This window comes from Zingiber officinale, chromosome 3A, assembly GCF_018446385.1.
Source record: "Zingiber officinale cultivar Zhangliang chromosome 3A, Zo_v1.1, whole genome shotgun sequence".
In the NCBI taxonomy this organism is placed as follows: Eukaryota; Viridiplantae; Streptophyta; class Magnoliopsida; order Zingiberales; family Zingiberaceae; genus Zingiber; species Zingiber officinale.
In genome coordinates, this window is record NC_055990.1 from 140417204 (window position 1) to 140489292 (window position 72089).

Consider the following 72089-nt stretch of genomic DNA (forward strand, 5'->3'; position numbering starts at 1 on the left):
TTATAATAGAGTAGAAAATGAAAAGGCTCATAAGATAAACAAAATAAGAAGTGATCATGGAGGTGAGTTTGAAAATGATAGATTCACAAGTTTTTGTATGGAAAAAGGCTACAAACATGAGTTTTCAACCCCTAGAACACCTCAACAAAATGGAGTTGTTGAGAGGAAAAATAGGGTGTTGCAAGAGGCCGCTAGGAGCATGTTAAATGAATATTCACTACATAGTTTCCTATGGGCCGAAGCAATTAATACGGCTTGTTATGTCCAAAATCGAACTTTAATACATAGGTTTCTAGGAAAAACACCTCATGAATTGTGGTTTAGTAAACAACCTACAATTAAGCATCTTAGAGTATTTGGGTGTAAGGTCTATATTCTAAACACCAAGGATCACTTGGGAAAGTTTTCCACTAAGGCGGATGAGGGAATTCTTGTAGGTTACTCAAGTCATAGCAAGGCATACCGAATTTACAACAAAAGATCAAAACTAGTTGAAGAATCACTAAATGTTGTATTTGAAGAAAATCCTTCTTTAAACTCTATAAGAACAAACGATGAAGAATTACAATTTGAGTTAGAGAAACTAACACTAAATGAGGTAAATCATCAAGGAGAAGAAAATCAAGAAAGTGATGGTGAGAAAAATGAACCTTTACCACTTGAACCCGAAATTATAACAAATACTAAATGTTGTATTTGAAGAAAATCCTTCTTTAAACTCTATAAGAACAAACGATGAAGAATTACAATTTGAGTTAGAGAAACTAACACTAAATGAGGTAAATCATCAAGGAGAAGAAAATCAAGAAAGTGATGGTGAGAAAAATGAACCTTTGCCACTTGAACCCGAAATTATAACAAATCAAGATTCAAGACCTACTAGGACTCATGTAAATCATCCCTTAGATCAAGTAGTAGGAGACATTACTCAAGGAGTGAGAACTCGATCTTACTTTAGAAATGACGGAAGTCAAGTTGCCTTAATATCTCAAATAGAACCAAAAACCATTGATGATGTCTTGTTTGATCCGGATTGGATTTTAGCAATGCAAGATGAATTATCTCAATTTGAAAGAAGTCAAGTTTGGGATTTAGTTCCTAGGCCTAACAACAAATCAATTATTGATACAAAATGGGTTTTTAGGAACAAACTTGATGATAAAGGGATAGTGGTGAGAAACAAAGTTAGATTGGTCGCTAGGGGTTTCAATCAAGTAGAAGGGTTGGACTATGATGAAACTTATGCACCCGTAGCAAGATTGGAGTCAATTAGAATGATGTTGGCCTTTGCCGCCCACAAGGGTTTCAAATTGTACCAAATGGATGTAAAATCAGCATTTTTTAATGGTGTTATAAAAGAAGAAGTATATGTTGAGCAACCACCGAGATTTGAGAATTTGGAGCATCCAACCCTTATATATAAACTTAAAAAGGCCTTATATGGACTAAAACAAGCTCCTCGGGCTTGGTATGAACGATTGTCAACATTTCTAGTATCAAAAGGGTTTCATAGAGGAAAAATTGATCCTACTTTATTCTTAAAAAATAGTGGTAATGATATGTTTGTGGCCCGAGTATATGTAGATGACATTATTTGTGGTTCCACAAATAAAGATTTTTTAAATGAATTCATTAATCACATGGAGAGTGAATTTGAAATGAGTTTGGTTGGTGAGTTGACATTTTTCTTAGGATTACAAATTAAACAAACAAAAGAAGGCATTTACATTCATCAATCCAAATATGTCAAAGAGCTATTTAAGAAATTTGGGATGGAAAATGCAAAGGAAATATCTACCCCCATGGCCACAAATACTAAGTTGGATAAAGACATTGAGGGGAAAGAAGTTGACTCCAAGGTGTATCGTAGTGCTATAGGAAGTCTTGTCTATCTCACGGCTAGTAGACCGGATATACTTTTCGCCGTAGGTATATGTGCTAGGTATTAATCTTGTGCCAAGGAGTCACATTTGAGTGTCGTTAAGCGAATTCTTCGTTATCTCAAGGGGACTCAAAAAGTTGGTCTTTGGTATCCTAGAATCGAAACTTTTGACCTAGTGGGCTATACCGATTCCGATTATGCCGGATGCAAATTGGATCGCAAAAGTACTAGTGGGAGCTGTCAATTTCTAGGGTCCTCTTTAGTAAGTTGGTCAAGTAGAAAACAACATTGTGTAGCTCTCTCCACAACCGAAGCGGAATATATTGCCATGGGAGAGTATGTATCACAATTATTGTGGATGACTCATACTCTAGAAGACTATAAACTTACCTATAACAATGTTCAAGTTCTTTGTGATAATGTGAGTACAATCAACTTAACCAAAAATCTCGTTCATCATTCAAGAACGAAACACATAGAGGTTAAACATCATTTTATTCGTGATCATGTAACTCGAGGTGATATCATTTTAAATTATGTTGGATCAAAATCAAACTTAGCCGATATCTTCACCAAACCTCTTCCCGAAGTTGAATTTAGCTTTCTTATAAGAGAATTGGGAATGTGTTGTATTGATTAAATCAAATCCTCCATGGTCACTTTATAGGTAAAGCTTTTAGGTTCTTCACCTTAATTTTTGCCTCTCACAAACACATAGGGTTGTCCTCTTTGTGTGATTTAGATGGGGGTGAGAGGTTAGGAACATTTATCTTTATCATAATGCTTGTTATGATGTATTAAGTTGATCAAGAAAAATGACTTTCACATGAAACATTCATTTGTCCAATCATAGGGAAAGCAAGTGTACAACTCATATGCCCATTGCCCTACGATTATGATTGGAAATTTTCAACTTACCATATAACAACTCACTTCTAAAACATTGGTTGAAGTGTGTTATTGGATGGGGATTATTATGAAACAGGTAGATACAAACTTCCTCATATCTTTGAAGTTTTCAATAATTTATGGTTTTGTGTAAGTTTTCACTAAGGCGAGTTCATTTTTATTAAACTTTATTTTTCTTTGATAATTTGGGACATACATATAGTGTCTATGCAAATTTCATGATTTTTGGAGTAGTGTACAATTAGTTGTGCTTTTCCAAATCTTGGTTCTGAAAGTTTTTCAGACGTGCAGGAATATCAGGCTTCCCAATCGATTGGTCAATCGATTGGGAGGCTCGTACTTGGCCACAGAAGGCATCTGAATCAATCAATGGATCGATTCAGAGCACCTCGATCGATCAATGGATCGATTGAGACGCCCTTTCAGTTTTCCACAGAAGGCGTCTGAATCGATCTATGGATCAATTCAGCCGTTTGTTCGATTCTCACAGAAGCCTCATGAATCGATCTACCGATCGATTCACTTGTTCTCAATCGATCGGTCGATCGATTGAGAATTTCAAACCCATATTAAAACCCAAAATCAAATGGTTCTCGAATCGATTCACTTACCCTCAGCTCCTCCTTTTCTCTCTCTCGACCACCGTCCTGCCCCAGGTGATTTTCCAGGCGATTCTTCCGCTTGTCTCGCTCGTTCCCTCCGACGAGTTTCTCCGGCGAAGGGAGCTCTTCCACCTGTCCTCCGGTTCTGCTCCTTCTCTCTCTGCGAGCGGGCGGTGTTCTCTCGTGTCTCCGTGACGCAGACCACAATGAGGACTCAAAACCCTAACCCTAAGTAAAGTTCTTAACACTTTTTCTAAGTGTTTTTCTTTGGTTATTGCTCTTATATTTGACCTAATCCATGTGTGTCTTGTGTGTTTTTGTTTTCTCCTCGTGCATTGCATTACGTATTCTGTTCTTGCATTTGTCTTGCCCTCTCTGTTCTGCTGCAAAACCCTTGCTATCTCTTGTTCTTTTATATTTCTTTCTCAATAGAAAGAAATGAAAAGTGCGTGAATCGGGCGAAGGATCATCCGTTCCTCCATCCCATCCTCAACCTCCCACTGATCCTAGGTTTCCTAATGATGCATTGCAGCAAAACTTTAGCAAAAATACTTTCAAACTAATCACCCCTAGGTCTGTTGATCTCCAGTACTATAGGGTTTCTTGTTTTGATACATACAACTGGTTCAAGCACTACAAGCTTGACTCTTTGTTAACCTGTGAAAGCAGTATCAATGTCGCTCTTGTCTCCGAATTCTATAATAATTTGCACACTTCTGATGGTGTAAATTATCGAACTCGTGTTGCAAAACGGAGCTTGGACTTCTCTTATGAGATTCTTTAGTCTTTTCTAGGTTGTCTACCATCCGATAATGACTTTGTGTTTTATCCTACTCTTCCTGATGAGTTGCCACCACCTTTTGAGCATATCAGCATTGCCTCCATGCATCAGTTCTTTTATGGTCATCCACGTCCGGATGGGCCGGATGCTCAAGTTCAAAAATTCTCCTCTCTTGAATTATCGACTGAGAACGTCGCTTTGTTCAAAGTCATAGTTAACTGCCTTTTTCCCATTGTCTCCCGTGCCTTGGCCGTCCTTCGACCTACTCACATGTTTGCCCTATATGCCATCCGTCATTCCCTGGACATCAACATCGCCTTGAACATCTTTCATTGCATTATTCATTTCACTCAGCCAGTAAAAGAGATGATTCACATGCCTTTTGGGCACATCATCACAGACTGGCTGGAGTTTATGAAGATCGATGTCTCTCGAGGATGGCTAGAGCCCATGGCTGTGGCCTACTCACGGATCTCCTCCCGTTCGTTCACGAAGTCAGGCTTGGTGGGTGGTCCTGGGGGAGTTCGGTGGCGTGATGGTCGTGCTTTTGGCGAGGGACCTAGGGCTCGTCGCAGGGGGGATGCACAGGCAGTGGCTCCTGCGGAGGATGAGGCTGAAGAGGAGTTCCACGGGCCAGCTTCTCCGACTTTTGAGGAGACGGCTTCCACTCGCCTTGAGGAGCTGACCCTGGAGGTAGCCAGCCTGCGTACCACGATGGATACCGTGGTCCAGCAGCAGACTTCGATGCAGGCGACTCTGGATACACTAGTGGACTTAGTGGGCTCGTGGGTGACGGTTCACCCGTCTTAGTCTGGTCCATCCACCGCCCCTGTTCCCCCTGCTGAGGATGCCCCTGATCCTGACTCTGCGACGGTTCCTGCTCCGGCTACTACGTCCGCTCCAGCTGCTGATCCTGATCCCACTCCTCCGGGACACGAGCTTATCGAGTTTTATGTTCCTGTGTGATATGTTTTTATTTGTTGTATGGATGGTTGTTCTGGAGTCCCTTTTTGTGAACTCTCTTTCATTTTGAATGTATGATATACTTTTATGCTAAGCTCTCCTTTTGGTTCTACATTTCAGTGTTGTTATGTTCTGTTGATATATGTGTGTTTTAAGGGGAGCACTCCTCGGATTTATCATATTTACTTTGTGCACTTATTGAGGGGGAGTTATTTGCTTTTGATTTTTGACAAAGGGGGAGATCTATATTGAAGTTCATGCTTATTGCTTATGCTTATCTCAGTAAATTAAAATCAAGCTTACTGCAATTATGCAATTATTATTTCAGCAAGCTACAATCATTATTTATCATTGTATTGGAAACTAGCCTAAACTTAAATAGATTGTCAAACATCAAAAAGGGGGAGATTGTTGATGCAATCATGCCCTGGAAGTTTCAATGTGTTGACAATTATTTAAGTTTAGGTTAATACGGTGGAACTAACATGCATTGTGAGTTTGCAGGAGGAGTTTCTTGTAGGTTAGAAGACCAGATGCAAGGCAAGAGAAGTCCAAGAAGGTCGGGGACCGGATTCTTGGCAAGAGAAGCTCCTGCAAGTCACAAGATTATGTGTGTGTTAGGCTCACTGTCAGAGATCGACTGGTAAATCGATTCAGACATGGCTGTGCGGCAGATTGCCTCTGAATCGATCAGCCGATCGATTGAAGGTAAGTCAATCGATTGGCTGATCGATTGGTAAGGTTCTGCGCAGCACAGAATGCGTCTGGATCGATCAGCCGATCGATTCAAGGTACTGAATAGATCGGCCGATCGATCCATGAACATTCTGTGCGAAGCACAGAATCGTTCTGAATCGATCAGCCGATCGATTCAAGGGATTGAATCGATCGGCCGATCGATCCATGAACATTCTGTGCGAAGCACAGAATCATTCTGAATCGATCAGTCGATCGATTCAAGGGTTTGAATCGATCGGCCGATCGATTCACAAAGCTACGATTTCGTGAGCAGGTGTCTGGATCGATTCAAAATCTTCCCCAAATCGATCCAAGGTAAATGGAAGAATCTGCGTCGTTGATCTTGACGTGATGGCTCCCAACGGATACTTGTGAATCGATTGGGACATAATCTCAATCGATCCACGGTGACGGCAGAGTGAGAAACGGCTAGTTTTCTCGACGTTTAAAACACTGAAAAAAAGAAGAAAAACGTAGACAAGAACACAACAAAAATACTGTTCTATTGCTTGGGTGTGAAAAAGCTTTCAAGCGCTCAAGATTTCTCAAGAGTTTCAAGTTCAAGCGCTCAACCTCTCCACGTTCTTAAATCTCACGCACAAGGAAGAAGCTACTTCAAGTTTGTAATACTTCTCTCTTCTTGATTGCAGTGAGTGTGATCTGTTTCTTTTAGAGAGGGACTGTTGATAGTGTTGTAAGGTTTCTCCACCTTCGGTGTGTTTCCGAGAAGGAGGGTATTTGGATAGTGGAAGTGTGGTGAGTGGCGTGGATCCTTGGATTAGTCACCTCCTTGAGGAGGTGGATACCAAGTAAATACCTGAGTTAGCATTGGCTTCAAGCTTCCGCTGTGAAAAATCGAAGATCAAGAAAACGAAGTGAGCCATTCCCCCCCCCCCCCCCTCTAGCTCAACTGATCCTAACAAACATCTCTCAATCGATTGGTCTTATTCTCAATCAATTGTCATGTCAAATCAACCGTTCAAAACCTATAGAATGGCTCTTTTTCATTCGCCCATTTAATTGGTGAGTTATATCAATCAATTGACAATGCCTAATCGATTGACCCAATCAATTCAAAAACTTTTTGTTCTCGTGAAAAATACTCTTAATCGATTAGCTTGATCGATTGGCTTAACCTCAATCGATTATTGATTCCTTGGCCTTCTTTGCTCTCATGAAAACACTGCCAATCAATTCAGCAGTACTTAATCGATTAACCCAATCAATTTGACAACCTTCTACTTCCTCACTAAAATGTTATCAATCGATTGACCAATCGATTCTAAACCCTACTATGCTCTCAAGATAACACAGTCAATCAATTACTTTAGGTCAATCGATTACCTAACCCTAAACTTTGAACCCGATTTTAGGATTCCTTTGTCCAATTCTAAAGTCATTCAAAACTCAATAGGATTTCTCGTTGCTTAGCATCTGGTCAACCTTGACCTGCTAGGACTTTTTCACCAAATGTTCAGTTAACCTTTAACCTACTTGGACTTTCTATTAGTGCAGTTAACACCAATGGTCAAAATCAAGTTTTAATGAATGACAAATAAATTAAAATTAGATGTTGTATTTTCTAACTCATTTACCAAGTGCATAGGACTAAAAGATTTGATGTGACCTAACATCAGGTTGAGGTCCAGTTAGGTCTAGAGGACCTAATAACTGGCATGGAAAGACCAGATAGTTTAATATCTGACAGGAAGTCCAGTTAGGTCTACAGGACCTGACAACTAGTTGAAGTTTAGATGGGGCATCTAGTATGAAGTCCTGGTGGGTCAAGTGTCAAGTAAGTCTACAATGGTAAGTAAGGTAAGCACTAAAGAAGAGTAATTCAGTGAGGACGAGTCTTGGTGGGACTGTAGGCGTTAGTCCAACTTAGATCTATTTTAGAAGTCTAAGCTGAGACCATGACTAGATCCTGGTCTTAGTAAAACAAGATGTAATTATTAATGTTGTATTATTTCAAGTACTAACTTTGTTTTGAAGGTTATTTGTTGTTATTTGGACTAACGTGTAGGATCATAAAGTCGCAAGAGGGGGTGAATAGTGATTTTTGAAAATATCGATTAACAACAAGTTATGTAGTGGAATAAAGAAAATAGAAAACAATGCTAACACAGATGATTTTATTTAGTTCAGAGCCTGGACGACTCCTACTCCAAGGTCCGTAATCGTCAATCGCTTTCGTTGAACAATCACTATCAATTCATAAAAGGATTATAATGATTGAGTATAAGAACTGAAAATAAAATTTGTTACCGACAAACAAAAATGAAAATGAAGTCTCTTGTTCCTCAAACTTCGAAGCAGTCTTTTGGTGTCGTCGGAGCCTTTTCGGAGCAACACTTGAATATGAAAGTTATAGTCAATGTTATTCTGAAGTTGCTGGTCGAAGGGATTTATATAGGCCCATTCGGGTGCCTAGACCGCTACTGACATCGCAATCTCTCGTCGAAACTTCATCCATGAAGTTTATCCACTTCCGAGCACCAGGAGCGTTGATGTGGGTTTGACCAATCGTCGCACTCCAACACAGTTTCAGGATAACTTTTGTAGTCCGGGTGTATGTGTTAGAGTGTATACTAAAAGCCTAGCTTTTGTAAATATTTATTTTTTAAATAAAAGAATCACATTGGTCAAATGTCTACATTTATTTGTTAAGTGTAGTTGTTCAATTAACTTATATTATAGATAACATGGTGTGTGGTGTCACACACAAAAGATCATGTTATCAGTTCTTCATAAATTATAAACAATTGCTCACAACTAAGATGGAAAGGAACAAACCATTGGAATAGTCGTAGTGTAATTAGGTATTAGTTTATCTTGATTAATAAATTACACGCTTTTGACCCTCCTTATATAGGAGGCTTAGGGCGCCCCGGATCCCTTCCAGGCACCCTGGTGTGACGTGGCAGACCCAACCAGTGAGCTCCACGTGTCTACGCCGCAAACTGGATAGAAGTTGCCTTTGGGAGCCCGGATCCCTTCCGGGCGCCCGGATCCCTTTCGGGCGCCCGGATCCCTTCCGTGCGCCCGGACCACCTTTCTCCAGAGAACATCTTCTCCTGCAAGACAAGGTTAGTCCGAGGCAAATAGATAATGTATATCCTGCAAAACAAAGTGTTATCACAATTTATAAGTTCAACATAAAGAGTATGACTTAGATTTCGTCTTTCTGAGACCGGAATCTAGTCACGATCTCGACTTAGATATCCGAAATGGATCTAAGCTGGATTGACGCCTAATGTTCCCTTTCTGGGAGTGCGTCCTCACAGTCACACCCCTCCAGTAACTTACCTTTACTTACCCACCAGACGTCCGGTCAGCCCTTCGACCCGTTTGGACTTCTCGCCAGCTATCTGGTCAGCCCGTCGACCCGCTTGGACTTCGTGCCAAATGTCCGGTTAGCCCGTCGACCCATTTGGACTTCGTGCCAAGCGTCCGGTCAGCCCGTCGACCCGCTTGGACTTCATGCCAGACATCCGGTCAGCCCGTCGACCTGTCTAGACTTCGCCTGCACACTCGGTCAGAGTATTAGATAACGACAAACCTAACTTAACCTAATTTATCATTCATCAAAACCTGAGTTAGACCGTTAGTGCTAACCGCGCCAATAGTTATCTAGGTTGAGAATGTCCCCAAGAGGACCTCATAAGGATTGTCATGTTAAACCCTGCAGGTGGACTTAGTCCGACATGACATTGAGGTTGAGTGGTACTACTCTTGGTCTAAGACATTAATTTAAATGAGTTGTCAGTAACTCAATTAATTAGTGGACATTCGATATCTTAAACACAGGGAGACTAACACACTCATGATGAGAAGGAGCCCATAATGTAATTTGGAATTGGTGCGGTAGTGCAATAATAACTCTATAGTGGAATGAGTTATTGTTGATGAACTTGAGTTGTGTGTTCGGGGTGAACACGGGATACTCAAGTTCGTCGGGAGGCCAAAACTAATTTCTCCTCTAGGTCTCTGTCGTAGCCTCATTAATGCCTCAAGTCCACTCATGAAAAGCCCTTCTTAGTGTCCAAGAGGGGGTCGGCCCATGGCTTGGTGGCCAAGCCATAGGGGTCGGCCAATTCCTTCTCAAAGGGGCCGGCCCTTTGCATGGTGTCCAAGCAAAGAGGGGTCGGCCACAATAATTCATAATAGGAGGGGTGTTTTGAATTTTTAAAATCTTCTCTTTGTAAATATCTATAAGTTTTAAAAGAGAGATTTTAAAATTTAAAACTTTCCTTATTTGAATTAGGCCACATGGTTTAAAAGAGAGTTTTAAAAGTTTTAAAACTTTCCTTATTTAACCATCCTCATGGTTTTTTAAAAGAGAGTTTTAAATTTAAAACTTTCCTTTTTTGTAACCATGTTAAAAAAGGAAATTTTAGAAGAGAAGTTTTAAATTTTAAAACTTGGTTTTAATTTTTAAAACTTTCTTTTTTTAACATCCACTTTAGGTAATTAAAAGAGAGCTTGTAAAATTTTATAAGAGCTTTCCTTCTTTACTTATAAAATTTTTACAAGAATTATTTTCTTCCTTTTAAGGGGTCCGCCGCCCTTGCTTGGTACCCAAGCAAGGGGTCGGCCAATTAAATCAATGATTGATTCAATCAATGATTGAATTAATCAAGAGAAAGGAAAAGGAAAAATAAAAGGGGCAAAGGAAAAACAAGAGGAAGATTTTAATTTTTGTAAAAAGTCTTTCCTTATTTGCCTTGGGCAAGTAATATAAAAGAAGGGGAGAGGAGGCCTCATGTATTATCAATTCTTATTCTCTTGTTGAGCTCTCTATTGTGGCCGACCCTCTCTCCCTTCCCTTTCCCCTTGCTCTCTTTGGTTCCTTGGTGGTGGTGGTGGTGGTGGTCGGATTTTAGAGGAGGAAGAAGGCTTTGGGTGGTGTTCATCTTGGAGGATCGTCGCCCACACGACGTCCAAGGCGAGGCGAGGAATACGGCAGAAGATCTCGAGGTTATTAGCATACAAAGAAAAGGTATAACTAGTAATCGTTTTCCGCATCATGCTAGTTATTTTTCTTTGTATGAATTCCAAACACAAGAGGCATTAGATTCTAGTTTTTTGAATTTGTAATTCGAGTTGTGTTTTTTTTATTTTTCGAATTTGTGATTCGATTGTTCTTTTCGGTTAAACCTAATGTTATTTTAGAAAATTAAATATTGAATTTCTATTAAAGGCTTTGTCGAGGCAGTGGTGGATGATCCCATACCCAAGAAGGCCTAGTGTCTTGCCATGTTTGACCTGGGAGCCGATTTTAGAAATAAATATTTAATTAACTTTATAACATAGGTTGATTTGGATCAATAGTGTTAAGTTTCGCTTGCGATCCAAATCTAAACCATTAAGAACAGATAAGTTAAATTTGGAATCAATAATGTTAAGTTCTGCTTGTGATTCCTAATTTAACTTCTAAAGAACACAATAGATTGTTTAGGAAAGGTTCGACACTTGTACAAAATTTTTGTACAGTGGAACCGGTACGATCTTCCTAGGACCAACCAACAGCATGGACTAATTCTAGGCGCCTAGACCACCCGGGTGCTTGTGGTACACGCCACAGCGACACTGGTCAGGGTGCCCGGACCAGCTCCGGGCGCCCAGACAACTTTTTGTCTCTTTTCTTCCCTGCAATAAAAAGTTAGTCCAAGAAACAGAAAATACATTTATCCTGCAAAATAGAGTTAGCACAATATTAATAAAGTAGTAATTAGATCATGTCTCCCCGAGACCAGGATCTAGTCAAGGTCTTAGCTTAGGTTTCCCAAATGGACCTAAGCTAGACTGACGCCTACAGTTCCCTCAACAGGGAACGCGTCCTCATTGGATCTCTTCTTTAGTTGCTTACCTGCACTTACCAACTGCAATTGCTTGACTTGCCTTTAACCCACTAGGTCTTTCCGCCAATTGTCAGGTCCGCATACACAACTGGACTTTGGCCGGTCGTCAGGTCTCGCGGACCCAATCGGACTTCTCGCCAGATATTTGGCCCCAAGGACCTATCTATACTTTCCACCAACTATCGGGTCCTACGGACCTAGCTAGATTTCAGCCTGATGTCAGGTCCTTCAGACCTATCAACTTCTACACACTTGGTAAAGCAATTAGATCACAAAACACTCTAACTTTAATCCGCTTGTCATTCATCAAAATCTAAGTTAGAAAAATAGTGCAAATTGCACTAACATAATGTGTCTTGCAGGAGTTAGATGGCAAAAGTTCACTTCGAATGAATAGTGATCTAGGCGCCTCGGAGCTACGCAGAGGTGCCTTGGAGCGAGATAAAGGCACCCTGGACAAGGCGAAGGTGCCCTCGCGCAGATAAGAATTGAGGATAACGTTTCACTGTAGGGAGGCGCCTTGGAGCTCATTGGAGGCGCCATAGAGTACATTGGAGGCACCTTGAAGCGCATTGGAGGTGCTCTGGAGCGCATTAGAGGTGCCTCGGAGTGAGTTGGAGGCACCCTTACATAGATAGAAACCAAGGACTTTAGATTGAATAAGCACTGTCTAAGGCGCCTTGGGTTATTGGAGGTGCCTCTAACACTGTTTAAAAGGAGGCTTTAAGGAGAGATTTAATAATCACTTCTCTACGCTAATTTGTGACCATCTGGCTACTTCGACATCATCCTATTGTTGTGTTGGGGCCCTACTACTACTCAACTATGCCCAACCGCTACCGGCAAACCGACACCAACACACGAGCGATTCCACTTCAAAATATTGTGTTGATAATGTTTATTTTAAAGTCATTTACATTACTGCTTAAAAGAAATGTAGGTTGTTACACTACCTTATTCTTCTTTTTGTAATCGATCATTTTTAGTGGATTACTCATCGGAAAAGTCTAACGGATCTAGGTCTTGGAGTAAGAGTCGTTGAAGGCTCTGAATCAAGTAAACCCACCGTATCATTGTTTTTTATTTCTTGTTTCCACTTTTCTTACTTAATCTGCTTTATTCTGCTGCGCACATGCACTTTGTTTTAAAAAGCCAAAAAGAAATCATTTTTAAAAAAATCACATGCTTACGATCCTACACTTTCGTCTTGCCAACCTTCCCTTGGACTTCCTTTTCCCTAACTTCTAATTATGACTAGTCACTCGATAGACTTCTCACCTGCCTAACCTCATTAAAGACTTTTCCTTGCCTCTAGTTAGGACTTTCCTTTACCTAACCTCCAATTAGGATTTTTTTCCTTACCTAATCTCCAATTAGGACTAGTCACTCGGTAGACTTCTCACTTGTCTAACCTTAATTAGGATTTTTCTTTACCTAACCTCCAGTTAGAACTTTCCGTTGTCTAACCTCTAGTTAGGACTTTCTCTAGCCTAACCTCCATCTAAGGCTTTTCGTTGTCTAACATCAGTTAAGACTCTCCCTTCTCTAATTTTCAGTTAGGATTTTTCATTGCCTAACCTATAGTTAGGACTTCCTATTGCCTAACCTCCCATTGGGACCTTCCATTGCCTAATCTCCAATTAAGACTTTCAGTTGTCTAACCTCAGTTAGAACTTTCTAAATCAAGTATCCGGTCTTTCTTAACCTAATTAACTTTTTTCTTATATTATCAAATATCAAAACTCAAGCTCAAATTAATCTGTGTTTGGCCAACCTAGCCACCAATACTTTTTAGGTCTATAAATAAATTTTGACCAAAACTCACAATTAAAATCAAGAGATACTAAACATTAAAATAAAAATAAATTATTTTTCCAAGGCAAGAATATTACTAACCATACTTATTATAAGTTTTTAAATTAAAATTAATAAAATCTTATTTACGATTAAACAATTTAATAATTTTATAAGTGAAAAGGATTTATTATCTAACCTTGAATATAAAATTTTAATTAGTATTTTTTTCATCTCAAAAGTTAGAAAATTAATTAAATTATATATAAAATTTTATTTTAAAATTAATATTATTTTTAAATAATATATTAAAGATTTTTTATTTTATTTTATTTTATTTTTTTGCTTAAGAATTCCAAAATAGTTGAGACGACCCTAATTATATGCGTTAGTGTGTTGTATATATATTTTTTTATGATCTCCATTACGTCTCTAAACTTATCATGACAACCGCACACAAACAAGAACTCTCGAATAAGTATTCCTTGATTGGTCTTTATATTTTGTAATAATAACAATTTCGAGGTTTATCGATTCACCCTACCCTCTTGGGCTGGCGTGTTGGACCTTTTCACTCAATTCCACACCTAAAACCCTATGAATTAAATTTTCGAAGAAGATAAAAGGAATAAACACAAGGGAGCTTAGAAACCTCACCAACGCCTTTGTTATATTGAAGAATACACTCTAATTGGCTTCACCTTAACTCCAAGTCAATATCCAACTTTTCAATTTCATCATGTGCACAATAAAACCTATGAATTGTCTTATTTGCACATTTAAGATCAAAATTGTTAAATTACAATTTCTAACTTAAGCACATTAGTTAAATATTAAAATATTATAATTATTGCAAATGACAAATCAAGTACTACAAAAATATGGTGAGCGAGAAGGATTACTAGCTATTTGAGTGGAATAGTTGCAAATGATCAAGAAAAAATATTTGTGTTTTTCCACTAGTGTTCAAATATAATTTATTTAGCATTGGTTGGTGGAATCTTCCAGAATGATCTCATTTTTTTTTAAAGATTCTACTTAAGGATTGAGAATATCCAACTAGATATCATTCAATTTTCAATTTAATCTTAGTGATTAAAGATGATGTGTAGGTGTCTATATGTATGTAGACACAACTACAGTTCAGAATTGGCATTTAGACAGTTCAAAACTATTGATTTTAAAAAAAAAATTATCGTTAATCTTAACTTTCAAGATCATTATGATTCACAGTTTAGAATCGTCAAATATATATGGTTCAATTCCTAGTTCATGGTAGTTTAAGATGATTATTTATATATTTTTTAAAAAAAAATAAAAATTTATAAGATGTGAACGTAATTAAGTTATCTGTCTATCCACTTAAGATAATTAAAGTCAAGTACTATCTTAGTTCCTTCAATATTAAAATCATCTATTTCGTCATCTAAACATTATTTTTTTTTTTTATTCTTTTTATAACTCTTATTCAATCATTAGTTTCATTGGACATATATATCATCTCTGTTTTTTTATACTAATAGTTTTTTATTTAATATTAAAATTATTGTATTTTAATACGATGAGAGATATATTATATAAATTATATCTTTTAATTAATTTTGTATATTGATAATAGTCTTCTACGTATAATTTTATTATTGATAAATTATATTCTTTAATAAATTTATTAATAAAAAAATAATTAACTAATTTAGGTAATATTAAATTTGGGATGACCTATCTTGTCTCATGAAAATTTTTTATCGACTACTAGAATAAATCGAGAAGCACTCGGACGAGCGATTTAAAAATCCAACATTCCTTGATTACGATCTCATTTAAAAAAAATATTTTTAAATTATAAGTACCTGAGTGACAATTAAATATCTTTCCACTGCATCATAACCCATAGAGACTAATAAATTTATTAATAAGCAACTTGTTAATAAAGTTAGATGGGATCAACCAATTAATGAGTTAAAGGTATAAAAATTTTGTATTAAAAAAATTAAATTAGTTTATTTATGCATGATTGCATGAAGGCCCCTGCTACTCTTTTAGGTACAAATCTTGGTGTGATTTATGCATAAATTTAAAGTATTTTTTAAAATAAAATCGACCATTTATACGTAGATCTACATTACAAGTGATATCAATTTATGTAATAGATGATAATAAATAATAGTATTAGAAAATTTACTAATTCATTAGACTGTATCAATTTATATTAAAGATGGTACTAATCTGTGTTATAAAGTGTCAATTTATGTTATAAGTAATATCAAATATTAGTGTTATAGAATATACAACTCTATCGACAACACAAATTAGTATCAATCATAGCACATAATTATATCATTTAAACACAAATTAGTATAATATAAAATTGATATCTATGAATTCTCAATTTTCTTTTCTAAAAAGGAGGATTTTTAAATTTGCATATGAATCACATTAAAATGGCACTCTCAAATCCATGCAAATTTTATCCTTAATAAAAGTTTGACAATGCTTTATAATAATTTACTAAAATAAGCTTGACAATGACACTAATTTGTGTTTAAATTTTATATATTATACAAATTAAAGTTTATATATTATATGTTTATCGCTGAAAACATTTTTTTCAAGCAATTGATACCTAAATTTAGAAAATTTTAAAATGCCACACCTAACTTTTAAATTTATCAAAGAACATATTTATTTATTTATTTATTTTATCCATTTTTCTAATCACTCATGTGCTATATTAAAAAAAACAAGGGGTTAAATTTCAAAGATTAATATCAACGTGATCTTACATTTTAAAAATCAACATAATGGGATGTTAATTTTCTAAATACAACACCATAATATAATTTTTAGGGCCAATGATTATAAAAGGTGAATACGTTTATCCTCAGTGTCCCCATCAATTCGTCCCAGGGCAAATATGGAGGAGGTAAATTACGGACGACTACTAGCCTTTGGAATAATGACTAACACATAAGGAAGACATTTACCTCAGTTTTACTGAGATTCGAACTCCAAACCTCATGATGGTAATATCTCATGTACTAATTATTAGACTCATCCGAGGGGACATAGTTTTTAGGGCCTATGTAATATTAAAGTGGTACTAATTTTTAAAAATAAGTATCAAAATAATATTATTTTTTTAAAAAATCATGGGAGAAAGAGTAAAATGAATATCACTTTAGTGTTGATTTTTAAAATATAATATCGTAGTGGTATAGTTTTGATTAGGATTTATGCAATCCTCAAGATATAGCACAAATAATGGGCGCATGATATCTCTGACGTAATAGTCAGAGATCGATTCTCAGGAACTGACGACTTGAGGTTTATATCATCATGTGTCTGATACCTATGTACTTATATGTACTTCTTTCTATATTTGTGGGTCGACACTAAAGGACCGTTAATATAGTAGATTTGATAGCTTATGCAACATTAAAGTAGTATTAATTTTTTAAAATCAGTATAATAATAATATTTTTTTTAAAAAAAAAATAAGTACTGGTGGTATTTTTTTGAAATTCAATAGGTTGGTGGAAAGGGTAAAATGAAAAAATTTAGGAAATTATAAAATTAGTCTTTTTAAGAATTATAACTTTAATTAACTGTTCCGGGATCAATTGACGAATTTTTTTTTCTAAGAAAAACTTTCTCACCACCTTCCTACCTACCTACATAGTTAAAGTGAAACCAATCAACTACATAACTAACAATATATTCATAGCATTATCATCCTTATTAAACCCCTCGATAGGGATTCCTCCTCAACGTGCAATTCCTTTATTCGATAAGCTAAATTATTTAAAAGTAGCATTTTTAAAACATATTTTTACACTTTAATGTGAATCCTTATCACCATTACACGTAATTAAATAAACAAATAGATAAATATTTTTTTTTGAAAAAAAAAACTAATCCTCTGATAGAGATTTTGTCGGGGTGAGACATCAACGGTCGGGATCCTCCCATGTTTCGCATTCCCATTGGATCAACGGTCTCCATCAGACGTTGCTCGCGATCTCCATTCCGCGCCACGTAGCACTAATCACCTACACGCATATTTCTAACGTCTCACGGGAGTTCCAAGTCCACTTTGACGTCACCCAATCATGCACCGACATTTTGATTGGAGTAATCATCGGGATCCACCTGTCCTCCATTAAATGCCAAGGTAATAATAATGAGTTTCGTGATGAGTTCGGTCGGGTGCATTTCGGCAGCTGGTGCGCTTTTTCTAGCGACACCTGGCGTTCACCACCAGCTTTGCCGGCTGGAGAAAGTCAAATTAAGAGAGATTTTTCATCTTGATCCTAAAATGTTGAGGTTCTTACATTTCGCTCTTTTATAATTTAGAAAACATTAAATTACGGCCTGAAACTTTCCCACGTAGCTTCTCTAATGATTGGATATAAGTATATAAAAAAAGAAATTTTTAAAGGGATGGAAAGGTACCATGCATTTTTTATTTTGTATTTTATTACAAAATAAAAGGAGATAGAAAACTTTTCTCAGATTTTAATAGTAAAATGGTGATTTTATAATTATAAGAATGAAGTGGCAATTTCGTAAACTTTGGGGGCGAAAGTGCAACTTCTTTGCGATAAATTAGGGAAGTCCACAGCGAGCTCTTCAACCGCGCACGTCCTAAGACGCAGGAAACGACGGCTCCTCTTCCGCCATGGACAAACTCTGATCGATCCAAACGAGATTTTTGCCTTCGGGATTCAATGTGAAAGGTTGAACTTTTTACTCCGAGCAGGTTTGTGCTTCTGTGCTTGGTTGTACTGGATTCGGTTTTTGCGTCTTGCTGATTCGAAGCTGATTCATTTCTGAAGTGATTTGGGGGAAACGAGATCGATTTGGTTTCGAAATTGAGGCGGATTTGATCTCGCTCTCGCGAAGAATGAACTTTAACAAGCATGCTATTATGGGGGGAGCAGTAGCAGGGGGAGATGGGTCGGGAGCAGAGGCGAACGGCGGCAGCCGGAGCATTGGACTGGCGCGGCAGTCGTCCGTCTACTCGCTGACGTTTGACGAGTTCCAGAGTTCTCTGGGGGGAGTTGGGAAGGACTTCGGATCCATGAACATGGACGAGCTCATCAAGAACATCTGGACCGCGGAGGAGAGCCAGACCTTGGCGAGCGCCGTTGGATCTCGCATCGAAGACGCTGGCCTCCAGAAGCAGGGATCCTTCACCTTTCCCCGAACTCTAAGCCAAAAGAGTGTGGAGGAGGTCTGGAGGGACCTTGTCTATCCGGTCCAGGGCCCCCCGGCTACTGCCGGTGCCTCGTACCAGCACCAGCACCAGCAACAGACACTGGGCGAGATTACCCTAGAGGAGTTCTTAGTCAGAGCTGGTGTAGTCAGAGAGGAACCAGTCACATCCAGATCGATTGCTGATGCTGGCGATAGCAGTGGTCATAACAGATCTATCAGGAATGCGCTCTTCGGTGATCTACAAGTTGCAAACAATGCATCCGGTGTTTCGCTAGGGTTTCTCCCACAAGATCGAAGCAGTAGAGATGCGGTTGTTAGCAACCCGACTTCTAATAGTGCTGCAGCTGCTTTGGCGATGATGGTCGCCAATGACGGAATTCCATTGGCAGCGCCACGGCCACGGGGTGATGTTAATTTAGCTAGTCCCCGGGGAATTCGAGGGGCAGGCCTCATGGGGTTTGGAGAAGTTGGGTTAAACAATGGATTGATGCCTGGAGCTGTTGGTTTGGGTGCAGGAGCAGGTATCGTTACCACTGCATCTCCAGTGAACCATCTACCTTCAGATTCACTTCCCAAGAGTGGTGGAGATCAATCTTCTATCTTATCAGTTCCATACGTTTTCAGTGGAGGTCTGAGAGGAAGGAAGTCCGGTGCTGGGGAGAAGGTGTATGAGAGGAGGCAGAGGAGGATGATCAAGAACAGGGAGTCAGCTGCTAGATCACGTGCCAGGAAGCAGGTCAGCTTTCTATTGCACTTGTTGAGCTTGATATTATGCAAACATTGCTATATGGCAGCTAGGCGACAGCATGGTATTTCTCTCTAGAAAAATTCACACTGCCTTTGGCTATTCATTGACCGGTGGAATTATAAGCGCCATTGTTTGAAACTGAGTTTTGATTTACTTAAAGTATACTCAATAGTTATCACATATATTGCTTGCCTTTCTTTTGTAGCAACAGGATCAGGTAGTTTATTCTTTCTGTTAATCATATTCCTGAACGTCTTGTGGTATAAACTCTTTGCAGACCTTTTTTTAAAGCTGTGACTGATTCAAAATCTAAACTCTTTGTAGGCCTTTTTGGGTGCTATATAAATTGACCATGTTTTCCTTAATTCCTTTGATAGATGTACTTTTACATGTACTTGATACTTGATTGGATGAACCTTTCCTGCAAGGCACAGTTTTACTTCAGTTTAAGAGTTCTCTTCTATGAAGACTGGTCACCAGTTTTCACAATTCTATTTAGTTACGAGGTTACAAAACAAACAGTGTGCTGATATAATAAATGTTGTAGGGCTAAATATGCCTCACAGTATTGAGTAACTACATTATTTGCATTTTCCATATAGGGAGATGAGTTATAATAATAGTCTTCAAAGAAGAAGATGATAAGTTAGTGTCAACCAGCCACCTAGGAAATTCTGATTTATGATTTTACTGGGATTCTTCAACTAAAGTGCCACAGAAGATCTATCTAACTGATAGACTCTAACCTGAGTGGACAATTTATATAAACCTGTCACTTCATATAGATGTTTAAATATTTGGCTGATTGGGCATCATTATATGAAATTTTGGTACTAAAATGAATAATTGATCAAACATGAGAAAACCCACAGGAAAATGTTTGACAAAAGCAAAACCAGTTACACTTTAATGACAAGATAATAACCTCTTATCTTTTTAAAACTTGAATAATTTTGTTTCAGGATAAGTCATCAAGCTAGGCAGACTCAAATAGACATCATGCTCTTCAATACTATGATTGGCTAGCTGATTGATAGAGTTTTATGCCTTTGCTTTATTTCTTTTGTTAATGGAAAACAACAAAGTGGTTTTTGGGCCACTGTTTCTGTAATTGACAACTTGTGATTTCTAGGTTGAGATTTGGTCTTTTTTATCACATATATTGACATGATATTCCATCAGGCATATACCATGGAGTTGGAACTAGAAGTGGCAAACCTAAAAGAAGTAAACCAAGAATTGCAGAAGAAACAGGTAAAACTCTCACAAGAATCAATCTTCTGACAAATACATGATGAGAGAATTGAATAATCCTTCATTTCATATTCATATGAATTATGAATATCAGACTACTGAGTATCCTACGTTCTTATTGTTTTCTTATTTCAATTACAATAAGCCCATAACAATAATGGCAATACTGATATCGGATGTCAGATCTCATTTCAAAATTGATTAGATCTATAAGAATACGTTTTTGTTAGTGTTGTTACTGTCTTTCATTTTTTAACCTTAATATTTCACTTTTGGGGGGAACATAGAAGTATGAACAAATATCACCCAATTATTAAACAAGTTATTTATGCTTCTTCTGTCATTTTTTCCCTAGCCGTGGTTTATATGTAATATATGCAGTTTGTGTGATAACTATTTGTCACTTGGATCAGGCTATAATTGAAAAATGCATTAGCAATTTAATGTAGATCATAAATCTTGAGACTAAGCATTTTTTACTTCATGAGTTTAAATTTCTAAACAAAATATTTTCTCTTCACGCTAGCAATTTTGTAGCTAAATATCCTTTTCTAAACAATTTTTTTCACAAATTTTCAGGCAGAAAAAATGGAGATGCAGCAAAAACAGGTGAACCACATGACCAAGGACATCAATTTATCTAATATTTTTTTAATCCTTCATCAATTCTTTAATTTTCGTGTTTATCCTACTACATTCATTCATCTTCATTTAAACTCTCAGTTTTTTTTTCTTCTATATTCTATAACTTGAAAGGGAAAGTTAGGAAAATATATTCTTGGGAATCTACCAGAATTGCAATGCTAGGGTGTAGCTTGATCTTCTTTTCAAATAAGCAATTGGGTTCTTCATGCCATGTCTTCTCAAATTTTAGCACGGTATTTAGATGTTCAACAAGTGGATAACAGATTTGTTCTAGTCATTTTAACTCTGGCTCAGTTGTCTAATATGACACAATCTTAAGGTGTTAGTTCCATTTGTCTAACATGAAGTTCAATGTTTAAAACTCAGCAGCTGCCAATTTACTGCAAAAGCAATGAATCAGTAAACACTTTCCCTCACATGAACTGGGCTAACCCAACCCACCACACATGGATGACTCCAGATACATTATTGTACATTACTCACATTAGTAAGATTTCAATGTAGGACCTCAAACTTTAAGGAATGAACCAATCTATAGATTTGATGCATAACAACTACAAAAATGCTACTTGCTAAATGACACTACCTTCAATTACTTTGTTGGTAGATTACTTGTTAAGAGAAGCATTACCTCCTCAGCATTTTCATGCATACAAAGTCATACTTATGTGCGTACCTAACCTGTTCTACCTGATATTACAGATCCTGCAAATGATTAATGAGCAGCGAGGACCGAAGAAGCCATGCCTGCGAAGAACACAAACAGGCCCTTGGTAAAGTTTTGAATGGACACTGATAACATGATATATCAAAGTTAGCTTCTACAAAGGCCCTGCCTCTATTGTAAATCAAAGAATTATATTGCTATTTTCTAGAGGTTCCAAATTCTCTTGTTCTGAGCATCTTACTTTTGAGTGTTTTAATTGACTTAGCTTTAGGAAACTGTATCAAACCTCTATTGTATAGATTTCATTCTTGCAGATTGCAGACTTTTTTACCACTAAATCTAGCAACTGTTAACGTTTTTAACATATATAATGCGTTAATCTGTTAATATTTATGTTCATTGAGATGCAAATTTACTAGGTTTATTGTAACATTAAAAAGTTCATGGTGAGTTTAGCAATATGCCCTGGTATTGAATAATTAATAATATTAGTTTTAATTTAGATTTTTTTTACCAAGTATCTAGATTAGGATAGATGGTTTGGCGTTATATTTCATCCATCAAGTGAATTTAAGAAGCACAGTGACTTCTGATGTGGTGTCTAGGTTTATCAATAGTTTAATCCTCGTAGATATGTCTCTGTGGAAATTGAATCTTGAAAATGCACTCGGCCTCCTACTATTACACCAAGCCCAAAGGGCAGAATTTTCTTTTTCCAAGTCTCGCCTTGGAAGCTTAATTCAATAGCCGGAAACCTCCAAGCAAGCCATTAATTAGGCAGCTTCCATGGTTTTATGTTGCACCTTAAATCGTGCAACACACGGCAAGCAACCAAGCCTTGGGGGATCAAATTTATGTATTTTGCACCAAAAGTCCATACATTATTTAATTTGCACTCTCAAAAACATTTAAAATATAAAAGGAATATGCTTGTGAAAAAAATAAATAGAATAAGTGCCTTGGGAATTTTAAATATTTATAATTAACTCTTTTGAATAAGCCGATTTCATAAATCAATTTTCTGTTTGTTTGGAAATCGATTTCTTTTACTAAAGACATGTATTTGTTCACAATTCACATTGTTGATGGTTTTTTTTAATTTTCACTAAAATAGGGGGCTTTGAGTTATTTTACTCCAATTCAATTGATAATTAATCGAATAAATAAAAATACCTTTTACATTGGAGAATATGCTCCGAGAGCATCATGACGTGGGCCAACCTAACCACCTCACCTTCGCCAAACCACATGGCCCACCGTGAGGCGTGCGGGTCCCGCACGACATAACTCGCCCAACCAATTAAGATGCAGGTAGATATTCTGTGTCATCAAGACGCGTAAAGGGAACCATATTCCAGCTTGTGTTATTTCTATTATAATTGACGGGGACATGACCACCAAGTGGTGGGCCTGCGCGGGCCAGCCAATAAGAACAGTGGGTCTTTGGTTGAGTAATTGAAGACAACGCGATGCTCTTTTACCACGTCGATAATATAAAATGGAAGTCGCCCGACCTCTTCTCATCTGTAAACGCAACCACCGCCGCCGCCGCCGCCAGCGCACATCTCCGACCTTCTCCCTCGCGGGGGGAAGAGAGAGAGAGGAGGAGGCGGCGGATCCGACGCCGATCTTTGGCGATCTTTCCCCCATGGGGCTCCTCAAGATGCGTTCGTGGTCGCCGGACTCCGACCGCGAGGAAGCGTGGCTTCGCCGCCAGGCGATCCACCGCAGCCGCAGGGGCCGCCTGCGGAGCGTCACCGACGAGGACCTCGACGAGCTGCGCGGATGCATCGACCTGGGCTTCGGCTTCGACTGTGTCTCCGCCGCTGACCCCGCCCCGGCAAGGAAGCTCTCGGAGACGCTCCCGGCGCTCGACCTCTACTACGCCGTCCTCCGCGGCTCCTCCTCCGCCGCGGCCTCTCCGGCATCCGCCTACACGGAATCGTCCTCCGCCTCGCCAGACGTCGACGGCAGCGTCCCCGTGCCCTTCTCCTTATTCTCCCCAGGTATCGATTCCGGTGACCACCATCTCGATTCCCACTAACAATTCGCTTCGCCGGCGGCGGATGCTAACGTGCGCCGCAAGACAGGCATCCGTGGCTTTCCGCATAGGAATTATATGCGGAGCATCCTGTTACGTCAGATTGAATGGGGTATGGCTTGAACGGCCGTCCATCTGGACCACTGGCCGAGTCGTAGCGTGACTGCGTCGGTGGACTTATGGCAATAATTAAATTACAATTTGCATGAAATAATTGATTTTTTATTAGAATTATTTAATTTGATCAACTTCGTTCTATTCTAAAGAATTTATTACAAATTTAATTGATATAAATAAATAATTATTAGTCCATTTTAGATGAAAATTGTAACCATGTCAACATTTAATAGCATTATCTAAACTTGCTGATAACGCAATTTGATAAAGTATACAATTCACAATAAATTCATGAAAACTTCAAAGTTTTTAGCCCCTTGGCAAACCTCCCAACAATTTTGAATTTCCTTTGTATATTCCTTTAAATATATAATAATACTAATTAATTAATTAATAATTTAATTAATTATGTGAAGGTGAGACGGCAGAGGAGAGGAAAGGGAGGCTGAAGCAGTGGGCCCAAGTGGTTGCTTGCACCGTGCGCCAGCGTCGCTGAACTCAAGTGAAGTCACATTGATCATATAATTCAAATGATGAAACCTTATGAAATTTTGATGTTATGATTATAACAGAATGATCCTTCTTCCTCTACCTTTCATTTGATGAGTGCTAAAACGTACTTAATGACTAGTGGAAACAATTTTCTTTTATTGTTTAATTTTGAGCATTTTTCTTTTGAACAGGTGGCATCTTCATGTTGTTCTTATCGTGTCTTAATTATCTTTACTCATTTGTTGATTCTTAAGTCCTTATCCTGCACAGAATATATCTATCTATCTATCTTAAGTTTGTATATATTTATGAATTCTAATATGCCCTACAAGCGATCGATCTACATTATACTTAGGATGGTTAGTTTGATTAGGAAATAACTGGTTCAAAATGATACATAAATTGATTTTTAAAAATTATAATTAGTTTAAAGGGTTAGACAGTGGGCTTGTTTGGTTTAAGGTTATGTTATTTAACAAATAATGAGTGATTTCCATATAACTGAGCATGTCAGTCACGTCAATAAATGATAATATGATTATTTTAGAAGCGTGAGATTTTACATGATTTTAAATTTTAAAAAAATTAATTTTTTTTCCTAAAATGAGTATAATAACTAAACAATATTAATTTATATTTTATTTATCATAATTTTAGTTATATAGTTATTTGATAATCATAGATTATGTATGATAACGTGAAGATTTTGTTTATTTGGAGTAGACGATTCCATAAAAAAATCCCTATAGGGAGGGATTCCATGAAAAAAATCCCTATAGGGAGGGAGGAAAGGAAAAGAAAGAAAGTATAGAGAAAGAATCCCTAGGGAAAGAAGAGAAGATATAGGGAGAGTGCAAAGGGGAATAAGACAGTGCTGTCACTCGTGTTCATTGCGAGCGGTCGTGTGTGAACACTAGCAAGCTGTTCGTCAGTCACAAGTGACCATGCATGGACGCTAGCAAGCCGCTCATCGCTCACAAGAGGTCGTGCATGACACTCGCGAGCAGCACGCTACTCGCTACTCGTCCTCACGGTCATTGTGGATGCTCGTGCTCGTTGTCGACGCTCATCGCCACCATTTGTGATCCTCACGAGTGGTCGTGCAAGGACGCTCGCTGCTCATGAGTGGATGCTAGCCACTCGCGAGAGGTCGTGCATAGATGCCCACCCCTCGTGACGAGTGTGAATGGCCGTACTTGGCCGGTTGTGCAGAGCCGACGGAGTTGTTGGAGGCTCGTGTGGTTGAAGACCATGATGTAAGCAATGGGAAGTAGTAAGGTGTTCCGTTCGATTTTGGGTGGATAATAAATCGAAAACAAATGGATTCACTGAAAAATTTATAGATGATATTATTTATTCCATATCAAGTAAACAACAGGGAAAATTAATAATCTATCTTTATGAAATAAACAAAGCAAAAAATTTTGACGTGGATTTTTTTTTTGAATTTTTAAATCCGCCCTCTTCAGTGCACATAACATTAAAGATTAATATTATAGGGAAAGAAATAGCCATATTAAATTTAAATGTCCAATTTTTCTATATAAATCATGACTCAATTTTGAATGTAACATTTTGTTTTAAAAGAAAATATTTGTAATGACAATGCATTGTAAATATTTATAACACGAGATTCACCACTTTAGGGTGTTCACCCATGCAGATTCTAGAATAGAGAGGAGAATAATTTTGAACAGCTCTCCTTCATGTTACACGGATGAAATCCAGAGGAAGAGAATTTCAATTCTCTCTGACCATTTTTTCGGATAAAAATTATAGCGTCATAATTGTTACTATTTTGGATTTTCTTCTAATTTATCCTATGCAATACGTGTAAAATTTTAAATTTTACATATTTAGTAAACTAAAATATAAATAATATATTGATAAGAATGTAAACAAAAGATCGAGGGGGGACACCTTTCGTATCGCCAAAGTTACGTGTGTTACAATTGAAAATATCTTGCCGGATCATTGCACCAATTAATTGCCTCGATTAGTTATCCATATAATCAACTGACATCAGGCCTAATCTTCTAAGTCCTAATATAATTAATGTTGAAGTGACAGATGCTGTGAATAGTATGAATTCCGTACGAAATGGACCTTACGTTAATGAATTTTCGGTAATTTTCTAATTAAATGTGTGGTATTCTGAAACACTTTAGACACATTTGTTTCTTGTTTTATTCATTCTATTAATTTATATGATGTTATATTTAAATAACAATATCACTATAATATTAAATTTCAATGAATAACATTTCGATCCTGTATTTCAGAAAACAGACTATTATGGTACTGATTTAAAATTTATGTCATACAAGAGTGATGTTGATTTTTAAAAATGTGTATTAGTAATGTTGTTCTTTGAGTAGACCACCGTATTGTTGACGAGAAAGATAAAATGAAAAATAAATATATATTTTTTTAAAAAAACTGGAAATTAAATGCATCATTTTGAGAATTCCCATAAGTGTGTGAATTTTTAATAAAAACTCAATGGGTAATAGATTTATGATAATTTTATATAGTACGTGATAGATTTATCATGTCATACCATTTTATACAAGGCAATAAGATAACTAAAGAATTAATGTCAACTAAATAAAAAAAAACCAAAGAAGCTCAGAAGAAATTATCCAAAGTATTTAAAATTCTGGGAAACAGTTTATCTGTAGAATCCAACAAAACGTTTTAGCTTTTCAGTAAAAATACCTCACATCCATGCCCAAAAACTGAACGTTCAGTTGCAACTCTAGTCTTGCAAAGGAGAATAAATGGTTCCATCAAAATTTCTCATTCTTGAACCCTAAATCCAATAATTAGCTTCATTAGCATATATATATATATATATATATATAATAAAGTATGTTGCTAGAAATTTCTAGACAGAGATGACAGTTAACCTAGTTATTATTGGAATTTGATCTGATGGAGCCTTGGAACATTCTCGAGTAAGCCCGCCGCTCCTGATCTCGTCGATCAGCAATCTGCACATATTTGAGGGACCAAGATGAAATTTTGCCTGCAAAAGGTTCTAAGGATTGATATTTACTTGCCTTCTTTGCAGCAACTAGCTCTTTCTTAATAGCTCCTAACAATATGAAACAAAAAGATTGTCAAAATCCTCTAAATCAACAGGTGAATGCGGGCAGAACCAAGAATGTCGAGTACCATCACTAGGCTCTAATTCAAGTGCTTTCTTGAAGCTCTCCACTGCAGAATCCACGTTGTTAAGTGCACTGAGAGCCTGACAGAGTTTAATAGGAGCGGTCATAAACTAATAACGATATATATATATATCAAACTGATACAAAAAATTATGAGTGGATCCAGATATGAAGGTGGCATCCAGTAGATCACTTTCAACAGAACTTTGCTCCCCGCCCAGCACTGGGGCCTTTACTACGAGGATGATTGGTTCAAAGGCCGGTTAGACCCCAGGGATCTAGTGCTCTATTTCTGTGCTAAGACACCTATTATATATTGGATCAGCCAATAACCGATCAAATTTAAGGGATGACCGGCCTACTATGAAGCCGGTTGGTAACAAAGTTGGTTAGGTTTACACAGCTCAGCACGCTCGTCTCCTATATGTACAGAAGATAAATGTTCAAGACAATTCTCATTATAGACTCGGCCAGATTTCCGGATCTCATGTTATCATCTCAGGGACAAGCCTTCCAACATATGGACGATCGGCTAAAAATATCAATCGGATCTCTTGGGACTCGACTCCCCATTCCTCACATTCCTCAGAGGCAAGTATCCTAACATATGGCCGATCGATCATAGAACCGACCGGACTTAGGGGGCTTAGCTCCATATTATTTCAATACCAAAGCTCCAAGTAGTGCACAATATATAGCCGTGCCACCGATAGGCCGGACAACCCTACTATACTAGGTACTCAGCTTATGTAGTACTCTGCCAATATTCAACTAGTCGGCTAAATATTCGATCAAGATATTTTCAAAGGACAACATTGTCAGAAAATCACAACAACCTGTCAAAGAGTAACAACTATTTGTCAAAGAATATTCGTTTATTATAACAGATGCATTCGATGAAACCTTCTTCGAAGGTGATTATTTTCTTAACTGCTTCATTAATGGCGTAAGTAACAAAAGAGGTGCACATGTGTAACAGAAGATTCCTCGGGCGGTGACTGTATGTCTTCCTTTACTCAATAAATACTGACACCCGACATTCTCTGTCACCTCATGATTATGAAGGTTATGAGAAATGGTATATAAAGGAGTCATCTCCATTGGCTAGATATGCGAGACAATATATTTTACATACTGCACGCATCTACAGTTCTTCTCCTTCTTTCCGCTAGGCTACTATACTGACTTGAGCATCAGAATACCTGTGCCAGGACCTCTTCCTGGTTCTCGCTCTAACGTTCTGTGGGCTTGCTTTTCCGTATGCATAGAGAGGAGGGAAGCACTCGGAGGCCTTTTCTGCTTCAGCTGATCATTTTTTTCTCCCGTGCGAAGTCTTCTCTCAGCCAACAGCATCGCCATCTGCCCAGCGCATCATCTCCTCCGGTTTCAACAGGATCACAAACATTAAAACAGAAAATCAATTTCACCTAGAAGTTATTTTAGTTGAATAACATTGATAACAGAGTTTGATGGGGCCAGTCATAAACTGATAAGGATATACCAACACACAAAGGAAACAAACACTAAAAATCTGGAAATCGATTTCACCTAAAGTTATTTTAGTTGAATAACATTGATTTTCAGCGAGCATTATATGTTGTAAACAATAAAACATGTTCAAACGAGATGCGCAGGCTCTTCTTGATTTAGTCAATCAGTGATTTGTTATATTGAGGAAAGTTGGGAGGAAACTTAATTATACTAGAACCAAAAAAATAGTAGTTTAAGTAGGAATATTACCTTACGCAAAGGTCCATAATAATATAGCTTCTTGTTCTAGTTTGACTATGTCAATATAGTTTGCTGCAATTTTGAGGTAATGCTTTTACAAACTAGGGCATAAAACATTGCATTGAAATATTATGTTTTCACAAAGATATGCATATTTGAGTGTCTACGGAATTTCTGATATGAATAAGTGATTAAATTCAGCTCACATTGTACCAAAAATAGATGTTTTATATAAATACAGATGGCTTTTTTATAAGAGGGTGTCAATGGTTCAAACACAATTTTTTTCAGAATAAATAAATAAAAATGGAGCAATCAGTATTTCTTTCTTAAAGAAACATCCAATCTCATAAGAGATTACCAAAGACAACATATTAAGAGTGAAGATTGAGTCAAGAAAACTGCTTTAAAAATTCCTAAAGGTAGTCTGCCTCACTGTCTTTCCAAAGAAATCATATCTAGAAAAATTGGGAAAATGAAATCAATAATCCAACACCATTTGAATCACTGACATGAATAAGACTAACCTGATCTTACCCGAAATAAGCTTTCGCATTCCCCTCCCTTTCTTGTATTGCAAACTCAGCATCTAACAAAGCACCTTCCAGGTCTCCTAGCTTTAACTTGCAAGACTAATAAACAAGATCATTGAGCATGAAGCTGCAAAAGTATAACTGATGAATTTAGAGGAATTATAAAATTAGCATTTATTTATATTTGTAATCTATCTAATTCAAGAGAAACGTTATAGAGAGACCATTTATCATTACAAGATCAGGAAAGCAATTTAATTAAGTAAAAAAATTGTGATCACTACATGTAATAAGTCTATTCTAATTTGCAAATAAAAGTTGTAGGCAAAATCTAGGCTAGTATTAGGAGTTTAACATATTCAAATAATTTAGTCCTCAAAGCTAACTATTATATTCAGGTGGGAATGGTTTTGGACTATGGAAATCAGAGTAGTAGTAAGGTTCAAAATCTCAAGTTGTGCTGAAGTTTCCAGAAAAATACTATTTCGGTATTGTGCCAATGTTCTGATGATGGAACTAGTAATTGATTAGAGTTGAAGAAGGAAGGAGATATTGTCTATGCCGAGCATGATTTTAAATCTTGTACCATGCCGGGTGAAGAAGGGGAGCTTTAGCGCAACGGTAAAAGGGAGCCTTGACGCAACGGTAAAATTGTTGCTTTGTGACCAAAAAGGTCACGGATTCGAATACTGAAAACAGTCTCTTACAAAAAGTAAGGTAAGACTGCATACAATGGATCCTTCCCCGGGATCCCGTATGGCGGGAGCTTCGTGCACCAGGCTGCCCTTTTTTTTACCATGCCAAATGAAACAGTTGAAACATATCATTCCAGTAAATTATTGAAACTTAGTACAACTTAGCATGGATGTTGTCTCCTTCCTTCGCTTCATCTCCTTTCTCTTTCAATCTCCACTTTGTCACCAACACGATGCATCAGAGAGTCAGTAACTATGGCATAGTTCGAGTTTTGAACCTTGATGCCGAGTGGTATCAAGTTTGGTGATTTACCGGAGCGATATGTTTAGACCGTTTTGCTCGGTATGGTATGACATTGCAAACCATGAATAATGATTTTGGATGATGAAAATCATAGTTGAATATCACCAAAGCAAAGTCGACCGATGAGAATACAATTCTACATTTTGTTTGCATAGTGAAGAGATTACTGAAACCAAGAATTACCTCAAACAATCAGAATGTCTCAATATTAAAGTAAACAATGATCATAAATATATTAATTTAAACAATGATCATAAATTTAAGTACAGCCACCAATAACTAGTAGTGTTACCCGTTCTCCAAACAGAACAAAATGACAAATTAGTCCTTATAAATCTTGGACAAATTAAAAATCGTTGATAATTCAAGGATGCAAAGGGAAATATTTGAAGCATAATTTGTGCATTCAAAGTATTTCATTGAATAATTAGGAGATGGATACAACTGAAAAACTTACGGAACTATTTGTTAGTATAATGGACTTTGTCTCGCGCAACAACAAGCTTTTTGCTGCAAAACAGAATGTCAAAAATATTTAAATGCAAAAAAGAGATGCCAAGTTCAGTGGCACAAAAGAACCCAGATAGAAGTTGCACGCCTCATCAATCGCCTCTTTTTTCCAGCATATATCCAAGTAGCGCAAAGATTTTCTATACTTTCTAAGAGCCATTTTATAGTCTTGTTTCTGCATGGAGTGTAAGTACCTCAAGTTAGTTTTGATGTAGTCAACCAAGTTAAGTTTAATCCTTGTGTCTAAGTGTTCAGGAGTTTAAGAACACAAGAAGTCGAGCGGAAGACGCAGCTAGCAAGAAGGATGACACGGGAAGGGAGTCGACGGGCTCAGTGCGTCCGAAGGATGAGGTGCTCTTCGGACGCACTGTTGTGGAAGAGTTCGTTAGCAGACAAAAAGGAAGCACGCAGCATTTCCGAGGGACGAGAAGCCGAAGCGGATGATTGCTCGAGGAGAAGTCCGGAGTTGGATTCGGGTGAGCTCAACTCTAGATGGCCGGAAAATCACCCAAGTGACTGGAGCAGAAGATCGAACAAAGTCAACGCTAAGTTGACCTTATCCGGGTGCCTAGACCAAGTCCAGGTGACTGGACCAAGTCAGCAGCACTCCGAGCGCCCAGACTAGGTCTAGGCGCCCGGACCATGATAAAACTTTATCATCACACCGTTATGTAGCCGTTGCGAGCAGATAAGGCACACAACAGGGGGGCGCCCAGAGCTGGTCCAGGGGCTTGGAGTCGCCATGTCTGCTAACGGCTATTTTCGACCAATGAGCTCTAATCTTCTTCATTGAGACAACACTTTTTGTATTTAAGTTTTCCATTCTGTTCTTCAAAGTTCTGTGTGTTTAGCGTTCTGTACAAAACTTTTCCGCCTCCGACTTGTGTCGAAGGAGTCGACTAGTTGAGCTTCACTTGCCTTGGATTAGCAACGTCTCTGGTTGCAAATCAAGTAAATCTTTTTTTGTCTCGTACTTATTTTATGCAATTTAATTTCGTTTATTAAAGTATTTGTCTAAATCAAAGTCGAAAGTTTAGGAAAGGATATTTTTGTCATTTCAAGCAATTCACCCCCTCCTTTACCGACTGCACCGGAACCAACAATTGGTATCAGAGCGAGGATGCTTTAGAAGGACTAACCGCCGACCGAAATAAAGAAATCGATGGCCGGACCAAACATTAATCCACCAAAGTTCAAGGGAGAGTTCACACACTGGAAACGCCGAATAGAGGTATTCCTAAAAATTGACTTCGAAATGCTTTTAATAATCAAGTACGGTTTTGTAGTTCCCAATAGTGGCAAAAGGCGACTACGCTTACCCCCAGCGCCCCCGCCAACCCGTCCCAAGGCCAACACAGTTTTGTAGTTCCCAAGGATCAACAAGGAGAGGAGAAAGAAGAATACCTGTGGATGAAGAAGAAACAAAACAACTTCATAGCCAACAGCCGAGCGGAATGCCACTTGCTAAGCATATTACCACCTCAGGAAGTCAACCGCATCGGAAGTTACTCCTCAGTCAAAAAACTCTGGGAAAAATTCTTAGAGCTCCATGAAGGCACATCCGAAGCAAAGCTTGCACGACAAGACATTCTTCGAAATCAACTAACAAACCTCCATCTAGAAAAAGGTGAGAAAGGAGCTCAACTACACGTGAAGAAGGAATTGATCACCGGATTGATCAATCTCGATGAAACAGCAACCAACTGGGACTCAGTCTGCTACGCGCTCAACGTCTTTCCCAGAACTTCAGAGTGGTCCTCGATCATAAACGCCTACTATATATCAAAGGACCTAGAGGTAAGTACACTAGGTCTCTTTTCAACATTAGAATTATACGAATCTAGATGTGCAAGTGCAAGAAAAGAGTCAAGCCAGAACCTGGCACTGAGAGCCAACAAGAAGGACAAATCCGAGTCAGACTCAGATCTTGATGCAGACTAAGAAGCGTATATGGTAAGGAAGTTTAAAAAGTTTTTTAAAACTAACAACTTTAAAGAGATGCAAACCAAGAAAAATCCAAGAAGCAAAAGAAAGGTTCAATGCTACAATTGTCAAAAAGAATGACACATAAAAGATGACTGCCCAGAGCTCAAGAAGGAGAAAGGCAAAGGGCCAAGGTGAACCAAGCACAATAATCTCACGGCCACTTAGGATGAAAGTTCTTCATCCAAATCCGAGATAGACGCCTATACTAGACTAGCACTAATGGCTAGTTAAGAACCAAGCAACTTGGAAGCTAGCATCGATGAAGGGGGAGCCACATCAGATGAATGCAGCAATGCAGGGAAGAACCACTTTCATATCCGACATGGTAAGTGAGGTATGTCTCTTACCTCCTGATCAACTATATTTAGGAATAAAGTCTATGTCCAAATCTTTACGTAAGCTTAAAACTAAGAATATAAATTCGAAAAAGGAAAATATGAATTTGAAAACAATTCTAGCTAAAACATGTCCACTAAAAGAATTTGATAAAGTTAAAACTGAAAATACAAAATTAAAAGAATAAATAGAAAATTTGAAAAATTCTGCATGTTCAAATTTTGCTACCTTAAATTTTAGAAATTGTCAAGGGCTAAATTGGTATTATAAATTCTATAAGAGTCAAATCAGAAAAGTGATAAGAAAATAGGTTCCAAGAAAATTTCAAATTAACCAGTAGGTAAGAACCTATATTAGGTTCTAAAAGCATGCTTAGGTTAAATCTTTATACATGTTTTAATTTTAATTTGCTTTAATATTTTTGTTGCATGCTAAAATTGTCTAACTTTTTCAAATAAATTATTTCGTATCCTTTTTGTTCGAAATTAATTAGATCTTAATTTTTACATGAAAAAAGATTTTATTACTTATCAGTAGGAAAAATTATAAAAAAATTTTACCGTTAATGAATTTTCTACGAATTTTTTTATCAAAATATCAATTTTAATATTAAAAATTCTCGAAAAGTCAAACTTCGAAAATCTATTTTTTCTGCAGATATACTTTCTATTTTACATACTCAAAAATTCTAGCAAAATTTTTCGAGCTCAAAATCTATTATTAAATATTTCTTTAAAGAAAATATGCCTCTGTATAAAATAATTAATTATTGCTTATATTAAATTTGTTTATTCATGAAAATTTTATCACAATTCTGGACTATTGTGTTTAACAGTGACAAAAATTTTCAGAATTATAATTTTAAAATTATTTTTCTAGAAACTAGTTTTTAAATCGTAAAAATTCAGATTTTCAAAAAATAATTTCCACAATTTTTTTAAGTCTTAGACACTATTTAGATAACCCTTAGAATTTTTTTTTTTTTCTGATGCTCACCCCTATTTTTAATGTGATCACAGGGAGTGAGAAAACATTAAGTCTAGGGGGAGGTACAATTTTTTATATTAACTATTTCAATTTGTATATTAAATGCTTTAATTTGTAAATTTATTTACTTTACTGTTTTGGTTTAACCCTAACTTAACTTGGGTTGATGCACATAAAAAAGGGAGAGATTGTAAGTATCCCGGGTTAGTTTTGATGAGATCAACTAGGTTAAGTTACGTTATGTTGTTTTTAATCTTGTGTCTAAGTGTGCAGAAGGTTAGGAACACAAGAAGTCAAGCAGAAGACGCAGCTAGCGAGAAGGATGGCACGGGAAGGGAGTCGATGGGCTCGTGCGTCTGAGAGACGAGGTGCTACAAAAGAGTACGCTGGCAGACGAGAAGGAAGCGCGCGACGTTTTCGAGGGGCAAGAAGCCAGAGCAGAAAACTGCTCGAGAAGAAGGTCGGAGTTGGGTTCTGGTGAGCTCAACTCTAGATGGCCGGAAAATCACCCAAGCGACCGGAGTGGAAGACCCGACAAAATTAACGCTGAGTTGACCTTGTCCAGGTGTTTGGACCAAGTCTAGGGGCCCGAAGTCCCGACCCCGAGACCAATTTGGTGCCGAACAAGCGCCCCGACGCAAACCATTGCTACGAATCATTGTTGGGTCCACGTCAACAGCACTCCGGGCGCCCGGACTCGGTCCAGGCGCCCGGACTCGGTCCAGGCACCCGAACTCGGTCCAGGCACCCGAACTCGGTCCAGGCGCCCGGACTGTCATAAAACTTTATCATCGCTCTGTTACTTAGTCGTTGCAAGCAGATAAGGCACACAGCTGGAGCACCCGGAGTCGCCACGTCAGCAAATGGCTATTTTCGACCAGTGAACTATAAATAAAGTCTGGCCTTCTTCATTGAGACACAACACTTTCTATATTCGAGTTTTCCATTTTGTTCTTCAAAGTTTTGTGCATTCAGTGTTCTGTACGAGGCTTCTCCGCCTCCAATTTGTGTCGAAGGAGTCAACTAGCTGAGCTTCACTTGCCTTAGATTAGCAACCTCCCTGGTTGCAAGCCCAAAATTTTTGTTTTTTGTCTCATACTTATTTTATACAATTTAGTTTCATTTATTAAAGTATTTGTCTTAATCAAGGTCAAAAGTTTCGGAAAAGGTATTTTTGTCATTTCAAGCAATTCACCCCCTCTTGCCGGCCGCACCGGGACCAACATGGAGTATAGTTTCACAAATCTGAGTCAATGTAAATGACAAACAACTAGATTTTAGAAAAAGAAACATGTATAATATAAGATGGATGCGCAGATGTGACAAGACCCACGTATTATATTATGGAGTTGCATACATGATCATGGAGAAAAAAATGAAATAATGAAAGCACTATCAAAACATGGCTAGAATAAATTTCACCTTGAAGTAATCATTCCCAAATGTTTTGGCAGATCCCACAGCATTCATCCAGCAAGAAACCTCATTTGGCCTTTTGTCCAAGTCATTTCGCCACTCAGTAAACAAGTCACCATCCTTGAAGAAGTTTGAAGCACCATCATCAGCCCCTTCAGGAAGTTCCCCACAATCAGCAATTACTACATCAATCATAGGATGATCAGCCTCACCAACGGGAGTGTACTCAATTGAACGAAGAACTCCCATGCCTTTAAGCACTTTCCCAAATACAACATGCTTTCCATCTAGATGAGGTGTTCTAGTAGTAGTGATAAAGAACTGGGATCCATTTGAGTTGGGACCAGAATTAGCCATTGAAAGCATTCCTTTTCTTTCATGTTTCACTAGAAAATTCTCATCCTCAAATTTTAATCCATAGATGGATTCTCCCCAGTTCCATCACCAGCAGATATATCTCCCCCTTGAATCATGAAACCTTTGACGACGCGGTGAAAACATGAGCCCTGCAACAAACAGTTACAATGTAGTCCAATTAAAGAAACGATTGTTATTTATAAATATCTAGTCTTTTGGCTGTGATTTCTTCCTTAAAAAATGACAATAACAGAGAGAAATTCATTCAAGAACCTCACATAAGAAACAGAAAAGTTACCCTTGTGACAACAATTTTACACCAAGAAGACAAATCATGTCAAGGCAACCTGTGAGTTCTAATTGAAAATTGAACTTCAGGAGCATTACAAATACAGTACCTAACTCAATCCATCAGCAACACAAAAGCACTTTGTGGAAAATAGTAAAGCACAATTGTCACAAAAGTAATGGACATGAATAAATAATATGCTTATTACAGAAGTATGTAGGCTCGGAGCATGTCGAATAGACTTGCTAGAACAGAGCAAGAGAAGCATCAGTATTAATCATAATCTTAGTTCCTTCAATTTTAAGGCTGATCTGATTTTTATCCAAAAGATACCTTAGTACGGACACAGACAAAAAATCACTCATTAAAGCAAATGGAATTTAATTTCATGCAAAAATTCCAGTAAGATAAGTGCATCATATTCAAGTTTCAAATATACAACCATATCAGAGATTGAACAACACTACAAAACAAATTTAATAAAATCTCACGTTAATTAAAAAATATACACAGATATTAACTGGAGAAAAACATTGGAATAATGAAAAACATATATTCATATATCAACTAGAAGATATCTTAGAAATAGAAGTTTTTTCCTAAATCTGTGTACAAGTGAAAATCGAACACCTTCCATATCCTAGACTTTCATGTTTTTCGCACAGATCTGCATCTATCAAGGTAACATGCAATCTACAACTCCGTAATCATTTGTTTGACAAACCATCAATCATTCAGCGACCACATCAATTGCCATGACCCACTAATGCGAGAATATACTGATCCTTTGGTAGTTGGATCACTACTTTTTTTTCTTTCTTTTTCATGTTCTTTTAGCAGACTACTAACAGCAATGCATAAATACTTAGCGAAAAGGAATCCATGGTATACAAGAAGGAAAGCATCTCATTGAAATTTCTCATTTACTGGATAATTCTAGCAAATTGGATACATATATACGTCATAAAAGACAGAAAACATAAAACATACAAATGCGACTTAGATTATTTAATAAGATAATCCTACCATATTAGATAAATGTATACATCATAGCATGCTTGACAAATAAAACATGTACTAGTTCACTACTATATTACCCTCAACAGTGAATTCTCCAAGAAATTTTCCTCCTTTTCTCATCCGTTATCCGTAGTTTGATTCCTGAAACCCATCAGAAATAACGAAATAAGGACAGCAATGAAGGAGGACGATTTCTTGGTGTCTGAATATTCCAGTACTCCTCACAGTCGACACTGACAAACCCAAGACAGACCAATACAAATCCTACGGAACGACATCAATACCGCCGAAAAGTCCACACTTCTCGCCCCTGATTCCGCAGTATTTCCAGGGACAAAAAAATCAACGACGGAGGACATGAAAATAATGGGAAGGAGATAAGATAAAGAGGGAGAAACCTTGAAGTGGAGCGGAACGCCGGTGCCGGGACCGACGTCCTTCTCCCCGGTGCAGAGAGCCCTAAAATCCTCCGCCATCCTCGGCACCACATCGACGAAGGGCTCCACCACGATCCTCCCCTCCACCCCGCCGCCAATGCTGATGCCCGTGAAGCAGCAGGGGTTGCATTCGCCTCCGGCGCCGCGGCCGAGTTCTCCACGCCTCTCACCATCTCGATTGAGGAATGCTTTGTCGTCGCGGAACGCCTTCTTGATTCGAAGGACAAAAAAAGGAGTTTCCCACCGTCGGGTAAATCGGGAACCTTTCATTGCACATTAGCCCTAGGGGCGCCACTAGCAACAAATAGCGATCCGATCCGTTTACGAAGTCAGTGATCGATAAAAAATTTTCATATGGTAAGAATGAAATACATAGATTATATATAAATAGGGGTGTGTTAAGCGTGCGCGATAATTGTGTGTGATTATGACACCGGCTGTGGTAAGTACTAATCAACTTTAGTCGCGCTGGCTCTCATTCATTGATGTCGCCTCTTATTTAAAGAGATCGTCCAAAATAAAATTATACATATTTTACTATTTTATTAAAAAACTCTCCCTTTTATTAATTAATTTTAGAATTTATGTTAATATCATTTTTTTTCTATTCACACTAATAATAATTCCAAGGTTTATTAGTAATTCCACAAGCGAAACAATCAACAATCTAGAGTTCGAGACTCAGCTGCAGCATATTATTATGAATTTTTCTCATCATTAATTTTCTCTGGTTGTTTTATATAAAAAAAATATAATTCTCTTTAGTCTCACATCTTAGAATTGTATAAATATTTTAGATCGACAATATTAAAAATATATTTTTCATATATTTGTTTACTAAGATAAGTATAATATTAAATTAAATTAAATTTTTTCATAGGGAAGCCGTAAGAGTGACACTTGAAAATCCAAACAATTCGGATTTTCAAAGACCCAAATAATCCAGATTTTCAAAAGTAAGTACTTTATCCTAATGACTCCACCAATAATTCTACTTTAGTATTTTAATACTAAAATATTTTAACTAATATAATTTCATTATAAAGGATCAATGTGATTTTAATGTCTTATATCAACTGGGCACCTAGCTTTGAAAATTCTCGCACACCATCTTTGAATATTTTTTTTTATTTTTAAAAGTGCATATATAACTATAAATATTCTATTTTGCATCTTTATCATTTCAAATTTCAATTTTACAAATATGCAGTCACAAAACTTTAAATCTTGTATAAGTTTCAATTTTAGGTATTTTCAAAAGAAGTAACAAAATGTTTTTTTAACGAACAATATTTCCTTTCAATTTGATTATTTTATTGGCATTTTAACTAGTTTATATATTAAATTTAAGAAAAAATATAAAAATATTCATCATTTTATGTGTCCATCCCTAAATTTTTATATGAGAATTTTTTTTTTTTTTTTTTTTTTTGTATATTTTAGAATCACATTTGAACTGGAAAGCAACAATTAAATGTAATTAGATAACTGACATTATATTGAAAATATTGTCCTGTAAGTTCATTAATCTAAGTTTAATTTAATTAATAGTAATTTCAAACTATAATATGCCATTCGAATATTAATTAATAGAATATATATATTTAAATGTATAGTAAAATTGATAATAATAATTATGCTATTTTAATATTTTAAAAGGTTAATTTGCCCCTTCACTTGAGATATTTATCATGAAGATATTCAAATTTTATAAAAAAAATCATTTCAGAATGAAATATTTAATTTGAGGTTTGATTTTGTATTGTAAAGTACAATTAACTGAAAAAGTTGTTGAGATGTACTTTGAAAAAAAACGTATTAAAATAAAACAACACTGTTTTCGGTAAAATATAAAAATTAGGGGAGATTTTTTTTTTGTAAATTCTCTTAAATTTTGAGGGAAAAATTAAAGTGTCTTAAAATTTATAAAATCATTATATATAAATTTGAGATGCCTTTTATTATTATTATTATTATTATTATTATTATTATTATTATTGTTTTAATTTCTGAACTATTTGATTGAAAAATATATATATATTATAATGGAAGAATTCATTGCCTTTTGCACACATTGAAGGGTCATTGATTAATTACTAATTAATTAATTATAATAGAAAATGACGGGCACTGTTGTTGACACTTGTCTCGATGAAGTGAGATTGATGTAGATTTTTTTTTAAAATAGTTCTTCTTACTTAATCACGTCAAATTTAATGATCCAATAAAAATTTCTTATTAATTATCAGCATAAATCAAAAGACTCTCATGACAGTCCAAAAATCTAACATCCAGGGTCATAAATAAGTGAGGTCGAGGAGGTGAGATCACTCCTTAGAATTTAAGGGGGGGATTAATACAATAAATTTTTTTAAAATGAATTAGTTATAAATTCTAAAAATTTCAAGATTTTTTCATAAAATGCTCGATTAAAATAAGAACCCAATTCTTTTTTTTCTCTCTCCCAATCCTTTTTTTTCTCTCTCCTTGCCGACTCTTTTTTTCTCTCTCATTGCTCGTACTTATTTTTTTCCTCTCCCCTCCTATGTTTTTTTCTTCCTCCTAATTCTCTCTTTTTTTTCTCTCTCTGGTGGTCATCTTCCTCTCATAACCTCCTTATCATTTTTTTCCCTAACTCTAATTTTACCTTCAAAATCCTCCGTCGCACATTGATGGTGCTACCAGCACCGCTGTCATTTGTTGCCAACACTATCGTCATTAGCCAACGCTCCACAGTAAACGCTTTTAGATTGAGGTAAAGTTGTCTTGTTTTATTTCTTTTGATTGCGAATTTAAGTGTTAGAAAAATATATAGTGTTAATTTTTCATGTACTTGTATTTTTGTTTGTTAGTCAAGTATTTTAAATATTTACATGTATTGAGATATTCCATACATTTAATGTTTGATTTGTTATATGAAAATATCAATTTCATTGATTATCGTTTGAAAATTTGATAAGTTAAATCATATCATTAATTGTAACTCAATATATAATTCACTTAAAGAACTCACAATTAGCAACTAAATTTAATTTCCATCACTAATTAGAGACAAATGAATTATAGTTGCTAATTTAGCAACAAAAATTAAATTAACTTTCATTGTCAATTTCATCTCTATACTTATTTAACATATTTAATTAACTACGAAAACTTAATTTTGTCGCTATTTTAACAACAAAATAAATTGTTGTCGTATTTTAGCGACTAAATTAAGTTTCTATCACTAATTGACTTTCTAATTAAGATTTTTATTCTTGATTTTTTTTTCCAACATCCTAAAATCTTCCTATCTGATCGACCTCCTCTCTGATCTTTGGCACGCTCCTCTCCTCTCCACTCCCCTTCGATCTTCAGCACCAACATGCATCTTGTCGATTTGATTGATCTTCTCTCCTTCCCTCTCCTCTCTTAGCGATGGCTTGGTGACAACCTCGCAGTGAGGTCTCGCTTTGGCTGTGGCCTTGTAGTGAGGTCTTACCATGGTCGTGGCCTTGCACTGAGGTGGTGAGGTTGGGCGCGACCTCAACAACGTGCCATGGTCAGCTTGAATTCACCTCCCTGATTGCAAATTCTAGCTGCGCCACTGCCTGTTGAATCGAGATGCGCTAGAGGGGAGAGGGTGAATAGCACTCGTGGTTTTCACTCGTTTCGGATTCGTAAAACTATCGAGTTAAACGCAGCGGAAATAATTAAAGTAAACAAACACACGCAAAGACACCAAGGTTTACTTGGTTCGGAGCCTGGGGCGACTCCTACTCCAAGGCCCGCGATCGTTGATCACTTTCGGTGGGCAACAACTATAATATCGAAAATAAGTACAATTGTGTATTACAAGTGCAATAAAGAAAGACTATACCGACCACACAAACTGGAAATCTTGAAGCTGCGGGTCGTCGGAACTTGTTGTAGCACTTCTGGGTCGTCTTGTTAGCAGCACACGGAGGAAGGAACACTTGAGAACTGTTGATCCTGCTGCCGCCTCGAGCCTGCCTTTTATTGGGCATTGAGGGTTCCTCCAATGCCCTATGGAGGCGCCTCCAACGTGAAATTTGATCCCGAGTTGACCGCTGCAATTAAGCCTTCGTCGCTGCCTCTTATCCGCCTGAGGGCGCCTCCAATGCCCCATGGAGGCGCCTCCAAGAAGCAGTCCAAAATGCCTCCAAGCTCCATAGAGGCATCTCTAGCTCCTATGCACAGACAGCTCATCTTTGCACCCGAGGCGCCTCCAAGCTCCATGGAGGCACCTCGGACACTGTTCATCCGAGGCTTAAGGTTGCTCCTTTGTACCTGCAAGATACGTTAGTCCAAAAGATACCCTGCAACACAAATTTAACACATAATATCATAAATATAAAGTCTGACAATCATCGGACTGTCCGATTCTGACTTCGGATTTCCAACCGGAAACCCTAGGTCGAACCGACGCCTACTGTTCCCTCTTCCGGAGAACGCGTCCTCACCTACTCCCCTCAAGAGAGATTACCTTATGCTAGTCCGATCCTCCAAACCGACTGGACTTTTGCTCGGCGCTCGAGTATTCCGGTCTTCATGCTGGATGTCTGGTACACAACCCGTCCAGTCTTCCACCTGGTTTGCGACACTATGATTTCAACCTAGGGTTACCGCCCCTTAGGATTTTTGCCCGAAGACCTCGACCCGCCAAGACTTTCCGCATAGGGTTACCACCCTCTATGACCTAGGGTTACCGCCCCCTAGGGTTTTCCACTTGCCTAACCGCAGCTAGGACTTTTGCTTAAGTATACTTAGGGCTTTTCCTGCTCATTCAACACATCAGAAAACAAAACACCTTAACTTTGATCCCTTTGACATAATCAAAACATAGGTTCGATCGTCGGATGCTTCCCGCACCAACATTGCCAACATCCCTTGGTTGCGACTTGCGGTGTCATTTGGAGAAAAATTCCTATAAATACATCGTAACTGAGAATCGAACCGTGAATATTTGAATAACAACGAGACACCTTTCTATTGCATCTTCTTGGTCGGACAAGGTGTCATCTATTTATAATAAGAGTACAAAGATTATATTATTTTTTAAAATAATTCATGTTTAAATTTTACCAACTAATTTTGAGGATAGAACCATAAATTTAAACTACAATTTATACCCATTTTAAAAAGACTGACCTATGTAATATTCATGCTTATTGTTGCGATTCAAATTTTGATCGACTTGTTTATTTTCTTAAATTTTTTGCTAATGAAAACTTTCATTGCTACTAAAGAGAGAGTTCGTGTGTCCAAGTATTTTTATCCCTCATTTATCTAAAACATGATCAATCTGTTCCTATAAAATTTCCCATTGATCAATTGATAAAGAGCCCTGGTGTTAAGGTATTGTTACCCTTCATTCATCAAAGTGACCAACCCATCCTATGGAAAATTTTCATCGACTACCAGATAAATACAAGAAACACAACCACCATGAGTCACTCGAGAGCACAGTACGTATTTATTTGTCCGACATAAAAATCAAACTCTCATTATTTAGAAAACTCATCTGTTCATTTATCATCACATCAAATAAATAACTTTGAGCTTGGACAATATCAATGTGCTTCATCCAAAGACTAATTAAATTGGTTACCAATGATATGAATAAAGGAAATAAGTTGAAAAAATAAGGGTGAAAAGATGAAAGTGGCATTGATCAATGATAACCATGATTTTGGCTATATTATTGTGAATCATAATGCATATTTTTATTGGTCTATTTATAGCTTAATCTCACATTTACATCATATTTCATAATTACATATGATTTTAGACTTAATTACAAATTAACCTATTTTCATGCTATTTGATGCTAATATTTGTTTATTATTTTGTAGGCATCAAAAGGGTCATGAACCCGATTAAATCAGACCGCATTTGGGCTCAAATCAAGGGCTTAACGAAGCGATCAAACCTTGGAGAATTATGGACCGTCCATTGAAGATCGGAGAGATCTGAGCCATCCGTTGAGAATCTGGTCCATTCGACCTAATGAGGAGCAGATCTCGCCCGTAGATGAAGATCCAAAGGTTTTGATCCAGATATGAGTTCATCCAGCCGTTGATCAAGCCATGAGTTAATCTGGACCGTCCGATCAATTTTGAGGAGGTTTAAAAGCCGCGTGAGAAGCTACAGTTCCCTGAGCTTGGCATTTCCGCGACAAAGGCCACTGTTCATCATCGTCGCCGCAGCTCCCATTCCCGAATTCCAGATTTGAGACTCAAATTTCTTCGACGACGGCGATCTTAAGATTCTGGCGTCCATCTTCCGGTGATCAGAGAGCAGCCGAGGAAGGTTTCTCAGCCGTGATTTCGATTCTGTTCCAACGCCACATTCCTGATCGGGGAGTTTCCGATCAATGAATTCGTATCCACCAGAGCTTGAGGGGAGGTTTCCGAGAGTTTCTGATCCATTTCCGATCTCCATTCCGCAACTAACTTGGGTTGATTTGGCCGATCGATCTAGTTTGCGATTTCCAGAACTTGAGCTCTGTTCTTCGGCTGGTGGAATTATCAGATGGATGTGAGCTTGAGGGGAGGTTTCCAACAGCTGTGAGTATCTTCTGGTGATAGTTGGGAGCTTAGTCGATTGTCTGTTGGATGTTTGAGGGGAGGTTTCCAAAGGCATATCTGTTGACAGCAGATTGGAGGAGTTTTAGTTCGGGATTTGGGTTTGTGGAATGTTAGGGTTTTGTTTTCTTCAATTTTGTATTTGAATTGTGTTTGAATCTGCTCAGATCTTCAAATCTGATTCATAACATTGCAATTTCATTTCTGATTGAGTTTTAGATTTTCCATTTTCAATTTCTTGCTTACAACCCCGGATATAATTGTTCCTTTGCAAATAACCAATGGTCTGCTAAGTTCTTGCAGCACTGATACTACTAATTTGTAGTTTTTTTTGTTATTTAGTTAACAATTCCGATGTATTTACACAATCTTTGTTACTTTGATAGTGTTAAAGAGTCAATTGCTTACCTTCAGTTGGAAATTGTTACTTCTCTTCAATACTATCTTGTTTGAGAATTAGCGTGAAATTGTTGAATCAGAGTGTGAAGATAAATGAAATGTTATTTTTAGTTCTTGTTATTGTGATGAAATCAAGAAGATCATGTCTAGTTAAGAACATTATCTTTAGATTCTATTCTTGAATGTATTAGATGAAGACAATTTGATATGTGAGTCAAATGAAAGCATTTAGTTGACCTTGCTGACATTAAAATTTACTGTGAGCCGAATCTAGAGTATGTACGCACACTTACTAGTTATTCTTGGAAAAAAATAAGACTTGAGACTTGTTACTACAACACTTGTCTTAGTTTTAATGAGTTTCAATTTTAATTAATTTAGAACATCTTGTGACATGCAAAATAACCGACACCATCAAATAAATAACTTTGAGCTGGGACAATATCAATGTGCTTCATCCAAAGACTAATTAAATTTGTTACTAATGATATGAATAAAGGAAATGAGTTGAAAAAATAAGGGTGAAGAGATGAAAGTGGCATTGATCAACAATGACTCAATGAGGCTCTAAATCCGGCAAGCAATCAAAGCATGTGGCACAACGATGCGAGCATCAAGACACTTGTTTCTTTCTGAATTTATTCTGACTATAAAAACTTTCCACTAAATCGGTCATCTCCGAGACTAATCGATCGAAAAACTGAATATATAAATTATCAAAAACAAGAAAAACATAAACAATGTCCATCTACAATGCCCCTTTTGCCGTTGCTTGATCATCCTTTTCATTTGCATTTGGGGTCTTCTTTGACAAGAAGTGAAAGTGCTACAGCTGATCGAAACATAATCATTTGATCTGCCAGTGGAGGAAGAAAGCAAGCAACGCCTCGAAGTGTTCGTTGGCATTGTGTCCAACGACTCCACCGGAGGAGAGAAAGAATGAGCATATTTTAATCACATGAATTATTGCAATATTTAATTTGTATATACAAAGAGAGTCTAAACCAAACAAGACTTTTCAAAATTTTCAGTCATTATTATATAGACACATCTTTATTAACATCTCACTAAGCAAATCAAACCTCGCCAACGCAATGCACTTTTCCTAAGTTGTAAATAACTTTAAAACGTATCAGTGGATGAAGCCACATAGCTTTATTATCTATACATTATGGCTTTGTATAACTAAAGGGAGCTATAATCGACAATATTAAGGAGGCTCCAAAGCTTCATTCCTCGCCTTGCAATTTATGTTTAGGACCAGAAAGAGGGATTTTTTATGGCATATTTGCTGCCACCCTCCAATCCTTCTCGGTACACGAGAGTCCATTTCTCAAAGGTGCAGTTGCTGAAGTCATAGTAGCCACCATGAAGAGAGAGGATCCCTTCACTAACTCTCTGCTCGATCCATGGGTAGCTCAGCAAGTTAAGCAGTGATCCATTGATGGATTCCTGAAATTAAGAAATCGAACAAGTTAGTTGAGTTAAAAGCTTGGCTTTAAGACATGACACCCTGTACTGCCTGTGTTTATATCAAGAAAATGCAGTCTAGAGAAATGCAGTTTTTCAAATATAGAAATGTATGTTTGTACAAGTTAAATCGAACATATATTTTGACCAATAAGCTTCTTTTTTTTCTAATGGTTCCAATAATTTTGCATGATAGGAGATACCCTGGAGTGCATTTGGATGCTTTATGAAACCAAAAGGCTTGTAAAGAAGAAAGTTTTCTTCTTAGGGAAGTAAGGTTTTAGGAGAGGAATCTAAAGAAAATTGGAAGGTCTCGTGGATAACAATTTGTTTGATTTTTAGTATATTTTTGATATATCATACAGATTTGGATTTTGTCTATAGAAGGCATATTCCAAACTATGTGAAATTGCTTGTCTTCTGTGTTTATGTTAATCTACCATTTAGATGAAGATTCTACCGCATAAACTTCTAGTGGAGATTAATCCATATCTATCATCGCTAGATTTAAATCTAAATGGAGATTTCAATCACAAAGGCCAAATAAAAATGATCATCAATTAAACTTCCTATCCAATCCAGGAATCTTGTCTTAATCCCAGGCAAAGAAATCCCTCTGACATTGGTTCTTATTTTTATGTTGAATTCAACTTGATCGATAGGCAGATTGTTTTGCCCAAAACAAAATTGAGCAAAGTTGAGTTATGGAGCGACTTTCATTTCAACTGTAATTGAAAAGAGACTGAGAGGGACCTTTTTGAAATGGATCTAGCACAATGCTGCACACATTCAATTCTGGAAGTGTTAAGATAAAATGGCACCAATGGAAATTTGAGGCAGTAGATTTGACCAAATGATGTTAGAACTGTTTTAACTTCATTGAATGGAATGAGAGACACTTGTACTCCAAACGAAAGAATGACAGTGTACGTATAGGGAAGCCAAAGAATGTAACAAATCCCAATAGTTTTTGGAATCAGAATGTGTTCTTTTCCTATTTGAATCGTGAATCTTAATGGAGAGGAAGATACAATCATAGAAGTTGCATGCTAAGAAAGCCATATATAGATCAAAGTGAACCATAATCGATGAGGGTAGGATAACAACCTTCTCACAATGTCTGCACTGGACTTCAAAGCTCATATTTCCTGCGGCAGCTTTTGTGCTTAGCCTTGCACTTTTTCCAATGGACACCCACTCGTTGATAAAGCTTCTGTACAAATTGAATAGGAAAATGAGTCTCATTTGTAATAGGAAATATAATACAAAAACAAAGAGTACCTAAAATTATGACTACCTTGAATTGACATCTTCTTTCATTTTCATAAGAGCCTGAATGCCTCCACAACGACTGTGGCCTACGACCAATATATTAGCAACCTACTGAACCAAAACATTTTTCAGCTCAAAATGAATCACTAGCAGTGCAAATATGCTATATAGTTCACTTGAAATGTGAGCCTGCTTTATCAATTGACTTGCCTTGAGAGAGTTGACAGCAAACTCAAGTGCTGCACTAGTTTCTGAAACCCCATGCTGCAAGAAAAATATGATGGATTAGGAAAATATGATGGATTAAGGAATTCCCAAAAATCATTGATAAAGCTATTTGAAATGTAGCTAGAGACAATTTATGTACATGGAAGATCATATGAATTACTCACCTGAAACGGAGGAACTAAGTTTGCCACGTTTCTGACTGTAAATGCTTCACCAGGTTGAAATCCCAATATGTTTGAAGGGCAAACTCTCGAGTCCGCACAAGCAATTACCATGAACTGCACAGGTAACTAAGTTGATAACTTACGCTAAAAAATTTTAGAAGTTGCTAGAGGAATTACAAGAGTTCAATGAATAAAATCCATGGTTTGTGAAAGATGGTCTAAGATCAAAGCAGCATATACTAGAGGAAAATTTCCACCAACTATGCATGTGGGAACTAGGATGAAAGTAAAAACAAAATAAAGTGAAATGCTTCAACTGAAGCGAAAATGTTATTTAAGGATAATCGTGGTTGTCAGAGCACCTTGGGTGATTGCAGCTCAGAGAGTTTTTGATAATGAATGAGGTTCTCCCTGTTCATTGTATAATATTGTTAGATATGCAAACCAAATAATTAGTTTGAAAAACTAGGTCCAAGTAAAATTTCAATTACGTGTAATTTTTCTGTTTGAAACTCTTGAATCTAAATTCCAATTCTTCAAATGGATCTGATCCAATAAGTTTTTCACTGCCCTTATGTTCTCTAATAAATCTGAGAGATTCTTTAGAAGCTTTTCTAATAGAAGTGTGCTTTTCCCTGAAATAAGATGAGAGCACGTCAAATGATTCATTAAAATAAATGAATGAGCAAGCATCAGGCAACATGCATATATTTAACGAACAAAACAAACTAGGTGAACGATAGTTAAGTAGCTTTACTGTATAGGTATTTGTGCTTGTCTATTGCTAAAGGAGTGGAAGATGCATTTCGCTCATGACCAATCTCTCTCTCTCTCTCTCTCTCTCTCTCTCTATATATATATATATATATATATATATACCTGTGGATCATACATGGTGATAGAAAACATAAATATTTAAGCACTTATCTATTAGTTATCAGCTGTAATTTTCCCTAGGTGATTACAGTATTTTTCAGAGTTTGAAACTTCATCCTAAAATTATCTTATTTTTTTTATCATCGACTATCTTCTTTTTTTTTCAAAACATATATATAATTCAACTTCATGATATTGCATCCAATATTCAAAGTCAGGAAACATAGATAATAGTATTGTACTTATTGTCCATGTACCCTTAAATGGTCCATCATAGTTTTAAAAAAAAATGTTTGGAGAAAATATGTAATCACATGTGCTCATAGTCAGATTCAGTGTGTAATTCAAAAAAAATTGTCTAAAATGATCTGCAATGAAAGAGAACAAAGAATAAACATGTCATAGTAAATAGAACACATTCAAACAAAGAACACATGTAGACTGAACAATTAATAGACAAGATAAACAGAAATGCAAAATAAGTCCAAGAGAAGATAGACAGTTTAATCAACGTGTTTTGAGTTCAAAAGGCATATAATCAAAATGTGTAAGGTATCTACACAAAAAAACATAACAAGAACAGGCATCAATCTAATTACCACCTCTACTATTTAGATTCCGATGCATAATAGAAACATTCTATCTGTGTATCCCGTACATACATCTTCCTATATAATAAATTCAATATTAATAAATGCCTTATTAGATTATTTTTTCCATGAGGAGCTGGATGAAAGGAAACTTTTGTGTCCAATTCTGCAGTAGAGATCAAATTAAGAAATGTCCATCGACTATAACCCCAAAAGAACCAGATTTCGTAAGCAACATAGAGGACCTAACAAAAAATCTAGCTAAGTCATAACGTTAAGGTGTGCTAAAAAGATAGGTAAAAGCAAAAATTAAAAATAAACGACTAAATCAGCTAAAAAGCGACACTTCCACACGAGGGACAATTGTCTATTTGAAACTTAATCCAAGTAATCACCCAAAGCCTGATTCCTCAATAAAACCCTCCAAATTTATCTCGCATTATTCAAATCCCTGAAATAGTCGAACAATAAGGGAACTTACTCGACAGAACCCACAATTCTGAGGCGTGCATTGCTCCGTCGACCCAAAGTCAGGTGCGAGCCACTGATCTAAATAGAAACCCACACAAATTTCAAAACAAAACAACAAATGAACTACCAAACATAAGAATTACCAAGTAAAAGAGCCAAAAGGGCTCACCTTTACTGCCCGGGATCCCTTCCTGGATTCAGATAACCGAAAGGAAGCCTCGCAAGACAAAGGATCCAAGGCCGAAAAGTCGAAGGAAGCGCGAATCAACGAAACCATGATAGGATCGGCCCTAGGGTTCAGAGGCGATCGCAATCGGCCAGGAGGCGGAAGAAAACAAATTTAAAGAGAAGGCAGAAGAAGCACCGTCGCCAAGGTGGCGAAGAAATCGAGAGACGAACTCAACTTGTAGCTTTTGAAACAATCGGCGCCGACAATGTCTTTATTTCAAACTCGTGCGACTCAACTCATAGAGTTAAACTATGCTACCGGCAAATCTCCCTCCCATGCGGTGCGATTTTTTTAATCCAGATCGTTTATTTAATATAAACGGTCAAGATGTATCTTATGGAACTAAGCTAACAGTAGATTAACCATCCGCTTATATGTTTATATACGGTGGCCACGTTGATTATTATTATTATTATTATTTAATGATTTGCGGTTTAACTCATGACACCGAGATTATCGGATTGATGGGATAGAATGCTTTTCGTTATGATTGAGGGCGAAAAGTATGCGGTCCAAAGATGGTATCATAAGATATTTTCAAAAAATACCATAATTAATTTTTTTAGAAAATAAACAGTTTTTAATAAACAACCAACCCCTCTTTTATATATTCCACGTGGACATCTGTCCCTGGTAGGAGAGGATCCTCTGATCTCCTGTACGTGGGTCATGGAATAATTCATAATATAATTATGATTAGGTCATAATCATAATTTAATTATAATTAATTATAATTATGATTAAATCGTAATCATAATTTAAGGATAATTAATTATATATATATTTTTGAATTCATATTCTCATTCTCATTCACGTTGTAGTTTAAATTGAAATAGATCTTCCGGAGATCATCAATGATGAGTGAGTGGTCGGACTGTCAGACATCGAACGGATGCGATCTCCAGACGGTCTTCAATCATCCATCTCAATCTAAATTATAATCTGGATGAGAAAATGAACTCAAAGAGAGATCATAATTAATTATGATCGAATCATAATTATGTTTCAACCGTAATTATATTATGGATCAAAGGAAATCCGATCTTCCCTAACAAGGTATCCACATATGACATCACTTTTTTATTTATTTTTATATATAAATGTATTTTTTTTTAGATACGGACGTACGACGAGGTCCCATTTTCTTCTTCCTCAATAAAATTTTACCTTTCAATTTATGAATTAAATTATAATATTATAAAAAAATTCAAACTAAATTTTTTTAAAGATGTATACGGGTGTATAACGTAAGATATATAAAAGAGGCTAAATCAATAACTTTCCAAATTTTAAATAATTATAATTTTTAACTCGAGACTCAAATTAAATTTTATCTATCATCACTGTATCAAATTCAAAAACCTACATACGATTGGAATTAGGACATCTCCAACAATTTTATGGTAAAGGAAGGTTTTTTGTGGCGATCTGTTAAAAAACGAAGATAGAGATTGGGAATTCAAAAAATCGAACCCAGCTCCTAATTTTTCCTTGCCACATCAGCAGAAGAAAAAAAAAACTTGTAAAAAGCTATAATTGGATATGCTGTTAAGATCTATTAATTATTTATATTTTTATTTTATAATAAGAGATCTATTTCTTTTTTTTCTAGGATTAGAATTAAGATATATTAATTATAATTTTTTTTCTTTTATTTGAATCTCATGTTATGATATATATAAGAGTTCTATTTAAATAGTGAGGAATTATCTTTTATTTTTAATAAAAGTTTTTTTTTTTTTGAGATTTCTCTTCTTGCTTTCTCCTCAATTCACTCTTTTTGTTAACCTGTAGGATAATCATTATTTTATCCAGTGTCAGTAACATTGTTACAAGGATGATATGGTGTTCGACTTGTCGTCAGCACCGCATTTCCACAACTGAGATGCTTATCTCCAATTTTTACGTGATTCATAAAAGTAAATAGTTTGTGTCAAAGAGTCGTGTTTTTTAGATGTGAGCAATGATTTATAAATAGTGATCTTAAACGGTGATTGTGAATAGTAATAAGTGAACAGTAATTGTAAATAGTAATTGATGCGGATGTATTATGAGACTTGGGAGGAATTAAGGAAATGGAGGAGGGCATTTGCGCCTTTTGGCACATTAAGGGTTTTAGTGCTATAAAGGGCACTCTTCACAAACCCAATGGGTTTTTTTTTTCTCTCATCTTCGGGTTCTGGTCTGCCGCCGCCGCCACCTGGTGTAGCAGTAGTGGCCACCTCTGCTTGAGATCGTCGGCATATCGGCAGCTCCCCTCCAGGTCGCTCCAGACCGATGCCACCATGGCCGCCATCTCTCTGTCATAGCGTCCACAGCCCGACGTCGATAGCTTCCTCGCTAGCAATGCCTCCGTCTCATGCACGCAGTCACTCCAGGCGTCGCCTCCCTTCTCCTCTCTCCCTTCTCCACGCCGGCATCGCCCAGGAGCACAGTCGCGGCTTCCTGCGGCCGTCGTCGTTACGTCCAGCGGCCTGCGCCGTCTTCAGCGGCTATCGCAGCCGCCGCTGCCTCTTCCCGTGTCTGGCGCCGCCTATGGTGGGTGTCGCCGCCTACAGTGTTCGCCGCCACCTCTCCCAGTGGCTGCTGCCTCTTCCGGCGGTCCTATAGTCGACTCCGTCGTCCCAACAGTCGACCCCGACGGTTGTACATTCTGTCTCCACCGCTTTCGGCACAGATCCGATCCACCGCGGTGTTTCCAGGCATCTGTTGCGTTTCCGGCCAGCGCACCGTTGCGTTCCACCTTTTGTATTACTATTATAATTGTGGGGTGTTTTCACCAACCGACCTATAAGCCGTGAGTGTGTGTTGTATTCCGGCCTGCGAGCCGGGGACATATTTTGGATTGCCCGCCGCCTTGTGGATCCATGCTGCACCGGATTTTGTATCACCGGCTTCAGACTCGGCTGACCCGCATTCACCCACCTTTCCGGATCACACCGACTCGGTCAGCACCGCAACTGTTAGAGTGTATACTAAAAGTCTAACTTTTGTAAACATTTATTAGTTGAAATAAAAGAATCACATTGGTCAATATCTACATTTATTTGTTAAATGTAATTGTTCAATTAATTTATATAGTAGATAACATGGAGTGTGATGTCACATTCAGAAGATCATGTTGTCGGTTCTCTAAAAATTATAAACAAGTTGCTCATGACTAAGATGGAAAGGAACAAACCATCAGAATAGTCGTAGTGTAATTAAGTATTAATTTATCTTGACTAATAAATTACACTGATACACTTAAAGTGTATTGAGTAGGACCATTTAGGTATGTTCTTTTTGTACTGACTTAGTAAAAGAACTAGACCTTAGTTATTATGGAAGTGTATGTTTTTAATCCTAATATAATAACAAGCACATATATTTAATATTTATTTCTTTGACTTATCAAAGGGTGAGATTTAGCTCGATAAATCAATATGCCCAATAAGTTGGGAAATGATATTACTTATAGTGTGTGTTGTTGATTATAAAATGAATCTGTGTCCTAGTTATCTAGGTTGAGAATGTCCCCAAGAGGAGCTCATAAGGATTGTCATGTTAAACCCTGCAGGTGGACCTAGTCCGACATGACAATGAAGTTGAGTGGTACTACTCTTGGTGCTAGATATTAATTAAGTGAGTTGTCAGTAATTTACTTAATTAGTGGGCATTCGTAATCTTAAACACAGGGAGACTAACACACTCATGATAAGAAGGATCCCATAATGTAATTTGGGATTGGTGCGGTAGTGCGATAATAACTCTCTAGTGGAATGAGTTATTATCGATGAACTTGAGTTGTGTGTTCGGGGCGAACACGGGATACTCAAGCTCATCGGAAGGCCAAAACCAATTTCTCATCTAGGTCCCTGTCGTAGCCTCATTATAGCCTCAAGTCCATTCAAATGTAAGGCTCTTCTTGGCGTCCAAGAAGGGGGCCGGACCATTGCTTGGTGACCAAGCAATGACCGACCACATCCTCTTATGGGGGCCGACCCCATTGCTTGGTGACCAAGCTTGAAGGGGCCGACCAAGATTAATTCAAATAGGAGGGGTGTTTTGAATTTTTAAAATCTTCTCTTTGTAGAAAACTACAAGTTTTAAAAGAGAGATTTTAATTTTTAAAACTTTCCTTATTTGAATTAGGCCACATGTTTTAATAGAGAGTTTTAAAAGTTTTAAAACTTTCCTTTTTTAACCATCCTCATGGTTTAAGAAAAAAAAGGAGATAAGTTTTAAAATTTAAATTTTCTATCATCATGTTAAAAAAGGAAATTTTATAAGAGAGTTTTTAAATTGAAAACATGGTTTTAATTTTTATAAACTTTCCTTTTTTAACTCTTACTTTAGGAAAGAGAGCTTGTAAAATTTTATAAGAGTTTTTTTCTCTTGTAAAATTTTATAAAAAATTATTATTTCTTTCCTAAATATGGTGGTCGACCACCTTGCTTGGTGCCCAAGCTAGGGGCTGGCCAAGCTTAATCCTAAACTAAATAGGATTGATCTCAACCATTGATTGGTGATTGATTCAATCAAGAGGAAAGAAAAGGAAAAATAAAAAAGGAAAAGGAAAAACTCTTGAATGATTTTATTTTTTGTAAAAGGTTTTTCCTTATTTGCCTTGGGCAAGTAATATAAAAGAAAGGGTGAGGGAGCTTCATGAGACACAACTCTTATTCTCTTGCTTGGAGACCTCTTGGTGGCCTGCCCTCTCCCTTCTCCCTTTCCCTTTGCTCTCTTCTCCTTGGTGGTGGTGGTGGCCGAATCTTAGAGGAAGAGGAAGGACTCTTTTGGATGGTGTTCATCTTGGAGGATCGTCGCCCACACGACGTCCAAGGTGAGGCAAGGAATACGGCAGAAGATCTCGAGGTCATTAGCTTACAAAGAGAAGGTATAACTAGTATTTTTCTTCCGCATCATACTAGTTATTTTTCTTTGTATGAATTCTAAATATAAGAGGCAATTAGATCTAGTTTATCGAATTTATTTTTTGATTTTGTGTTTTTTTCTTTTTCGAATTTGTGATTCGATTGTTCTTTTTGGTTAACCTAGAGTTATTTAAGGAAATAAATATTAGCTTTTCTTAAAAGGCTTTGCCTAGGCGGTGGTGGTTGCTCCCATATCCAAGAAGGCCATGTGCCTCGCCATGCAGTCCTAGAAGCCAATTTTGGAAATTAATATTTATGGAATTAATAACTTAGGTAGATTGAATCAATAGTGTTAAGTTCCGCTTGCGATTCAAATCTAAATCATTAAGAACAGATAAGTTAAATTTGGAATCAATGATGTTAAATTCCGTCTACGATTCCTAATTTAACTTCTAAAGAACACAATAGGTTATTTAAGACACTTGTACAAAAAATTTTGTACAGTGGAACCAGAACCAGTACGTTTTCCTAAGACTAACCAACAGCAACCAGTTCGCTAATCCATCCGAGGGCGCCCCCCCCCCCGGGGCCAGGGTACGTTCTCGTATTTGTTACGTATTTCATTGCTCTACTGTTATATGATTGCTCATATGTTCGTGGGACTCACCTAGAGCATCGAGGTACCAGGGACCGGGGTAACCCGGTCACTGGATACAGGTATGGTTGACCAAAGGAGGACTTCTGATGTCTGGGTCAACACAGAAGACAGCTCACCATCCGGGGCATGGAGATGCGGTCAACATCCCAAACACGTCGCTCCGGCAGTTCCGTCTTCTCAGCTTCCCGACAAGATCAAATTGGCGCCGTCTGTGGGAATGCACCTGACCTGGAACGTGAAGATGGACGACGCCGAAAGATTCTACCATCCTCATGACCTCGGTTAGTTTTTTGCATTATCTTTTCTATTTCAGTCATATGATCTTCCCTAGTTCCTCGATCGAGGACCCCCGTGCCGATCGGCCGGGCGTATATTATCCGAGCCACACGCTCTATGTCGAACACCCCGGGCCGATCAGCCGGGCGTATATTATTCGAGCCACAGGCTCGAGTTCCAGTGCTTCTATAAGCCTATACTTAAGACGATCCTGAGTCATCATCAGTTCATTGTAAAATTCTCATCTTGTGAGTAATATCAAGTGTGCTTGTGTGCTTTGGAACTTTGAAATTTAAGTGTGTGTTATGTTATTTGGTATCAGAGCTATGTCTGGCTAAGTTTTCCTTGCAGGTACTCTGGTTATGCGTTTAGAGGTATGAACTAATCTTTTTATTATCTGTTCTCATCTTAAGAAAATATAATTGATATAAGATTATAAATAACTATGACACTATGATAGGCTCTAGTAATGTCGTTATTGTTTGAAAACAAAAGTAAGACCTGGAAAAAGGTATCATAGTTGGTATGGCTAATTTATAATCTTGTATGAATTATGTCTGAAAGGTTTGAACAGGAAATAAAGAATTGGTATCAGAACTCGAAAACTGCTAATCTTGAGTACCTGAATCTTGAAACTGAGGTAAAACTCAAAGACATATCTCATAATATAGACATCATCTACAATCGTCTTATTTTATAGTCAAAAGTATCCAGAAGTGAATATCATGTGTTATTAAGTTTAATACATGAGAATTATCTTGAAGTAACAAAATCTTTGAATGAATTAACAAAGATTACAGAAGGCTGTATTAGAATTACAGAAGGAACTGTTAGTATATAAACCTCTTACAGCCAGAGACATAAGAGATCTGGTGGTTGAAATCACAAAGCAACCACGACTGATTGAAGAACAAGCACTACAAATACAAGAAAATCTTCAGCAATAAGTCAAGCAGGTTGAGGAAGTAGTAAGGGATATCAAAAGACAATGTGTATGAATTTACCTCCACATTCTACTTCAAAAGAATACTTGGAAGCGCTTGAAGAAACAGAAGTTATCAGTAGTCCTGCTATCGGTTTTATTTCTATCAAAGAAGCTGGAGTAAAAGACATAAATAGACAGAATAATACTATCATTGTGTTATTACTGTCTATTAATGCTAAGCTTGATTTAATTCTAAAAAAACCTACTGATACTAATAGTCAGGTTGCAGATCTTGCAAAACAGCTTGAAGGACTGAATCTTGGAAGAACAAAAGTCAAAAATCCTGAACCTTTCTTTGTCTATAAAGATCCTTTGAAGATATTAAAGGAAGGAAGAGAGAAGCTAAGCAAGAAAGAAGTTGATGGCGAACATCAGATGACCTAATATTACTGAAACAACAAGCGAAGCTACTCAGCAAGTAGTATCATCTCAGGAAGACCAAATACGGAATTACAGGCAAATGTCAAGACTAAGATATGAGGCACAGCGAAGACTTACTGGGCGAAGAAGAAATAATAGAACTCTGGAAAGTCAACTTAATCCAGAAGCTGAGCTGGAATTATCTCAACAACGAAGAGCATCCTTAGTACCTACAGAAACATTATACACTACTCATTGGTCAGAACCAAGGCATAGGGTTTATCAACACTATTTAGAAACTAGGATTTTGGTAACAGAAGGACAACAAAATCTATCATTAATCAATCCAAAAAGTTATTCCATACTAAGGCGGGAAGGTATGCAACTAATTCACCTGGGATTAGTTATGATTCGCATACATGCTTTGCACAAAAGAAATGCAGGAACAAATGCCTTAGTAGTATTAAGGGATACAAGGTGGAACGATGACAAATCAATAATTGGTACCATGGAGATTGATTTATCAGAAGGTACTCAATTAGTTTATATTGCTCCAAATTTATTAATAAGTGTTGAAGACTTTTTCCATCATATTGAACTTGCTATACAAACGCATGGCTATGAAAATTGGAATTCTACATAAAGTAATCTTCTAATTGCAAGAGGATTAATTGGGCGATTGACAAATACTAGCCATGCAGGGTTTAGATATAATATTCAAAATGTGGTAGATTACCTCGCAAGTACAGGTATAAATGTCATCCCGGCCACACCAAGAACAACTGCAGAATTACAAGGCATGAGATGGATCTTACAACCACCTACAGTCTCTCAAATAAGAAATCCACAAGCTGTGAGGACCACAACATTAATGGATGGATCTATATCTTTGGCCTTTACAGGATATCGTTCCACAGGAAATCCTAGGCCAAGTAATTATAATGAAAAAGACATTGAAGATATACAAGAAGAAGAATTTGCGGGTGTCTTTACAAGTTTCATTGATGAATATGGCCTTCCAGACTCAAATGATAGATGGGATACGCTAGGGGAACCTAGTGGAAAATATAATTTTTATGTGAATTATGCAGCTCCACCAATAGCACCTTTTATTCTAGCAATCAAACCATCATGGGGAGATGAAGATGATGAAGACAATAATGAAGCGGTCTTCCCAAGCATCTGGGAAGATACTCCCTGGGAAGAAGATCCAAAATTTGATCCTAATGACTTGGCACAAACCGAAGAAGTACAAACTGAAGAAGAAGAAGAAGAACCTGAGTCGTACTTTCTTGGACTCCAGGAACAAGAAATGGATTACCCAGCCCAGGCACCACAAGACCAGGAGGCACAATGGGGAAGTACTGATGAAGAATCAGAAGCTTATTGGAAACAGGTTGTGCAACATGATGAACAAATAGAAGCACAACTGCCCTTAGCAAATGGCTGGTATAATCCTACTCTTTCTCAAGATACAGTTATTGAGGAATTTTTGGACAGGATACCACAAGGAATGCCTGAAGGAACATGGTATGAAGTCTATGACTACACAGAACCAGATGAGGTAAATAATGTCACACAATTATCTAATGATATTTCAAATATAAGTATTCATTAGGAAGAAGAAGTTCAAGATGAACAAGAAGTAGCTCATGTAAATACAGAGCAACTTCAACAGCTGGAATACCCGATATTTAGAAGATTGGCTCAAAGTATATCCAAAGAAAAGGCTTTGGCTTCAACCTCAGAATCAGCAATATCAAATTATAAGCAACCAAATGAGCCATTAATGGGACAAATCAACTATCCACCAGCACAAGGAACGACTTCCCAATTCAATGACAATGGACCTTATAAAGGGAAGTTTAAAGGCAAAGCTATGGAGCATACTACATGGACACTTCCTTCAGCACAACAAAATACTAGAGCCATGTTAGTTCTTCCCGAAGGCATAGGTCAGTATCATAATGTTATTTCTAGATGGGAGTCAATAACTAATAATTTGGTTAATGAAAGAACATGGCTTGACAACAAACAAAAAGTTCTATTTATTGAAAATCTTCTGGGAGAGAACGAGAAGAAAATGTAGATACAATGGAGGATGATGTATGCACAGGAATACGAAGAACTTATTCAGATGGCAGGAGAAACTCAGAATATATTATCTGCCATTCAAAGATTCATTCTACTAGAAGACCCTTATCAAGGTACGACAGTAGAACAGGATCAGGCATACATTGATCTTGAAAGACTTACTTACTCTAACATGAAAGATATATTTAGTTTTCTAAATGATTACAAAGTGTTAGCAGCAAAATCAGGAAGAATGTTTATTAATCCAGAATTATCTGACAAGTTATTCAGAAAACTTCCTCCATTGATTGCAAATGATGTGGAAGCAGCATTCAAAATACGACATGTTGGTAATCAAATAGGGGTTATGCCTAGAATACATTTTATCTATCAATATCTTGCAAAAATATGTAAGAAGACGACCATTCAAAGAAGTGTCAAGGACCTAGCTTTCTGCAACAAAATACCTATTCCAGGGTATTATGAAGGAAAGCAGAAAAAATATGGTTTACGAAAATCAAAGACATATAAAGGAAAACCACATGATACATATGTCCGGGTATTCAAAAAGAAAAAGGCAGAACAGCAGCATAAATGCAAATGTTTTATCTGCGGGGAGCCTGGTCATTTTTCCAAAGACTGCAAAAGAAAGACAGGAAATATTGCTAGAGCAGCAATAATGGATCAGTTGGATTTACCATCTGATTATGATATTCTTTCAGTTGATTTAAATGAACCTGACTCGGATGCTATTTGCAGCTTATCTGAAGGTGAAATTGGTCCCATAAATTATGCCAAATATGCTCTTGAAGATCTACAATGGGAAGGAGTTTTTATGATGGGGGATGAAGAATGCGGTTAGAGATCTCGCGTGTATTTAGGAGATCTAATGAAGAACTGTCAACACAATTGGGAAGAAAATACAATCATCATTGAAGCTAAGTATCTGTATTGTAATTTCTGCAAAATGATCACAACCGATACCATGCGAATACATTGTATAATATGCAGAATGACATCATGTCCATCCTGTTCTAAATACTACTTACCGAAGACTATTCAGTATAAAGAAGTACCAATGATACCTCCTTATCAAAAGCAGGATGAGTTTATTCAGGAATTACTAGATTATACCCAACATCTACAGACAGGTCTCACTAAACAAAAGGGTAAATCTATTATTATTGACACAGATGATGATGAGAGGCAGGAATTTTTGCCTTTTTATCCGGGGCAGGAGGAGAAAAAGGCAACATTTGAATTTTTGAAAATTAAAAGAATAATAGAAACAACAAAAATCCCTGAAAGAAGAACTGCTGGAGCAGCTGGATATGACTTATTTATTGATCAAGCAGCAAAGATTCCGGCAAGGGAAAGAATCCTAATAAAAACAGGAATAAGCATGGAATTCCCTGAAGGTTACTATGCAAGGGTAACAGAAAGATCAGGAGCAACACTGAGACGAAAGATATCTATTAGAGTAGGAGTAATTGACGTTGATTATAGAGGTGAAATTCATTTATTAGTTATTAATAATTCTGATATAACAATTTCACTTGAATCAGGAGATAGTAAAACACAATTTATTCTTGAAAAGATTATTACTCCCCCAGTAGAAGAAGTCGGGATATTATCTAACACAGCAAGAGGAGAAGGATCCTTTGCCTCCACAGAATTGGCGTTATCAGCACCAACAAAATCTCTGATAAACAAATTATATAATATGGAGATTATTTTTCATATTCCAGGAATACCAGATATAAAGGTACAGGCGATATTGGACACTGGAGCAACTAAATGTTGTATCTGTAAAGAAGCCTTACCACAAAATGCTTTTGAAGAAATAAGTTATAAAGTGGTATTCTCAGGAATAAATTCACAACAGGAGACAAAGGAAAAGGTGAGAGATGGTATGATGACTATTAGTTCTCACAAATTTCGAATCCCTTTCACTTATCAATTACAAATGAGCTTAAAGGATGAGATTCAAATGCTTCTGGGGTGTAATTTTATCATAACTGTAGCTGGAGGACTACGAATTGAAGGTTCTGAAATAATTTTATACAGAAGCATTACAACTATAAGTACAACTCCTGAAGTAAACATCCCAGCACATGCTATACCGGAGTTAGAAATGGAAGAAGATGAATTTATTACTCTCGGTGATGAGCTTAATCCCAAGGTATGCTATGGTTTGAATGTTAACATCCCTTTGCAATTTGCACCTATTATGCAAAGACTAAAGCATTCTGGATATATTGATGATAATCCTATTTTGCACTGGTCAAAAAACAAAGTAGTATGTACCCTGGACATAATAAATCCTGATTTAACTATCCAAGATAAGCCATTAAAGCATATTACTCCAGCCATGGAGGCTAGCTTTAAGTTGCATATTGATGCCTTACTAGCTCTTAAAGTCATTAGACCCAGCACAAGTAGACATAGAACAATGACTTTTATTGTACAATCAGGCACAACAGTAGATCCAACTACAGGGCAAGAAAAGAAGGGAAAGGAGAGATTGGTCTTTAATTACAAAACCTTAAATGATAATACTTACAAAGACCAATATTCATTACCAGGAATCAACTTGATTCTTAAGAAAATTGGGAATAGCAAGGTATTTTTAAAATTTGACTTGAAATCCAGTTTTCATCAAGTCATGATGCATCCTGAATCTATTACCTGGACGGAATCCTTGGTACCACAGGGCCTTTATGAATGGCTCGTAATGCCTTTTGACTTAAAAAATGCTCTTGCTATTTTTCAAAGAAAAATGGATAATTATTTCAAAAATTGTGAAGAATTCTTAGTAGTATATATAGATGATATATTGGTTTTCTCGACAACAGAAGAAGCCCATGTTCAGCATTTAACAAAAATGCTAGATATTTGTGAAAAAGAATGATTGGTTCTATCACCTTCAAAAATGAAAATAGCTCAACCTGAAGTGGAATTTCTTGGAGCAACAGTAGGAAATCGAAGGATAAAACTGCAACAACATATTGTAAAAAAAATTATTGACTTTGATGAGCAGAAGTTACAAACATTAAAGGGCCTTCGATCCTGGCTGGGAATTCTTAACTATGCCAGGCCATATATTAGAAACCTAAGTATGCTCTTAGGTCCTCTTTATTCAAAAACTTCTCCAAATGGTGAGAGGAGATTCAAAAACTCTGATTGGGAGATTGTCAAGAAAATCAGAAAAATAGTGCAGGAACTTCCTGATTTAGAACTACCGCCCTCAGACTCTTATATAATAATTGAAACAGATGGTTCAATGGAAGGATGGGGTGACATTTACAAATAGAAAAGGTCAAAGTTTGACTCAAAGAATACTGAGCGTATTTGTGCATACGCAAGTGGTAAGTTTCCTTCAGTCAAAGCAGTTATTGATGCAGAAATTTATGCGTGTATGGAAGCTTTAACATCAATGAAGATACACTATTTGGACAAAAAGGAAATTACACTACAGACGGATTGTCATGCTATCATAAAATTCTTCAATAAAATGGTGCAAAACAAGCCATCTAGAGTAAGATGGATATCCTTTGTTGATTATATTACAGGAACCGGCGTTGATATCAAGTTTGAACATATTGAAGGAAATAATAATGAGCTGGCTGATGCTTTATCAAGGCTAGTTCATTATGCTATGGCAAATCATGTTCAAGAAGAATTATTTCAGACAATTGAAGCCTTAATCGAAGAAACCAAGGACGCACCAGTCATTATCAAAGCTCAGCTGGCAAACATTATATGTTCAATTATTCCAACCCTAGCTGATGAAGAGAACAGCTGTTCCTACTTTTGTTCAATTATTGATACATTTATTAAAGAAGACAATTGTAACCCACAAAAGAATTAAGCCCCGGGGAGCCGTTCTTTTGAGGAAGCTTAATCGCTAAGGTATTGTAATGGGATGAGCATCTGTAAAGAAAGAGATTTGATAAGATGCGATGGGGCCCATGATGTGTACCCGATCTTATCACTCTCATTCTAAACACGCCTATATAAATCCCGGTAGAATAACTTCGCAAGGCAAGCGAGAAAAACTCGAAGTCTTACCCAGTAGTCAGTGTGTAGCCACTCTCTTAAGTTCCAGTGCTTCTATAAGCCTATACTTAAGACGATCCTGAGTCATCATCAGTTCATTGTCAAATTCTCATCTTGTGAGTAATATCAAGTGTGTTTGTGTGCTTTGAAACTTTGAAATTTAAGTGTGTTTTTTTTTTTCGGTTTGTGCCAAGTCATTAGGATCAAATTCTGGATCTTCTAACATGGCTTGACAACAAGTAAAAAGTTCAATTTATAGAAAATCTTCTGGGAGAGAACGAGAAGAAAATGTGGATACAATGGAGGATGATGTATGCACAGGAATACGAAGAACTTATTCAGATGGCAGGAGAAACTCAGAATATATTATCTGCCATTCGAAGATTCATTATACTCGACCCCGTGCCATCGACCGGGCGTATATTATCCGAGCCACGGGCTCGATGTCGAAGACCCCGTGTCGATCGACCGGGCGTATATTATCCGAGCCACATGCTCGATGTCGAAGACCCCATGCCGATCGGCCGGGCGTATATTATTCGAGCCACGGGCTCGATGTCGAAGACCCCATGCCGATCGGCCAACCATATATTATTCGAGCCATGGGCTCGATGTCGAAGACCCCATGCCGATCGGCCGGGCGTATATTATCCGAGTCAAGGGCTCGATGCCGAAGACCCCGTGCCGATCGGCCGGGCGTATATTATTCGAGCCACGGGCTCGATGTCGAAGACCCCGTGCTGATAGACCGGGAATATATTATTTGAGTCATGGGCTCAATGTCGAAGACCCCGTGCCGATTGGCCGGGCGTATATTATCCGAGCCAAAGGCTCGATGCCGAAGACCTCGTGCCGATCGGCCGGTCGTATATTATTCGAGTCATGGGCTCAAGGCCGAAAACCCCGTGCCGATCGGTCGGACGTATATTATCCGAGCCAAGGGCTCGAGGCCGAAGACCCCGTGCCGATCGGCTGGGCATATATTATTCGAGCCACTGGCTCGAGGCCGAAGACCCCGTGCCGATCGACCGGGTGTATATTATCCGAGCCATGGGCTTGATGTCGAAGAACCCGTGCCGATCGGCCGGGCGTATATTATCCGAGTCACACGCTCGATGTCGAAGACCACGTGCCGATCGACCGGGCGTATATTATTCAAGCCACGGGCTCGATGTCGAAGACCCCGTGCCGATCGGCCAGCCGTATATTATTCGAGCCATGGGCTCGATGTCGAAGACCCCGTGCCGATCGGCCAGGCGTATATTATCCGAGCCAAGGGCTAGATGTCGAAGATCCCATGCCGATCGATCGGGCGTATATTATTCGAGCCATGGGCTCGATGTCGAAGACCTCGTGCTGATCGGTCGGGCGTATATTATTCGAGCCATGGGCTCGATGTCGAAGACCCCGTGCCGATCGACCGGGCGTATATTATCCGAGCCAAGGGCTCGATGCCGAAGACCCCGTGCCGATCGACCGGGCGTATATTATCTAAGCCACAGGCTCGAGGTCGAAGACCCCGTGCCGATCGGCTGGGCGTATATTTTTTGAACCATGGGCTCGAGGCTGAAAACCCCGTGCCGATCGGCCGACCGTATATTATCCGAGCCAAGGGCTCGAGGCCAAAGACCCCGTGCCGATCGGCCAGGCGTATATTATCCGAGCCACGGGCTCGAGACCGAAGATCCCTCACCGATCGGCCGGACGTATATTATCCGAGCCACGGGCTCGAGGCTGAAGACCCCGTGCCAATCGGTCGGGCGTATATTATCCGAGCCACGGGCTCGATGCCGAAGACCCCGTGCCGATCGGCCGGGCGTATATTATCCGAGCCGCGCGCTCGATGCCGAAGACCCCGTGCAGATCGGTCGAGCGTATATTATTCGAGCCACGGGCTCGAGGCCGAAGACCCCGTGCCGATCAGTCGGGTGTATATTATCCGAGCCAAGGGCTTGATGCCGAAGACTCCGTGCCGATCGGCCGGACGTATATTATTCGAGCCGTGCGCTAGATGTCGAAGACTCCGTGCCGATCGGCCGGGCGTATATTATCCGAGCCGTGCGCTCGATGTTGAAGACCCCCGGGCCGATCGGTCGGGCGCATATTATTTGAGCCACGGGCTCGATGTCGAAGACCCTGTGCCGATCGGCCGGGCGTATATTATCCGAGCCAAGGGCTCGATGTCGAAGACCCCGTGCCGATCGACCAGGCATATATTATTTGAGCCATGGGCTCGATGTCAAAGACCCCGTGCCGATCGACCCTACGTGTGATTAAACCATCAACACACACTTAAACTAAGAGTGAACAACAAGACAATAATGAATACGATCTAAAGCAACATTTAAACTTTAACTACAGTAATGAAACTACTCAATAGTACTGAAATTTAAGCTAAAGCAAAATTAACAACAACTTCAAAATCGATTGAAACTAAATTACTCAAAACACTTGAATGAAAACATTAAGCTAAAAGAAAACTATCATTACTGAATCCAAATAACATAAACTAAAATCTAAGTCTGACAACAATGAAAAGAATGCAAAAAGTAAACCCTAAACTATCTCAACTCCAAACCACTTCTCACGACAACTTCTCCTTGCTGTCACACAAGGAAGCATCAATGAAACCTCATCTCAACAATCGGGGAAGACAACCTCAGTAGCTAAACTCAGCTCAGCCTTCACCAGCATCATCAGAGACCTCTCCAAATAATATGATGAAGATCGGAGCTGCCAACCTCAAGAAATCTGACAATCTGTGAGCTCCGACTTCAGATCTAATGTGAAGAAGATGATGGATGGAATGCCATTGGGAATGGTCCAGTTGCAGTGGAGGAACACCGCCAAAGCTCACGGATAGAAAGCGGAACCACCAATCAGAAGAACACCTCCAAATCAGCGGCAACAGAACAGTCAATCGCAAACAGAATTCTTGTCGTAGGACCACCTTGGAGAGAGGTCAGATCGTCGGAAGTTGGTCGCAAGCATCTGAGAACATCATCGCCGATGAAGTTGGCCGGAAAACTAATCTAGAAGAAGAGATGGGGTCGGACTCTCGCTGGAGATGAACGACGCAAGACGCGCAGCTGTGTGAGGAGATCGACAACCACGAACACTGTAGCTTCTCTGTTTTAAAATCAGATCCAGATCTGAACGGATGGCTAAAATCGATTTGGAGCTTGATCAAGGTAAAAAGTCACTAAAAATCTGATCCGAAGGTGTTGATCTTGATCTAGGGTCTGGATCTACTCTCCCTTAGGTCGGATCGACCATATCTTCACTGGATGGCTCAGATCTATCAAATTTTTGATGAACGGCCCATAATGCTCCGCTGCTTGATCTTCTCATTTAAGCTCTGATTCGAGCACAAATTCAGTTCGAATAGATCCAAATCCAAGATCCTTTGATGCCTACAAAATAAGATAATTTACAATTAAATCCAAAATAAACACAATGTATGAAATGTGATGTAACCATGATTTAAACCTATTAAATCAACATCAAACTATGCATATATAAATCAAAATAATACAGTAAAATCATGCTTATCAAATCCCCCACACTTAATCTTGAACGTCCCGTGCAAGTAAAGAAAACTAAAAATCATCTCCACAAAAAATTCCCTAGCAATACCTAGAAGATAGTAAAAAGAATTTAACTAAGACCATCTAAAGATCAATCATGAATACAATTCAAACAATAATCAGTAGGTATGGTAGTTTCTATCCAATTGAAAAATTAAGCAAGTTCCAATTTCACAAGGGATTTACCTATTCTAGCTCTCCCACTCAAAAATATGTATAAGTGGAGCTCACTCAATGCAACTCACAACATTTTGTTGGTGAGGGTAGCACTAACGGTCTAACTCAGGTTTTGATGAATGACAAATCAGGTTAAGTTAGTTTGTTGTTGTCTAACACTTTGATCGAGTGTGCAAGAGAAGTCCAGACAGGTCGACGGGCTGACCCGATGTCTGGCACGAAGCCCAGCTAGGTCAACGGGCTGACCAGATAGCTGGCACGAAGTCCAAGCGGGTCGACGGGCTGACCGGACGCTTAGGCACGAAGTCCAGCTAGGTCGACGGGCTGACCGGATAGCTGGCACGAAGTCCAGACACTATAAAAAAACATAAATTTGGGGACAAACATTTGGAACGAAAATTATTCGTCCCAAAATTGCGACAAATTTAGGGTCGAAAACAAATTTCGACCCAAATAACCAACGAAACTTGCAACAAAAAAAATTTGTTTCAAATTTGCAACAAGAAAAAATTTCGTTGCTAAATTCGTCGCCAAATTTGGAACGAATTCAGAATTCGTCCAAGATTTTGGGAGAAATACTGGATTCAACCCAAAATCTGGGACGAATCCAGGATTCGTCCCAAAATCTGGGACGAATCCAGGATTTGTTCCAAAAATGACATTATTTTTTAAAAAAAGACAATCAAATATCAAAGGCTTAAAACTTGACCTAGAAACATCAAAATTTGATGAAACAAGTTTCTATGCATTCGTATCATTAACCTGATCGTAAATAAATCACCATCCATAATTTTTAGGTAATATTTTAAGTGATTCAAATTTCTAACCCCAAATTAGGCCAAATTGAAATTAAAAAATTCCAAAAATAAATAAATTTGGTCAAAAATATTTTTATGGATATATTTACGATCAACACAATGATATGAATGCATAGAAACTTGTTTCATCAAATTCCGATGTCTCTAGGTCAAGATATAAGCTTTTAGTCTTTGATTTTATTTTTTTTAAAATTATTTTCAGTTTTGGGACGAATCCTGGATTTGTCCCAAATTTTGGGACGAATCCTGGATTTGTCCCAAATTTTGGGACAAATCCAGAGATTCGTCCCAAAAATTTAATTATCTAAAAAACAAAAAACAAAATGGGACGCCTTATATACGGACCTAGAGACATCGGAATTTGCTGAAACAAATTTCTATGCGTTCGTATCATTGTCTTGATCGTAGATATATCCATAAAAATATTTTTTACTAAATATATTTATTTTTGGAATTTTTTAATTCCAATTTGACATAATTTGGGGTTAAAAATTTGAATCACTTAAAATATTAATTAAAAAATATGGATGGTGACATATTTACGATCAGGGCAATGATACGAATGCATAGAAACCTATTTCATCAAATTCCGATGTCTCTAGGTCAAGATATAAGCTTTCGGTCTTTGATTTTAATTTTTTTAAATTATTTTCAGTTTTGGGACGAATCCTGAATTCGTCCCAAAATTTGGGATGAATCCTGGATTCATCCCAAAATTTGGGACGAATCCAGGAATTCGTCCCAAATTTAGGGACGAATCTCTGGATTCGTCCCAAAAATTTAATTATCTAAAAAAAAAACAAAATGGGACGCCTTATATATGGACCTAGAGACATCGGAATTTGATGAAACAAATTTTTATACATTCGTATCATTGTCCTGATCGTAAATATATTCATAAAAATATTTTTTACCAAATATATTTATTTTTGGAATTTTTTAATTCCAATTTGACCTAATTTGGGGTTAAAAATTTGAATCACTTAAAATATTAATTAAAAAATATGGATGGTGACATATTTACGATCAGGGCAATGATACGAACACATAGAAACTTATTTCATCAAATTCCGATGTCTCTAGGTCTATATTTAAGCTTTCAGACATTAATTTACAACCGTTAACTGCACAACACCTTTTTAGTTATTAGAAATCTATATATGTATTAAAAATTATCTACCTAGAGACATCGGAATTTGATGAAACAAATTTCTATGCGTTCGTATCGTTGTCCGGATCGTAAATATATCCATAAAAATATTTTTTACCAAATATATTTATTTTTGGAATTTTTTAATTCCAATTTGACCTAATTTAGGGTTAAAAATTTGAATCACTTAAAATATTAATTAAAAATTATGGATAGTGACATATTTACGATCAGGGCAATGATACGAATGCATAGAAACTTGTTTCATCAAATTCCGATGTCTCTAGGTCAAGATATAAGCTTTTAGTCTTTGATTTTATTTTTTTTAAAATTATTTTCAATTTTGGGACGAATCCTGGATTTGTCCCAAATTTTGGGACGAATCCAGAGATTCGTCCCAAAAATTTAATTATCTAAAAAAAAAAAATAAATAAAATGGGACGCCTTATATACGGACCTAGAGACATCGGAATTTGATGAAACAAATTTCTATTCGTTCGTATCATTGTCTTGATCGTAGATATATCCATAAAAATATTTTTTACTAAATATATTTATTTTTGGAATTTTTTAATTCCAATTTGACATAATTTGGGGTTAAAAATTTGAATCACTTAAAATATTAATTAAAAAATATGGATGGTGACATATTTACGATTAGGGCAATGATACGAACGTATAGAAACTTGTTTCATCAAATTCCGATGTCTCTAGGTCAAGATATAAGCTTTCGGTCTATGATTTTATTTTTTTTAAATTATTTTCAGTTTCGGGACGAATCCTGGATTCGTCCCAAAATTTGGGACGAATCCAGGAATTCGTCCCAAAGTTTGGTACGAATCTCTGGATTCGTCCCAAATTTTGGGACGAATCCAGATATTCGTCCCAAAAATTTAATTATCTAAAAAAAAAACAAAAGGGGACGCCTTATATACGGACCTAGAGACATCAGAATTTGATGAAACAAATTTCTATGCGTTTGTATCATTGTCCTGATCGTAGATATATCCATAAAAATATTTTTTACAAAATATATTTATTTTTGGTATTTTTTAATTCCAATTTGACCTAATTTGAGGTCAAAAATTTGAATCACTTAAAATATTAATTAAAAAATATGGATGGTGACATATTTACGATCAGGGCAACGATACAAACGCATAGAAACTTGTTTCATCAAATACTGATGTCCCTAGGTCAAGATATAAGCTTTCGGTCTTTGATTTTATTTTTTTTAAATTATTTTCAGTTTTGGGACGAATCCTGGATTCGTCCCAAATTTTGGGACGAATCCAGAGATTCGTCCCAAAAATTTAATTATCTAAAAAAAAAAAAAAAGAATGGGACGCCTTATATATGGACCTAGAGACATCGGAATTTGATGAAATAAATTTCTATGCGTTCGTATCAATGTTCTGATCGTAAATATATTCATAAAAATATTTTTTACCAAATATATTTATTTTTGGAATTTTTTAATTCCAATTTGACCTAATTTGGGGTTAAAAATTTGAATCACTTAAAATATTAATTAAAAAATATGGATGGTGACATATTTACGATCAGGGCAACGATACGAACGCATATAAACTTATTTCATCAAATTCTGATGTCTCTAGGTCCATATTTAAGCTTTCAGACATTAATTTACAACCGTTAACTGCACAACACCTTTTTAGTTATTAGCAATCTATATATGTATTAAAAAATATCTACTTAGAGACATTGGAATTTGATGAAACAAATTTCTATGTGTTCGTATCGTTGTCCTGATCGTAAATATATCCATAAAAATATTTTTTACCAAATATATTTATTTTTGGAATTTTTTAATTCTAATTTGACCTAATTTGGGGTTAAAAATTTGAATCACTTAAAATATTAATTAAAAAATATGGATAGTGACATATTTACGATCAGGGCAACAATACGAACGCATAGAAACTTGTTTCATCAAATTCCGATGTCTCTAGGTCAAGATATAAGCTTTCGGTCTTTGATTTTATTTTTTTAAAATTATTTTCAGTTTTGGGACGAATCCTGGATTCGTCCCAAAATTTAATTATCTAAAAAAAAAAAACAGAATGGGACGCCTTATATACGGACCTAGAGATATCGGAATTTGATGAAATAAATTTCTATGCATTCGTATCATTGTCCTGATCGTAAATATATTCATAAAAATATTTTTTTACCAAATATGTTTATTTTTGGAATTTTTTAATTCCAATTTGACCTAATTTGGGGTTAAAAATTTGAATCACTTAAAATATTAATTAAAAAATCTGGATGGTGACATATTTATGATCAGGGCAA

At 37.2% G+C, this 72089-nt stretch overlaps 3 protein-coding genes and 1 pseudogene across 4 annotated transcripts; 2 read left to right on the forward strand and 2 right to left on the reverse strand.

Annotated features, from left to right (window-relative positions):
* Nucleotides 1–18164: 18164 nt before the first annotated feature.
* Nucleotides 18165–22402, forward strand: LOC122052546 (bZIP transcription factor TRAB1-like). Of its 2 annotated transcripts, none has more exons than XM_042614124.1 (5): nt 18165–18269; nt 18369–19486; nt 20681–20752; nt 21332–21361; nt 22100–22402. In XM_042614124.1, exons 2-5 carry the CDS (start codon nt 18437–18439, stop codon nt 22172–22174), a joined length of 1227 nt encoding a protein of 408 aa, XP_042470058.1. In that variant the 5' UTR covers nt 18165–18269; nt 18369–18436; the 3' UTR covers nt 22175–22402. The 2 variants fall into 2 exon arrangements, with proteins under 2 accessions (XP_042470058.1, XP_042470057.1); XM_042614123.1 differs by having other exon boundaries at nt 18171–18292.
* A 1145-nt stretch (nt 22403–23547) lies between these two features.
* Nucleotides 23548–24880, forward strand: LOC122054077. The gene is made up of 2 exons (XM_042615919.1): nt 23548–24070; nt 24639–24880. The coding sequence occupies exons 1-2, from the start codon at nt 23563–23565 to the stop codon at nt 24716–24718; spliced, it is 588 nt and encodes a 195-aa protein (XP_042471853.1). The 5' UTR covers nt 23548–23562; the 3' UTR covers nt 24719–24880.
* A 2319-nt stretch (nt 24881–27199) lies between these two features.
* LOC122052547 lies at nt 27200–38820 on the reverse strand (annotated as a pseudogene).
* A 7661-nt stretch (nt 38821–46481) lies between these two features.
* Nucleotides 46482–50986, reverse strand: LOC122052548 (beta carbonic anhydrase 5, chloroplastic-like). Its single transcript, XM_042614125.1, has 9 exons — nt 50715–50986; nt 50556–50623; nt 49100–49243; nt 48971–49019; nt 48609–48722; nt 48427–48480; nt 48242–48324; nt 48052–48157; nt 46482–46926 (listed from the first exon to the last, which is right to left on the reverse strand). The coding sequence occupies exons 1-9, from the start codon at nt 50820–50822 to the stop codon at nt 46729–46731; spliced, it is 924 nt and encodes a 307-aa protein (XP_042470059.1). The 5' UTR covers nt 50823–50986; the 3' UTR covers nt 46482–46728.
* Nucleotides 50987–72089: the final 21103 nt, after the last annotated feature.

What these genes read in the sequence shown, in the direction of transcription:
- LOC122052546 (XM_042614124.1), top strand. Translation starts at nt 18,437, where the DNA reads ATGAACTTTAACAAGCATGCTATTATGGGGGGAGCAGTAGCAGGGGGA. An exon ending in GATCACGTGCCAGGAAGCAG is followed by an intron (nt 19,487 to 20,680) that starts GTCAGCTTTCTA and finishes ATATTCCATCAG; the next exon opens with GCATATACCATGGAGTTGGA. An exon ending in AAGAATTGCAGAAGAAACAG is followed by an intron (nt 20,753 to 21,331) that starts GTAAAACTCTCA and finishes ACAAATTTTCAG; the next exon opens with GCAGAAAAAATGGAGATGCA.
- LOC122054077 (XM_042615919.1), top strand. Translation starts at nt 23,563, where the DNA reads ATGGAAGTCGCCCGACCTCTTCTCATCTGTAAACGCAACCACCGCCGC. An exon ending in CTTCTCCTTATTCTCCCCAG is followed by an intron (nt 24,071 to 24,638) that starts GTATCGATTCCG and finishes AATTATGTGAAG; the next exon opens with GTGAGACGGCAGAGGAGAGG.
- LOC122052548 (XM_042614125.1), bottom strand. Translation starts at nt 50,822, where the DNA reads ATGGTTTCGTTGATTCGCGCTTCCTTCGACTTTTCGGCCTTGGATCCT. An exon ending in TTGCTGTCAACTCTCTCAAG is followed by an intron (nt 48,325 to 48,426) that starts GCAAGTCAATTG and finishes TTGGTTCAGTAG; the next exon opens with GTTGCTAATATATTGGTCGT. An exon ending in AGTGCAGACATTGTGAGAAG is followed by an intron (nt 46,927 to 48,051) that starts GTTGTTATCCTA and finishes TCTTAATTTCAG; the next exon opens with GAATCCATCAATGGATCACT.